The sequence below is a fragment of the Podarcis muralis genome, chromosome 9, assembly GCF_964188315.1.
Source record: "Podarcis muralis chromosome 9, rPodMur119.hap1.1, whole genome shotgun sequence".
NCBI lineage: Eukaryota > Metazoa > Chordata > Lepidosauria > Squamata > Lacertidae > Podarcis > Podarcis muralis.
In genome coordinates this window covers 79457403-79529491 of record NC_135663.1, presented here as the reverse complement: position 1 = coordinate 79529491, position 72089 = coordinate 79457403, and positions in this window count along the sequence as shown.

Here is a 72089-nt window from a genome sequence, read left to right as displayed (position 1 = left end):
TCTGGAGAAGAAGCTGTTCTTAAGACAGCTCGTTCTTGTCTTCATCGTCCTGTATCTCCGTCCCGACGGCAGGAGCTCGAAGAGACAGTGACCAGGATGCGATGGATCTTTTACTATGTCCAGTGCCTTCCTATGGCACCTTGTGGCATAAATCTGCTCTAAGGTGGAGAGTGGGCAGCCAACAATGCTCTCTGCTGCCTTAACAACTCTGCACAACCCCATCCTGTCTAGGGTATACAGTGGTAGCTCGGTTTTCAAATGTCTCCATTGATGAACATTTCGGTTTTCACACACCGTAAACCCAGAAGTAAATGCTTCGGGTTTCGAACTTGCCTCGGAAGTCGAACATGCCACGTGGCATAGATTATTTTCTCTTATCTCATAACTCTGGAACTCACTATCATGCAATGTAACTGAGAGGCAGTAGATACAGGACAGAAGAAATGAAAGTACTGTATTGTTTCACTCAATGCATTATTAACTTGTAGGTGGTTTAAGGAGGAGATTGGATAAATTCATGGAAGACAAGCCTATCAAGAGATCTTGGTTATGATGCCTAAGCTGAATCTCCATGTTCACAGCCAAATCACCTCTGAATGCCACTGACTAGTCCCTCAGAACACCAGGCATTCTAGCAGAACGTGAGAAATAGTAGCTTTCACATCTTTGGGGGCCCTGCACTTGATCACATTGCAGTCTCTTCACATGTACAGTTGTACACATTTAGAATTTGGGGTGTGTGGCCTGTGGGTGTGGCCACGCATTAGCTTCTACACAGGCGGTAATACGCACTGGGGAAGAAGACAACTGAAGAAGCCTGTTGAAAATGAAACACCAAGAGGAATGCTGGGACGCAACCACTTCCCAGACATCTACATTTATATGTGAAGGGTTTCCCTCCCCGCCCCATTTGTTAGGTTGTTTTGTTTTGTAAGAACATTCAGTCCTGTACATCTCACCTGCAGACTGAAATGGCACAGAGCAGATACTGGTTTGGCACCTCAGCTTAGTTCAGCCATTTCCCTCAAGACTTGAGGAGTAAAAAAAAAAGGGGGGGCTCTTAGGAAAAACTCAAGATAAACACAAGCTATTACACTGATATTCCACAGAGCCAGAAGCACTACCTAAAGCAGAAACAAACTTCATTTTCAAAAATATTATATCACCAGAATTGCCTGAACACCATTTCTCAAGGGCCACAGCTCTCTCATTATAGAAAAACTTTCACTTAAAAAGGGGCCACAGAAGCTGATGCGCTCCATCTCAAGAACGGAAGAATATGTTTGAGAGCACTCCACTACCTGGTAAGAGAAAAAGGTACGTTGCCAGTGGAAGAATGGGGATGAAATGTGAAACACACTAAGAAGTAAACTGGCCACTTTTACAGAAATTGCTTTAGCCGTATTTTTCAGTTAACTTTTTAAATTTAGGAATAGAAACTATTGTTGTTGTTTAGTCATCTTAGTCATGTTTGACTCTCTGTGACCCCATGAACCAGAGCATGCCTTGGAAACTCTCACTTTTTTCTCAAAGCTTCTCCTTTTTCATGTCCATTGAGTTTTCTTGGCAAAATACTGGAGCAGTTTGCCAGTTCCTGCTCCAGGTGGATCACATTTAGTCTAAACTCTTGGCTATGACCTGTCCGTCTTGGGTGGCCCTGCACGGCATAGCTCATAGCTTCTTGGAGGTATTCAAGCCCCTTCGCCATGACAAGGCAGTGATCCATGAAGGGGAATAGAAAATATAGAAAGACTAAATTCAGAGAAATATATTGTAAGAACTCAATCATTTTGTGTGGCAGCACCAACACTTTGGAATTCCCTGCCTATTGATATCACGCACTTGCCTTCACTCTTTGGTGTCTGCTAAAGACATTCTTACAAGCCTACTCAAATGTTTAGGAAGTTGGTATATTTTAGTCTGCTCTATTGCATTTTAGCTTTCAGTAGGTTTTTAATGATGGTTGTAATTTTTTAGTGATAATTTAGCAGTATAAACATTTTATGAAACAAACAAACAAATAAAGCCCTTCTCTGTTGTGTTCCCTCAGAATCCGCCTGCAAACCTGAAGGCATTTGGATTGCTGCTAATATAGAATTATCTTCCACTAATGTGTCTAATCCTTTAAAAAGCTATTTAAGTTACCAGCTGTCTCCATATTGTTGGAGGCACAATAAAATACTGATATTTTATTAAGATGATTGAAAAGGTATGTGTAAACTTTTCACCTTTCCTGTATCATCTCCAAAGTCCATTATTTATACACTCAAAATCAAGAAATAGTTTCGCACCCACTGAGTTGCAAATCATGCTTTTTTCCCTTCTTTTTTTTTTTTTTTTTTTTTTTTTTTTTTGGCTTAGAAGGATTTAAATTTTCTGGCTTAGACCCAAAGAAGTACTTTAGCAACACGAACATTTTTACTCCCCCCTCCCACTTTAATTAGAAAACTTTAAAGCTATGTCACCAAATTGCTCTTGAAATGCCCCTTCGTGAGTGGGGGCCACCTGAGGAGCATAAGCCCGAAGGTCTGGATCCCGCCCTCTGCATTTATAGTTCAACTTGTATTATGCCAAGGTATAAGTACAAATAGCATACAAATTTATGAAAAGCCCTAAAAGAATGTTTAGGTTTCTAGTAATAAGCAAGGATATGGCTGCACAATGAGTTGGAACAAATATTTAACCAGCTCTGGTGAGTAAAAAACCCACATTTTCTCTATTGGCAAAACCCAACAAGTTACATACTTTTCTTTGATACAGATTGAGCAGATACTAACTTGTATTTTCCTAAATTACATCACCTGGGGAATAATGTTTCTTAAAACAACAATACCACCACCACAATCTTATTCATGTCTAAGAATTAAGTCCCATGGAGCTTATTCCCTGGTAAATTGTAAAGGATTGCAACCTTAAGGACATTAACTTTTGTGAAAAGTTTGTAAAATCCATCTGTATAGTAATGGGTGGAACTGGATTGGGAACTGACAGTATTCATGAAATATACAAACTGAATTTGAATCTTGGCATCCTTTGGCAATTAAAAAAGTGCATGTTACCACGTGAAAAACCCTGCAATCAACATTTAACATTGTTTCATTTCAGATGTTTATTCCATTATCCTTGCTTTGTAGCATCCCATCTCTGAGTTGCTTTGATATTATGGAATGCAAAGGAAGAGGTGTAATGGAAAGACATAAGGGAGTGGGATTCACCCAACCAGCCCCTTCAGGGTGCTCTGTCTAGGGTCTTCCTCTTGGGCAGTGGGGCTTTCCTTTTAAGAAACCTCTCTCCACATGCTCCACTTCCAATCAGCCTGCTTGCCCTGGTTGTTTTTGACTTAAGATGGCAAAGAAGAGTACCTGGGACCAGGGTCAACCCAAAACATTTTGTCACCTGAAGCAAACCACAAAATGGTGCCACCTTCCCTGTCCAGAAAGAAAGGGTGGGTGAAGATCTACATCAGGAACAAGCAGGGAACAAAGGTCTACATCGGAATCTGCTCCCCCTGTGGCTCCTGCCGCCTGAGGCAGGTGGATCACCTCACCTTGCCGCATGGGTGGGCCAGCCCTGCATGGGACTCTGTGTCAAGTGAAATTGGAGCCTTGATGATGATCATGCTAAATCTGAATAAGCTCCATGGGACTTAATTCTAAGATTGCGTTGTTGTTGTTGTTTTAAGAAACATTATTCCCCAGGTGATGTGATTTAGGAAAATACAAGTTAGTATCTGCTCATTCTGTATCAAAGAAAAGTATGTAACTAGTTGGGTTTTGCCCATAGAGAAAATGTGGGTTTTTTAATCATCGGAGCTGGTTAAATATTTGTTCCAACTCATTGCCTTCTTCTGGTTTGCACAATAATTTTAGCAAGTGCATTGCTGGTTAAACACAGCCAATTATTATTTGTTGAGAGTCCTTAGGTAGCTTAATTACTTGTAGGAAGATAATGAAAGAAACTTAGTGCCAATATTGAAGCAGAGGGGAGCTAGTCAAGTGTAATGAATATTTGGAATTTACATTTTAGCACTCTTCAGGGAGATGTCGAGCCAACAACATACTCACTCGCATCTTACTTATTAAGAAAATGTCTGTGATTAATGCATAAAAAAGCACAATAAAATAGATGAACCTACGACAGGATCTGGCATTTTGAAACAGGTATGTAAAAATATCTAACACCTACAGTGTCTGAGAAATTGTTTACTTCTGCAAAAAAATGTATCATTTTAGCTCTTTTTAAAAATAAATAAATAAAAAATCCTGCAGTTTTAAGAAATGCAGCTAAAATAAAAAGCTCAAGTGAAATGGTTTAGAGAGCGTTCATGGGAGCTGACAAGGAGAACAAATTGTTCACAGATCAGAGAAAGACAGGGAAACACCGGCTGACTTACAGTTATAGTGGTTCCTTGGTACTCAAACACCTTGGTTCCTAAATGCCAAAACCCCAGAAGTGTTCCGGTTTTCGATCGTTTTTCAGTAGCCGAACATCCGATGTGGCTGTCAGCTATTGTTTCCGGGGTGCCTGCACCAATCAGAAGCTGCGCCTTGGTTTTCAAACATTTCGGAAGTCAAACGGACTTCCGGAACAGATTAAGTTTAGAGCTTTTGTTTTTGCTATTGATTTTGCATTTTTGTTTTTGTGGCTTTTTCGGTTAATTTGTTTTTGTGACTGTGTGGAACCCAGTTCAGCTACTGATGGACTGATTGTCTAACTGCAGAAATGGATAAAAGTCCCCCATCCAAATTTGACTATCATCAGTGCAGGTAAGGAAAAAAAACCACTTTTAATTTTTATCATCTACAATACTGTCTTGTTTATTTTATAGTACAGTACATGGATTCTTGCTTTCATTTTAGGGATCAATGGTCTCGTTAGAGAGCAAAATTCATGTTAAATTTCTGTTTTAGGGTTGTCTTTCAAAGTCTGGAATGGATGAATCCGTTTTGCATTACTTTCTATGGGAAAGCAAGCCTAGGTTTTGGAACGCTTTGGTTTTGGAACGGACTTCTGGAACGGATTAAGTTTGAGAACCAATGTACCACTGTAGTTTCTTTATGAAGTAAGAAGAACAGAGACCACACAGAGACTTTGAAGGGTTGTTTGTATCTGGATGAAGCAGTTGCTCAGACTGGCTTGTAGCTCCCCCTTCACTCCCTATCCCTCTGTGTCAGGCCTCTCCCACTGTCTTTGGTGACCCCGAAGGGACCCTCTCTGTTTCTGCCTGGCTCTCTGCTCTCTAACATGCAATAGATGCCTTATTCTGGGGTGGGGGCAACTTGCAGACTCGGCAGAGAAGCTGTTGGCGTGGTTCTGTACTTTAGCTCCCAATTCCTGTCTCTGCTCTTTGCTGGAGCACTTCCTGTTTCCTCCTCTTCATCCTCCTCCAAACTCCCAGCCTCCAGTACTTCTGAGTTCTTCCCCTCCTCTGGGGTGTGTCCGGTTTCCCACCACCAGGAGCCAGGATCCAAATGCTCTCTCTCTGTGCTTTCCCTGGGGGCTCTTGGCTTTCACCACTCCCCCTCACCCAGCCAGTCCCTGACATTGGTGTACTTACACCGCCAAAGCTGAGCAGGTCCAGCCCTGAATAGTGCCTAGCTGGGAGAGTACCTAGAGAGAGAGGAGGCCATGAGCCAAAGAAATAAATATTTCTCTAAATACAATCCATGGGTAGGCAAACTAAGGCCTGGGGGTTGGATCCGGCCCAATCACCTTCTAAATCCGGCCCATGGACAGTTCGGGAATCAGCGTGTTTTTACATGAGTAGAATGTGTCCTTTTATTTAAAATGCATCTCTGCGTTATTTGTGAGACATAGTAATTCATTCATACTTTCCCCCAAAAATATAGTCCGGCCCCCCCACAAGGTCTGAGGGAAAGTCGACTGGCCCCCTGCTGAAAAAGTTTGCTGACCCCTGAATTATAATCGTTACTTTGCCTATCTAATAGAAATCAATCTACTAAGGGGAAAATGTTGGGAAATGTGGATTCCTACAGATCAGCTGTCTTGTGGGGAAGGGGAAGACAAAAGAGGCTAAATTCAGTCAAACCCTCCTGAACAGCCAAGCCTGACAGCTTTTCAACAGAACTGTGTAATCAGGAAGCCACCTGCTTGCATCTTCCCATACTAGCCCTATAGCTGTTTATCATCTGTTAGTAACCCTTTGGAAGTATCTGGAATATTTGGCTCAGGAGTAGAGTATGTGGTGCCCTTCAGATGGTGTTGCACCACAACTTCCATCATTTCCCATGGTGGCTGGACCTATTATTTGGAGGGCACTGCATTGGCTACCCCCAATTTATATTGTGAAGGACAACTACAGAAACTGTTTCCCATGCCTTTGCAGCTCAAACAATAACCGCTCCCCACATCAAATGGGGGGTGCCTTTTGCATGGTTGCGCACAGCCCCCCAGATCCCAGTGCAGCTCCTGGTAGTTCAGGCTGGCTTCATCCTCCCCAGGCTGGATACCTGGAGGTCTCCGCCTACCTTAGCCAATTGCCTTGCCAGGGGATCGGCCAGGTAAGGGGAGGGACCACCCTGCCCACACAACAGAAGGTGAATCTTACCTGCGAAGTGTCAGTTGGCTCCAGAGCTTCTCCCACCCTGCTCTCCCTCAGTTAAGTCTTCTCCGCAGGTACACAGGCGCTGCTACGTCATGGTCGCTGTTAAAGGGCCGGAAAGGAATTTTCCTGCATTGGCAGGTTTTGCCTTCCCCATAGCAAAACGTCACAACTTTGGTGGTTTCAGGCCTTGGGCGGAATCCTTTAGTCTATCTTCCTAAATGGGAGGACATGAAGTGGTGACCCACGCCACCCCTTGCGGCAGTGATCCCAGGGCTCCCTGTTAAAGGGGTCTTGAGGGGAGGCATTGGCCATACGCCAAGAGGTTGTCATTGCTTTCCCCTCCAACAGCGGTGAAAGGGGGGGGGCAGGCTCTCTGCTTCTCCAGAGCCAGCCCAATCCCCACACATTCTGGATAACCCTGATGTCTCCCAGATCCCCGGCTGGGGACTGGGAAGGATAAACGCCCAATGCTTGAGCCAAGGCCTCCCTACATCTGAAATTTAATAAAGTTGTGGCCGATTTTAATCCCATACCACGTTGTCTTGAGTCATTATTCTGCTTGGGGGTCGCCTGGGGTTGGGGGGGACTCTGCCTGTCCATGCAATGCCTTCTTGGCTGTAGTTGGGCCTGAAACCTCCAGAAGTAGTCCCCCCCCCCTAATTTTATCAAAACTCATTTATATCCCCTCAAAATTCCTCAGATGTTTTACTCAAGTACAGAACCCTCTACATTTACTTCTGGTTCTGCTTTTGGTCAAATTATGTGAGATTTCAACTTGATTGATCTTATAAATTGTGTCGGTACAGAATACAAGTAGCAAACTCTTCAGAAAGTTGAAGCAAGCATATATCTTGATTGTATTCACAAAGTGTCACATTGTTTTGTCAGTGCCTACATTGAAAAGCACCAGGCAATTTAAAACAACAACAACATTGATTTACGTGTTTGAAGCCACCCCAAACTTGAAGGCAAACTAAATGGATCTAGTTACAGATAGGTAGCCGTGTTGGTCTGCCATAGTCAAAACAAAAAAAATTCCTTCCAGTAGCACCTTAAAGACCAACTAAGTTAGTTCTTGGTATGAGCTTTCGTGTGCATGCACACTTCTTCTAAATGGATCTAGTCAAAGAATTTTGTACAAATATGTACATCTACCAATACCCCTCAAAGCCACCTAAAAGTTGCCAAGCAACTTTTGGTGACAGCTTTGCTGATTAAAATTGTTTATCTTGATTCTTTTAAAATCAAAATCCCTATGACATTTATCCTAATCAGTATCCCCTTTAGGTTATGATATTCATTTTAATTTGGCTATAGATGAACTTGGATGAAAGGTCTCATCCAGGGATGTTATCCAACAGAGGTTCCCGGCCTACAACTCCCAGCATCCCTGGCCATTGATTCTGCTGGCTGGGGCTGATGGGAATTGGAGTCCAGCAACAAATAGAAGGCTACATGTCCCTCCATCTTTGCTCCAATCTGCTGTGGTGGGAGCAAGGATTCATCTACCATCACCCCTCCTTGCAACATTTGGTGCTAGTGGCTATGTAAAGAGGCAATCTTCTTTTCATTATTGCTTCATAAATTCTTGAGATGAGCCCCGGCAGTGAAAATGGGTTCTGGTGCAGCGTCCTAATGAGTCCTGGCCCCAAAAAGCACGGGTATACTTAATTTTGCAGTTTAGATGATAAACACACAAAGTTAATGCAATTCTGAAAATAGGCATTACTTAAAAGGCTGTTTTTCTTTTTTAAAAAAATAAAAGCAATAAGATAACTTGGAGGGTTTCTATTATCACTAGATAATCACATCCTGTGGGAACTGGATCCATTTAGATGCTCTCTGTGCCTAATTAAAAAAATGACACTGCAAGATTAAATGTTATGATACATGCCACTAATGAAGATTTCATGCCTTATTAAATGTAAAGAAACGTGAACCAAGAAGAAACATAATTGACCCAAATCATCCCCAGTGTAAGGACATTTGAAATCCTCTGGGTGTCAATAACAGCTGTAGAGATAGTTGGAGTTAGAATTTTGTAAAGAGTAAAGAGTGAATATTTATTAATGTTGTAGTTAATTCTGTCTTGAGTGAAACTTTTTGAGAAGGTGTGGTCTTCAGAAATCGTTCATGTAGTCTTTGGCAATGAACATTTGCAAGATAAAATAGTGGTTCCTTAGTTAGAAGTCTAAACTGTCAATATCAAGTTACCTTCCAGGTTGATTAAAACTGGGGGGGGGGGGGGAACCCACCAGTTTGGTTCTACCTGGTTGCAAGTGGAAGATGCAGCTGGGTTAAGTTCCCTCAAATGCTGACTGTGGGACGAGAGGGCAATAGATCACTTGAATGAGCAAGAGTACATCTTACAAAAGTCCAAGAACCAAAGTACAGGCAAGAAACAAGAAAAAAGAGGTTTCTTTTTTAGGACCAAGGACAGTTTGTAGGACCAAGGACAGTTCCCAAGCAGATCACTTGCTCTGACAAGTTCCAACCAGGCTGAAGCCTTATAGTCCCAGAGACCGTGACAAGACCACCCTCCTCAAAAGTGACACAATGTCTAACCACTTCAATGCTAAGACAGTGGTATGTATTTATTAAAAAGGCACATTTTCTGAAACAACATTTAGGCCACAGGGCATCGCCAAACCCTCAAAGCACCTCTCAGTTCTGTCACAAAGCAGATGCAGAAGCCTCTGAGAGTCAAAGTTTTCCAACCACAATTATTTTCTGTACATTTAGAGGGTTGGGGGGGGGGAGTCTTCATTAGGACAGGCCCCACCCTATTCCTGGGGCTGAAAAAATGCTTTTTAAAAAATATTGAATTAAAATGTTGTAACCCACCCTGGTACCTGCTGAAATATTTAGACAAGCCTACTCAGATGCTTAGAAAGCTGAGGTAATTTTAATCTGTTTCTGTATTTTAACTTTTGAATGTGTTATACGTATGGTCGTAATTTTTCTGGATTCTGTTGTTTTGTCTTTTTGTAAACCCCTTTGAACTTTTTTTAAAAAAACAATCAAGCAGTGTTTAGCATTTATTAAATAAATAATACTTGCCCTGACATAATCAAATCCCTAAATCTGATTGGCTGTATTGTTTTGTGATATCATCAAATCCAGTATGCTGAATGGCTCTCATCATTCAAGGAGGCTTGCCTCAGAGAAAAAGGAGTCAGCAGGTTTGACTGCTGTGTGAAGGTCCAGGGAGGAAACTGGAAAATTTGATGAGGAAATATTATCGCAACAGAAAGAAAAGAGAGGGAATTCTGGGGAACACTGGAAAAACCTCCAACTGAATTGTGAAAGAAAGGAGCTTCCACCATTTTGAGTTCTGTTCAATCATAATAAAATGGTTGTTTCGGTTTTAGCTGGTCTTCAGCGCAGTAGGGTCAAAGGTTCAGTATAGGAACCTGGCAATTAGAGGGAGCCTGTTCTCCTTCTGATTCACTAAAATGTTAGACATCCAAGACATCTATGACAAAAGTGTCTTTCACTAAATGTAAATGAACAGTGAAAAAGACTATGAAGAGAAAATAGATGTACCTTTCTCTGTTTGCTTTGTAACACACCCACACCCACAAGCACACACCCACACACCTTTAATAAAAATGAATTTAAAAAAATCGTTGGGAGGGGTGAAAATACTATATACAAGCCAAACTGGAAAATGGGGTAGTTTGTTGTGGGGAGACAGACTTGAAGCGTTGAAGAGCTGGTGTTGAAGACCTCCAAGAGACAGAACATGCTTAACTGCTTGGGAACATTGGAAAGTGTTAGAGTATGGCTTGGGACTGTGTCGTGGGAATGGCTAAGCAGATGTTGCTTCTACGATGACTGTAGTCAGAGAGAGAGAGATGGCTGCCTCCGCTGAGGTATTTTTTTACATGCATAGGTGAGGTCATGCCCATCTCTGGTCACATGTAGAGGAAGTCTGTCCCAGCTCAGGAGGAAACAGGAGTTCCGACTGGCTGGTCCAGACATCCCCTTTTATGTCCACTCTAGGGGTGCTGTACTTGACTGCTTGACCCTGCCTCATGGGTGGGCCAGTTCTGAATACTGTCTTGGGACTGCAGAGAGTGGTAGAATCCAAACAAGGCACACTGCTCACTTTTGGCTGGCCTGGATCAGCGGTGGTCTTGTGGGTGGTGGGACTGGAGAATGTGGCTACCTCCATAAAGCAGCCCAGTGCAGAGCCCAGGGAGAGAGAGAGAGGGAGAGAAGTGGTAAGAAGACAATAATACAGCCAGAGGCGTAGCAAGGTCAGGTGGTGCCCAGTGTGATTTTTTTTTTTTTTTTTTGGTCAACCCCACACATTGCAATTTTTGGGAACATTTCCCAGAGTTGTTGAGCTTTTCTGCCGTGAAACAGATACACCCACAGATTGCACAAATCCGACCGACAGTCACATGAAACCGTGTCAGCACCGCCCAATGGTGGTGCAAGCACTGCCCCCTGGGAAGAGGAGGGAGGAAAAGGCAAAGAAGAGGGATTAGGGCCCCCTTGCCAGGCAGTGAGCATGGCAGGTTGGGAGGGACTCAAGAATTGTTGCTGTTGTTTAGTCATTTAGTCATGTCCGACTCTTCTTGACCCCCTGGACCAGAGCACGCCAGGCACCCCTGTCTTCCACTGCTTCCTGCAGTTTGGTCAAACTCATGCTGGTACTCAAGAATTAGGTTTCAAAGAAAGCACAGTGTTTCAGCACCTGGAGGGGTCCCCCTGTAAGGAGCAAGAAACACACCTGGTAATCCTACCTGAGAACAGGTGGTGCACTATACCTTGAACCCAACAACTGAGATTTGGCTGTCAAAGCCAGGGGGTGTGTAAGAGAGAGAAACCTACATGGCTTGAGACCCAGATACTCTTCTCCCGCAGCAACCTGCCTTTACTGAGAAGTCTTTCTCCAGCTGCAGTCACATCTAAAGGCTGTGGGGAAAGGCCTTTTCAGATGTGCAACTTGCTTGTTGAACTCTCTCTCCAGACAGGCTTGCTGGGCATCTACACTGTCGTCTTTCAGTTGCCAGGCAAAGTCATTTTTATTTTCTGTGGCTTTTAAACTCTATTACATGTTATTCTGCTGTGCTTGTGTGAAAGGTTTTGTGGTGAATATATATTCATATATATATGAATGAGAGCTGAATCAGGCTTTTTAGACTTTGCTGCAATAAAAATAAGATGACATTTTCTGCACCAAATGCCCACTGCACTTGCATATTACACATCATTGCCTATAAAAGCATTTTAAATATTGGCATGAAAAATCGGTCCACTTTTACATGCTGCATTTATTATTCTCATAAATATGATGGGGCCATTTTGGAACAATTTGAGGTTGATTAGTTGAAGCCTAGGCTATTAAACACAACCTATTTTGAAGCAGAATAATTGTGTGCATAGTCATGCACGATCATACATTGAGTGATGCTTTGTAAAACTAAAAAGTGGTAGTATTTGCAATTAACACGCTGTGCATGACTGACATCCTTGCTATGTCCTCTTCTGGGCCCTGCTGGAATTCAAGCTCCAACGCCACTTGGATCAGGGTGCTGGAGGAGTTTGGGGAGTTGGGGAGGCTCTGGTGCCAGAGCTCTGTCTCCAGCGATGGAAAGGTAGATCCATCTGGTCCAGCATCCTGTTGTGTCTTCAGACCCAGAGACCTCCCCCCTAAATAAAGACACATTTGACTCAAATTTTAGTTTGGATTTTGGCAGAATTTAGGCCACAACTTTATTGATTACAGAAAGTGCGTGGTTGCATAGGCTCTGGTTTGACTAGCTCCCTGCACCCTTGCAGGAAGCGCTGACCCAGAGCTCTATCATAGGTCAGCCAAGGGTGAACACCTGAGACAGGTGAAAAGCCTGGGAACAGACTCTGTTCACTCCCCAGATGCTCCCCTGGACTCAGGCACAGGCGCAACCCCCTCTCTGGGGTTGACCAAACCAAGCTGAGTCCCTGGATTCCTTTAACGGAATACCCTTCACATAGGGATGGCGCGACCATTCTCCCATCCCTATCACCTGAACCAGAGCCTATCCGTAACCTTACAAGTTGTGACAATTTGTAGGCGGCAGGCAAAACCCAAATGGCAACAGCCAATCAGCCAAGTGGGAAAAAATCCTGCCGTGCAGATGACACACGACAGATGACACACGACGGCATAGCAAAGTCAATCGCAAAATATATAGGGAGAGGTGGGCGGGTGTTCCGAATGTACGAGCCAAAAGAGGAAGCTCTGGGATGTGTGCATGGGTTTATATAGGTCCCTCAATCTGTTTAGACTGCACCCCATTGGCCAGATTAAACCCAGCAACAAGGAACCTACCAATCGGGGGTTGTGGCTGTCCAATAGACCCACCCACAACCAGGAGGTCAGTCTCCAGGTGTCACATGCCCTCTTTGAGGGAGGACACAATTTCTCACAGTGTCACCAGGTGCCCTTGGGAAGCTAGCAAGCAGGATTCAAGCAGGCGAGCACACAGCCCTTCTGTGGTTTCCAGCAACTGGTATTCAGAAGCATTGCTGGGCCCAACTGTGGAGGCAGAGCCTCTCCTTCATGAATTTGTCCAATCTTGGTTCTTGGTCATGACTGCCTCCTGAGGGAGGGAGTTCCATAGTTTAACTTTCTTTTATCTGTCCTGAATCTTTCAACATTTGGATTCATTGGTTGCCCACTCTTTGGGTTCTTATTAGTTCAATCTGATTTGTATTTGCTGTTTAAAAAGAAAACTCTTCCATGGAACATGGATTTTTCATTCTCTAACTGTTGAAAGCAGATGGATAAACACTGATAATGAGAACGATATGAATTAAGAGCTGGTGTAGCTGAAACAATGAAGGTGATTTCTTGCAATCTGACGACATATCTGTGTGTGAATAGCCAGGAACGGACTCTGGAGTCTCAGCCAATTACTTACTTTAAAGGGACAAGATAGATAGTACTTGCCTGGGCAAGATATATTACTGAGCCAGAGAGTTAAGAACAAAAAGCTCTTTTAATCACAGTTACTGTAACAAAACACTTTCTGGGAAACACTGGTGGGTTTTTTTTAAGGATAATGAACGAGTCCTACCGGATTTAAATATTTGAGGAACCTCATAAATCAAAGCGGATTATATATTTACTTTTCTTCCCATTGTCTCTTCTGTGGAGAATGTAAGTCAAAAGAATCACAAGAGTTTATTGTAACTGTTCTATTACAAATTGCAGTATCTTCAACTTTGACATTCTATTCGTTCCATGTACTGGGCAGAAATGTAGTTTCAGAGACTAGCTCTTAACCCGAACCCCCCACTCACCCCCACATAATCTTGTCATTACAACAGCCGGCCTCAGTAGAATCAGCCATACAAACCATGGAGACTTGGGGAGTTAATTACATCACCTCAGACAATAATTCGCTCTTTGTGGGGTTTGTTATCTCTTTGCACAGTTGGCTTTCTCTTTGTTGATTTGCTGTGTCCCATTAATCACAGTTGCATTTGCTCTGTGTCACGCGATTCATCATCCTTTCCTCCAGCAGCGGTTCCCATCCTTCTGGTCTCTGATAAACTACTAATTCAAGCTGGCAGGAGTATCAAACGCCATGATGGTTTAGACACATGCAGAAGGCTGATTCCACTGTGCCACCAGCAACCAACTATTCCATGTGATGTAGCTGAGAGTTAAGTGTGAAGCAGAGTCCAAGTTGTCTCCTCACCCAGTGGTACCTTGGGGCATCCTGAGACATTGATTCATTTCTGCAAGGGGATGAGGGGAATTCTGTGGTAAGAGCTGATCAAATGGTGATTTAGAGATGGACCTTCTGAAATGGAGTTTGTTGATTCTTAGTCCAAATGTCTACTCTGTGCAACTCTGGTGGTGCCTCAGTTTATGTGACATTTCCTTGCAGCACAGCATGGAGGGTCAGGAATGGACTGTGGACTCTCTCCTCTCCCTTCCTATTAATAGATTCTTCTCTCCTTTCCTTTTTTTTTTATAAAAAAAAACAACACAGGTTGCCATAATATTAAAATCAGGCAAGCCATTATTAGAGTGAAATGAGTCTTCAGAAAAGGTTTGAAGGTCATTCTGATAAGCAGAAATAACAACAACAACAACAACAACAACAATTTATTTATTATCTATACCCTGCCCATCTGGCTGGGCTTCCCCAGCCACTCTGGGCAGCTTCCAACAAAATATCAAAATACCGTAATACATCAAACATTAAAAGCTTCACTAAACAAGGCTGCCTTCAGATGTCTTCTAAAAGTCTGGTAGTTGTTGTTCTCTTTGACATCTGGTGGGAGGCCGTTCCACAGGGAAGGCACCACTACCGAGAAGGCCCTCTGCCTGGTTCCCTGTAACTTGGCTTCTTGCAGTGAGGGAACCGCCAGAAGGCCCTCGGCGCTGGACCTCAGTGTCCGGGCAGAACGGTGGGGGTGGAGACGCTCCTTCAGGTATACAGGACCTGGACCGTTTAGGGCTTTAAAGGTCAGCACCAACACTTTGAATTGTGCTCGGAAACATACTGGGAGCCAATGTAGGTCTTTCAAGACCGGTGTTATGTGGTCTCGGCAGCCACTCCCAGTCACCAGTCTAGCTGCTGCATTCTGGATTAGTTGTAGTTTTCGGGTCACCTCCAAAGGTAGCCCCACATAGAGCACCTTGCAGGAGTTCAAGCGAGAGATAACCAGAGTATTCACCACTCTGGCGAGGCAGTCCGCAGGCAGATAGGGTCTCAGCCTGCGTACCAGATGGAGCTGGTAAACAGCTGCCCTGGACACAGAATTGACCTGCGCCTCCATGGACAGCTGTGAGTCCAAAATGACTCCCAGGCTGCGCACCTGGTCCTTCAGGGGCACAGTTACCCCATTCAGGACCAGGGAGTCCTCCACACCTGCCCGCCTCCTGTCCCCCAAAAACAGTACTTCTGTCTTGTCAGGATTTAACCTCAATCTGTTAGCTGCCATCCATCCTCTAACCACCTCCAGGCACTCACACAGGACCTTCACCACCTTCACTGGTTCTGATTTGAATGAGAGGTAGAGCTGGGTATCATCCGCATACTGATGAACACCCAGCCCAAACCCCCTGATGATCTCTCCCAGCGGCTGCATGTAGATATTGAAAAACATGGGGGAGAGGACCGAACCCTGAGGCACCCACAAGTGAGAGCCCAGAGGTCTGAACACTCATCCCCCACCAACACTTTCTGAACATGGCCCAGGAGGAAGGAGCGGAACCACTGTATAACAGTGCCCCCAGCTCCCAGCCCCTCAAGATGGTCCAGAAGGATGTTATGGTCGATGGTATCAAATGCCACAGTTTGCCCAGGTCCAGGCAAACAATGCCTGTGTATAACCATGTAAGGGAGAGAGTATACACGTCTGTGAGAGAGGATGGAAAGGGGACTAAACAGCAGGAACAGCCGCAGCAGAGTGAGGTTTATTCCCAGCAGCTTAGCAAAGCACTACTATGGATGAGTGAATTTCACCTATTCTATTCATTGAGCATTCTGTTGATTCCTTCTGCCTTAGTTCTCTTCTGTCAAATTCTGGAGTATTTCTAAAATCAATTTCAGGATTGGAGTATACATAATTTGCCACAACTTTCAGTTCATTTGTGTCTTCCCTCTTGTTGTTGTTTAGTCGTTTAGTCGTGTCCGACTCTTCGTGACCCCATGGACCAGAGCACGCCAGACACTCCTGTCTTCCACCGCCTCCTGCAGTTTGGTCAGGCTCATGTTTGTAGCTTCGAGAACACTATCCAACCATCTCATCCTCTGTCGTCCCCTTCTCCTTGTGCCCTCCATCTTTCCCAACATCAGGGTCTTTTCCAGGGAGTCTTCTCCATGTTCAAATATATAAAAGGATGTCATATAGAGGAGGGAGAAAGGTTGTTTTCTGCTGCTCCAGAGAAGCGGACACGGAGCAATGGATCCAAACTACAAGAAAGAAGATTCCACCTAAACATTAGGAAGAACTTCCTGACAGTAAGAGCTGTTCGACAGTGGAATTTGCTGCCAAGGAGTGTGGTGGAGTCCCCTTCTTTGGAGGTCTTTAAGCAGAGGCTTGACAACCATATGTCAGGAGTGCTCTGATGGTGTTTCCTGCTTGGCAGGGGGTTGGACTCGATGGCCCTTGTGGTCTCTTCCAACTCTACGATTCTATGATTCTATGATTCTCTTCTCATGAGGTGGCCAAAGTATTGGAGTCTCAACTTCATGATCTGTCCTTCCAGTGAGCACTCAGGTCTGATTTCCTTAAGAATGGATGCGTTTGATCTTCTTGCAGTCCATGGGACTCTCAAGAGTCTTCTCCAGCACCATAATTCAAAAGCATCAATTCTTCGGCGATCAGCCTTCTTTATGGTCCAGCTCTCACTTCCATACATCACTACTGGGAAAACCATGGCTTTAACTATACGGACCTTTGTTGGTAAGGTGATGTCTGTACTTTTTAAGATGTTGTCTAGATTTGCCATCGCCTTTCTCCCAAGGAGCAGGCGTCTTTTAATTTCGTGACTGCTGTCACCACCTGCAGTGATCATGGAGCCCAAGAAAATAAAATCTCTCACTGCCTCCATTTCTTCCCCTTCTATTTGCCAGGAGGTGATGGGACCAGTGGCCATGATCTTCGTTTTTTTGATGTTGAGCTTCAGACCATATTTTGCGCTCTCCTCTTTCACCCTCATTAAAAGGTTCTTTAATTCCTCCTCACTTTCTGCCATCAAGGTTGTGTCATCTGCATATCTGAGGTTGTTGATATTTCTTCCGGCGATCTTAATTCCAGCTTGGGATTCATCCAGCCCAGCCTTTCGCATGATGAATTCTGCATATAAGTTAAATAAGCAGGGGGACAATATACAGCCTTGTCGTACTCCTTTCCCAATTTTGAACCAATCAGTTGTTCCATATCCAGTTCTAACTGTAGCTTCTTGTCCCACAGAGAGATTTCTCAGGAGACAGATGAGGTGATCAGGCACTCCCATTTCTTTAAGAACTTGCCATAGTTTGCTGTGGTCGACACAGTCAAAGGCTTTTGCATAGTCAATGAAGCAGAAGTAGATGTCTTTCTGGAACTCTCTAGCTTTCTCCATAATCCAGCGCATGTTTGCAATTTGGTCTCTGGTTCCTCTGCCCCTTCGAAATCCAGCTTGCACTTCTGGGAGTTCTCGGTCCACATACTGCTTAAGCCTGCCTTGTAGAATTTTAAGCATAACCTTGCTAGCGTGTCAAATGAGTGCAATTGTGCGGTAGTTGGAGCATTCTTTGGCACTGCCCTTCTTTGGGATTGGGATGTAGACTGATCTTCTCCAATCCTCTGGCCACTGCTGAGTTTTCCAAATTTGCTGGCATATTGAGTGTAGCACCTTAACAGCATCATCTTTTAAAATTTTAAATAATTCAGCTGGAATATCATCACTTCCACTGGCCTTGTTATTGGCGATGCTTTCTAAGGCCCATTTGACTTCACTTTCCAGGATGTCTGGCTCAAGGTCAGCAACCACACTACCTGGGGTATACGAGACATCAATTTCTTTCTGGTATAGTTCCTCTGTGTATTCTTGCCACCTCTTCTTGATGTCTTCTGCTTCTGTTAGGTCCTTTCCACTTTTGTCTTTTATTATGGAAATCTTTGTACAAAATGTTCCTTTCATATCTCCAATTTTCTTGAACAGATCTCTGGTTCTTCCCATTCTGTTGTTTTCCTCTATTTGTTTGCATTGCTCGTTTAAGAAGGCCTTCTTGTCTCTCCTTGCTATTTTTTGGAAATCTGCATTCAATTTCCTGTATCTTTCACTATCTCCCTCGCATTTTGCTTGCCTTCTCTCCCCCACTATTTGTAAGGCCTCGTTGGACAGCCACTTTGCTTTCTTGCATTTCCTTTTCATTGGGATGGTTTTAGTTGCTGCCTCTTGTATAATGTTACGAGCCTCCATCCATAGTTCTTCAGGCACTCTGTCCACCAAATCTAAACCCTTAAACCTGTTCCTCACTTCCACTGTGTATTCATAAGGGATTTGACTTAGATTGTATCTTACCGGCCCAGTGATTTTTCCTACTTTCTTCAGTTTAAGCTTGAATTTTGCTATAAGAAGCTGATGATCTGAGCCACAGTCAGCTCCAGGTCTTGTTTTTGCTGACTGTATAGAGCTTCTCCATCTTTGGCTGCAGAGAATATAATCAATCTGATTTCGATGCTGCCCATCTGGTGATGTCCATGTGTAGAGTCGTCTCTTGTGTTGTTGGAAAAGAGTGTTTGTGATGACCAGCTTGTTCTCTTGACAGAACTCTATTAGCCTTTGCCCTGCTTCATTTTGAACTCCAAGGCCAAACTTGCCAGTTGTTCCTTTTATCTCTTGACTCCCTACTTTAGCATTCCAATCCCCTATTATGAGCAGAACATCCTTCTTTGGTGTCACTTCTATAATGTCTTGTAAGTCTTCATAGAATTGGTCAATTTCAGTTTCTTCAGCACCAGTAGTTGGTGCATAAACTTGGATTAAAAGGTAAAGGTACCCCTGCCCGTACGGGCCAGTCTTGCCAGACTCTAGGGTTGTGCGCTCATCTCACTCTATAGGCCGGGAGCCAGCGCTGTCCGCAGACACTTCCGGGTCACGTGGCCAGCGTGACAAGCTGCATCTGGCGAGCCAGCGCAGCGCACGGAACGCCGTTTACCTTCCCGCTGGTAAGCGGTCCCTATTTATCTACTTGCACCCGAAGGTGCTTTCGAACTGCTAGGTTGGCAGGCGCTGGGACCGAACGACGGGAGCGCACCCCGCCGCGGGGATTCGAACCGCCGACCTTTCGATCAGCAAGTCCTAGGCGCTGAGGCTTTAACCCACAGCGCCACCCGCGTCCAAAACTTGGATTACTGTGATGTTAAAAGGTCTGCCTTGGATTTGTATCGAGATCATTCTATCATTTTTGAGATTGCATCCCAGTACAGCTTTCACCACTCCTTTGTTGACTATGAGGGCCACTCCATTTCTTTTACGGGTTTCTTGTCCACAGTAGTAGATATGATAGTCATCCGAACTGAATTCGCCCATTCCCGTCCATTTTAGTTCACTGATGCCCAGGATGTCAATATTTATTCTTGCCATCTCATTTTTGACCACATCCAACTTACCAAGGTTCATGGTTCTTACATTCCAGGTTCCTATGCAATATTTTTCTTTACAGCATTGGACTTTCCTTTCGCTTCCATGCATATCCGCAACTGAGCGTCCTTTCGGCTTTGGCCCAGCCGCTTCATCAGCTCTGGATCTACTTGTACTTGTCCTCCGCTCTTCCCCAGTAGCATGTTGGACACCTTCCGACCTGAGGGGCTCATCTTCCAGTGTCATAACTTTTATATGCCTGTTGTCTTTGTCCATGGAGTTTTCTTGGCAGGGATACTGGAGTGGCTTGCCAGTTCCTGCTCCAGGTGGATCACGTTTGGTCAAAACTCTCCACTATGACCTGTCCATCTTGGGTGGCCCTGCACGGCATAGCTCATAGCTTCTCTGAGTTATTCAAGCCCCTTCGCCACGGCAAGGCAGTGATCCATGAAGGAGGTCTTCCCTCTATCCCTACATTATTAATCATCCCTAGCTAGTAGGGCCAGTGGTCAGGGACGATGGGCACTGTAGTCCCAAAACAGCAGGAGACCCTGCTTGAGGGCATATGTTGTTAGACTGAAATTCCCATCACGCATGCGACTGGTGACGATACTTGACTAAGTGATAAAGATCTAGCATCCCCTGTGTTAATTACCACTGAGCAACCATGGAGAATTTCCACCATTTGTATTATATTAAATTGTGTTTCTCTTTGGGTGGGGGTGTCAGCCTGATAAAATGGCTCCTTGTCTCATGAAACTACTATCCAAGGGGGTGAGGAGTCTGTGTTGGGAGATAGCCTACCTGAATAACTGGAAATTGCTACACTCGCAAGTGGCAGGATCACAATATGTGAGGCATTGCAGGCCAGCTGCCGGTACAAAATCATTCACCGTTATGGTTATATTTCTGCCATTCATAAGAAAGAGTGAATGACGTCAGTGGAGCATAAACTTTGTAATACAAACAACTGGCTCTGCTTACATTACTTTGCTGCGGGGGGGGGGGGGTGCCTTTTGAAAAATAACCAAGTTTCCTGAAGGGGGCTGCCATACAGGGTCAGTTCCCTTGTGGGGATAATGTACCAGAGGCTTATGGCCTTTCTGGGAGATGTTTATTTAAAACATGCATGCCAAGGCCAGGGTCGTAGGCCTCCTCATGGTTGCAAAGGTGAAAACAAAACAAAAAGGAGATTAATTATATTTATTTCCATTTTTCCTACCAAAGGTTAAACTCTTCCTGGGGGGGGGGGCGCATAATCCATTTTATTCTTCTTTTATACTTGGTTTGTAGAATAACCCAAACTATCCCCAAAACTTCAGGAAGTAGTATGGGCAGAAGAGGAAGATTTCAGACTCATTTACTTACCTAAAAGTTTCTGTAAGCTTTTTCTGTCTTCCCCCACCTTTTCCTTTCTTTCTCCTCTGCTTCAGCTGCCACCAGGCTCCCTTCCATCGGAGCCAGGAAAACAGGCCCCGGGTGCCAAGAGTAGCCTTTGACTGACAGGCAATGAATGTATCAACAGGCAGCAAAAAAAACATCCCTTTCCTCTGGAAAATGCAGCTTGCCAACTTTGCTAGAGTTTGAGAGTGGTGGGTAGATACCATGCCCACCAGGCCTGAGCTAAACAGGTTATTTATTCATTTTTGTACATCCAAACATTGATGTTGAGTTTTCACCCTCTTTGGAAGAAGGAGCCACACTGTCCTCACAAAGCAATTCCATATTTTTTCAGGCTCAGATGCAGAACCTGTTGCCTCTGTGGATTTCCCCCCCTTCCTTTTTAAAGCTGGCACATAACTTATGCACAGCAGTCCTGGCAAAAATATGTGTTAATTCCCTTTCCCCTCAGAATCACCGTCTCCTCTAAAGCATAAACTGCGCTCTTTTGCAGAATTCTGCCCGCTGTGTTATTTTAAATTGTGAGGATTGGTTACTGTAGATGTGAGGAAAATTATAGTAAAGTAGCTTATGTGGAGAAAAGGTATTACCTCTGCTGATTCCTTTGCAGGGGGAGGCGGGGGGAACATGTGGGGTGTCAATCACCAGAACCCAAGACAACTCCTGCTGGATCAGCTCCAAAGCCCATCTACTTCAGCCTTTTCAATAGTGACTGGCCAGGTGCTTCTGAAAAGCACAGAAGCCAGGCATGAAGGCAACATCCTTCCTCTGTTATTGCCCCCACTCACCCACCATATTCAGGAGTTCACGGCCTCTGAACCTGGCCGTGGATTCCACAGGTCAACCATGGCTGGGAGAAGAAGCACACTGTATAGTCTCCTTCTGCCCCATTACCATGAGGGGGGCCTCTCTTGACCACCCAGGACTTGTGCTGGAAGGCTTCTGGCTTGCTGGCTGATGCCTCCCTCAAAGCTCAGCAGTAGAGAGGGAAAGTGGCAGGGTGGTCCGTCCTCCCAGGACACTTCCACTGAAAACCCTGAGTCTTATGGACCTCAGGCCTTGGGCCTGAAAGCTCAGGGATGGTGATATGGCAGTGGTGGCAACCCTATGGCACGCGTGCTAGAGGGGGCACTCAGAGCCCTCTCTGTGGGCACGCATGCAGTCGCCCCTCCCAACTCCCCATAATCCTATGATTTGATGGCTAGCCCACTGGGCTGCTCTTCTAAAGCCTGCTTGTGCAGAAGGGAGCAAAATGCCACCAGGCTTCCTGGCAGTTCTGCACTGAGGCAAACTTTCGAGCTGAACTCTCTCCCCTCGCCATGGGCAAGTGCCAGATCCTCCCTGCTAGGGGACACACGGGGGGGGGGGGGCAAAGGAGGCTGTTTGGTTTTTCCATAGGATTGTGGGGGGCTGGAAGGGAACCCGAGGGTCATCTAAGTCCAACCCCCCTGAGATGCAGGGATCACAATGACAGCATCCATGGCAGGTGGCCATTCAGCTTCTGCTTTGAAATCTCCCAAAGAAGAGTTTCTTGAAGGGAAATTAACAAAACGGCCATGTTGTCATTCCCTTTTTCATGATTTCCCAAACAAGGATAATGCAAACTTTTACCTTTCAATAAAAAGTTGTTTGTATCATTGAAAGCTCTGTTATTGTGTTTTTCTCTTAAGCCAAAAGATGTTAATGGATGAGTCGTTTTTTCTAAACAGAAACCTCAGTATTCAGGTTAAATTGCTGTGTTGGCACTTTGTGATAAAGAAGTGGGTTTTGGGTTGCAGTTTGGGCACTCGGCCTCTATAAGGTTCGCCATCGCTCTGCTAAGGGCATTGGGTGGAAGCTGCCGTTACTCAATCAATTATCTTGCATTGTGTTCAATCGTCTCATGCTTTCAAAATCTGATAAATTAGGAAGCTGCCTTCTTCTGAGTCGGATCATGGCCAGAAAAGCATGTAGTGGGAGGAGGAGATGGGGGAATCATTCAGGCTGGCAAGCAGAAACGCTTGCGCTGAAAAAACAACTGCCATTGCACTACGTCAAAATCCCCCCATTGGTGGATGCAGCTCTGGGGCTTCCCATCCTGTTCCTCCAACAAGCTTCTTTTTTTCCAGCTCATTTTCCAACAATCACTGAGGCAACACTAAAGCCCAGTTTACTCCAGCAGGCAGATGAGAAGAGCTGGCAAAGAGGTGCAAGAGAAGGACATGGTGACTCTGCCCTCTCTCATCAGTGCTACACAACTCAGGCTGCAAACTGAATTGATGATCAGTTCAGGCTACGTGTGATTGCACTTGGTCATTATGAGCCATTCATCATCAGTATAACCTTCAAACTTTTTTCAAACAGGTAATCTGCAATAGGATTCGTCTGACATTCATTTCCAGCAACATAAGCTGTAATATTCATTCAGCTAGTCATTCACTTTTGTTTCAAGTGATGCCTCAAATTTCAGCAAACCATGCAAAAAACAGCAAACCACAACCCACGTTTTTGTTGTATTATAAGTAGTTCTTCCTCATATTATGCTCAAATGTAAGTATCTAGCACCATCTATAGCTACATGGAAAGGCTGAGAAATCTCAGTCGTAGAGAATCATCAAAATTTTCTGCAAATAATGTTGTATATCAAACTAAATCTTATTGCCACTAGATGGGCAAACCCCTGTTTTGCATGTTTCCATTGCAGAGGATTGTTTATTTAGTTTTTCAAGAAACCTTCATATATGTTCAGTTGCCAGGGGTTCCTTGAGGGTTGCCTAGGAATAAAAGTGTTATAAAATAACCTAAAAGCATCTGTCAGGCAGATGTCATGAAGAAGGGTGCTCCACAAGGAAAGTGCCACGACTGAGGAGGAGGAAGACTGCAGAATAAGGCATCCCACAAAAATATTAATCGTCTGTGAAGCTCATGTGGCAGAAAATGCTCCATATGGCATGTTGGGTCCATGATAAACAGGAGGAAATGGTGATGGCAATACAGTGGTACCTCGGGTTAAGAACTTAATTCGTTCCAGAGGTCCGATCTTAACCTGAAACTGTTCTTAACCTGAAGCACCATTTAGCTAATGGGGCCTCATGCTGCCACCGCGCCACTGGAGTACAATTTCTGTTCTCATCCTGAAGCAAAATTCTTAACCCAAGGTACGATTTCTGGGTTAGCAGAGTCTGTAACCTGAAGCATCTGTAACCCGAGGTACCACTGTAATGCCTCTGAAATGGGTTTCCACCTTATCAAAAAACAAAAGTAGGAGCAATCAGGGGAAAGGTAGCAATAATCATGGTGTGTGCTGGTCTCCCTCCCCAGCCCCCCCAAAAGCTTTGGTACAATTCCTGCTGTGTGGCAGAAATAAGAAAGGGTTGCCCTGTCTTTCCACATGTTCCACATGCCAGCAGGCAGCAAAGCAAATACTTCAACAATGAGAGCATTCCCATGTTTCTAACCCCTAATAATAATAATAATAATAATAATAATTTTCAAAAGGTTCATCAAGGGTAGCCAGTGGGTGGATCCTATTATTATTATTATTGTTATTGTTATTGTTATTGTTATTGTTATTTTATTAATACCCCGCCTGGGACTCAAGGAGGCTCAAGGATCCTATGCATCTTCTCATAATAGTATTTCCATACTAGACTTAATCGGTTGAATTTCTGGCAGCTACACAGCTCTTTAAGGCACAATAATCTTGTTCTGCAAGCCCACGTGCTAAACCCTGTCCCCGTCCCCCTAAACCACAGCCTAGGCAAGCCTAAACAACTTCACAAAGTTTTCACATTTGTCTTTTGGGAAGGGATATTCTTCACCATTCAAGTAAACCTATTGTAGTTGCAAGGGAAAAGCTTCTAGTGCCCATCTGATCTCAGATGAACCCACCACAGGAAAAAATCATCCAGGCTGCTAGGCAAATTTAGGAGATTTCAAGGACTAGAAAATAAGTCAGATGCAGGAAAAGTACACAGAAAAGGAGGTGTAAACAACAAGTCTCTAGGACCCAGGGATGCTTCTTGCCTGATGTGCAGGCAATGCACTTGTCAATCACACTTCTGCCATCAATCATTGGCTAAAAACACTGACAGGCAGTAGCAGCAGCCAGGCTGGCGCATTTCACAGAAATCCTTTGGAAGGGTCCCTGTGCAGTTTGCTGCATAGCTTTCTTTCTAGGAGAGCTAGACACTAGCTTTGAAAACGAAATGCTGGGAACACAAAGAATGCCATTGTGGGTGCTGCCACCCTACCAGTCTCCTCCTTCCCTTCTCGCTCTCATACCACAGCCATGGTTGTTGCGCAGCTTACCTTCCCTTTGGCTTCCCTATCTATCTGACTTCATGCAAAGCCAGGATTGTGAGGAGGGACCACGCAGCCTCCAATGGGGGCTGCACAACAACACTCTCACATTTTTATGACATAGAGCAGGGGTCAGCAAACTTTTTCAGCAGGTCTCTGTCCCTTAGACCTTGTGGGGGGCTGGACTATATTTTGAAAAAATAATAATAATGAACAAATTCCTATGCCCCACAAATAACCCAGAGATGCATTTTAAATAAAAGCACACATTCTACTCATGTAAAAACACGCTGATTCCCGGACTGTCCACAGGTCGGATTTAGAAGGCGAAAGGGCCGGATCTGGCCCCCGGGCCTTAGTTTGCCTATCCATGACATAGAGAGAAAACTTTGAAGTTCTCAATTAAAAACAGGCATGGTGTGGATATGGCTTTACATGACTAGCGTGTGGCAGTAACACGCGCCATGTCGTTAGTACAGCTCTTTAACTATGGACACTTTGGAATAATAAAAACAAGGAAGAACCTGCTTTTAAAGATTTCCCAAGTGAGGTTTGTAATAAAGCCCACTAGAGGGCAGACCAGGCTCAGAAAAATATAAGGTTGCAAATTCCACTAGTTAAGAGAATTCATAAGAGTTTGGCGACCCCTCCTCTCAAGTTATATAGGACTGTAGCATAAATGTAATTGTTTAAATATTATTATTCTTTGTTAATTTTTCCTTGAGTTTTATAAACTAAACGTTTAAAGTGAAAGCTATGGAAAATCAGTGTAGTACTGTATGGGTCAGATTTTATGTTTTGTTTTTTAAAATACAAAATATACTTTTGGATGGTTTGTACTATGTAAAGTATGTCACATGGTGGGGGGGGGGCTGGGAAGGTTTTTAAACATTGTTAAAATGTTTCTCCCTCCAACTCAACTAAAATTAGCTGTGAAGAAATCCCCTTGACAATAATGGGACTTTAGCTAGTTGTGACTCAGGACCAAACTGGACATGAAGAGAAAGCAACATTTGCTATTCTATGTCAGTCCCATTTATATCTAAAATAGGGGATGAAAGTTCTTCTTTTTTTAAAAATGAAAGGGTTACCCAACGCATCCATTTCTTTCCTGACTCATGTTTGCCAGCAAGCAGTGCTGTCTCTCTTGAACTCCCATTTGGTTTCCAACAAAAGCTACATTATTCATCCCGTTCTCTGCTGTGGTGGAATTTACATGATTAACTGCATTAATTAATTGCATTATTTTTATGTCATTCCACACCATTCATTCCAGTGCAAAGGGAACACAATGCAAATCTGGGAGGTGTCATGAAATATCACCTGAAAGCCACAACGGTGCATACTGACTGTATTCCCTGGATTGGTTTCCATTCCAGACATGAGGTGAATAAGCAAATACCAGCCATTTCTGTTCCTGTTTCTGTTGGAAACTGACATCCCTGCTCACTCCTTCACATGCCAATACCGGGTGAGAGTCAGGCTGGGAGGGAAAGACCCAAAGCCATTGAGCATGAGGGGCTAAGACAGGTGGAGCAAAATGGTGCCTCCTGCCCAGGGCCGGATTTAGGTTTCATGAGGCCCTAAGCCTCAATAATGGGGCCCTTTCTATGTCCAGCTGTCCTTTGTCAACAAGAAATTGCCGCTGTTTTTTGTGTTGAGTATATGCTATATGGTAATTTATGGACCTAATAGGTATCTAAAGCCATTTGCGCATAACAAAATATGTATTTTATCAAAGTAATTCTTGAACTGAAATACAATTAAGAAGAAGTATATTAATAGTGAAAAAAATGGGGGGGGGGGCAAGAGAGTGAGGCCCTAAGCTATAGCTTGTTTAGCTTATATGTAAATCTGGCACTGCTGCTGCCCCACCAGGCAGATCTACATCAGGAACAAGAGAGGAATCACAGAAGTGTAGAGTTGGAGGCACCCGCCCCCAGGCTCATCTAGTCCAACCTCCTGCAATGTAGGAAACTCAACTGAAGTATCCAACTAAAGATCTGCTTGAAAACCTCCAACAAATGAGAGCCCACTCCAAGAGAGTTTGTTCCACTGTTGAACAGGTCTTACCATCAGAAAGTTCTTCCTGATGTTTGATCGTAACCGCCTTTCTTGTAACCACTCGTTCGGGTCCTGTCCTCTGGAGCAGGAGAAAAGAACCTTCCATGTGGGAGCCCTTTAGACATTTAAAGACAGCCATCGCAAAGGCGTACATGGAGATCTCCTGCCCCTGTGGATCTTGCCACCCAAGGCAGTTGTCTTACCTTGTCTCATGGGCAGTGCCGGATTTATGAATAAGCTAAACAAGGTGTAGCTTAGGGCCCTACTCTCTTGGGGGCCCCAAAAAAATTTAAAGGGGAAAAAACTGGATGTGCATTTCCAAAATAGAAGATAAAAAACAAATAAAATAAAACCTACATACAGCAGCAGCGTTTTGTGTTGTGTAGGCTCCTATGATGTAAAGGCAGTCTTTGCAGGAAGACCACTGCATGTATCCTTCTTAAATTTGGCAGAATTTATTCCCTCAGAAAGGTCTGCCATGCCCAAAAAGGTCTTTAAATTCAGCCCAGAGTTTAACAAGTTATAGATGTTTTCTGACAGGCTAAATGGAGATCTAAACAAAATGTTTTAGATGGTGTAACCCACTAATATGCTATCGGTTTCACTTGCTGTCAGTCATTTCCAAAACCAACTCATGCTGCTGGCGATTACTTATAACAGCCTATAGGGCTTGGGACCCAGGTGTCTAGAAGAAACCCTACAGCATTTCAGTCTGTCTGTGTACTGAGATTATCCACAGGTGCTTTCCTCTTGGAGCTCCTGCGTGCATCAAGATCTGACCCAGCAGCTGGTACTTTCAGGAGGCTGGAGGAGAGACTGACCATCGCTGTCCTTCCCAACATTTGCCCTTTGTGACTATCAGCCTCCTCTGGAGTAAGAACACAGGAGCCAGCTGCATGTCACCTACCCCTCTCTGCTGAACTGTATTTAAATGTATTTATATCCCTGCTTTAAGTCATTAACATACTGTCTTCTTCTGTATATTATTTACTACAAAGGTATGTCTTAATTATGCATTCTCATTTTTAATTTTAATTTTCCTTATTCTACTTGTTAATTCAGTGCAAGTCTGTTAATAATAATAATAATAATAATTTACTATTTATACCCCGCCCATCTGGCTGGGCTTCCCCAGCCACTCTGGGCTGCTTCCAAAAAAATATTAAAATACTATAATACATCAAACATTAAAAGCTTCCCTAAAGAGGGCTGCCTTCAGATGTCTTCTAAAAGTCTGGTAGTTGTTGTTCTCTTTGACATCTGGTGGGAGGGCATTCCACAGGGCGGGCGCCACTACCGAGAAGGCCCTTTGCCTGGTTCCCTGTAACTTGGCTTCTTGCAGTGAGGGAACTGCCAGAAGGCCCTCGGCGCTGGACCTCAGTGTCCGGGCAGAACGGTGGGGGTGGAGACGCTCCTTCAGGTATACTGGACCGAGGCCATTTAGGGCTTTAAAGGTCAGCACCAACACTTTGAATTGTGCTCGGAAACGTATTTCAAGACCGGTGTTATGTGTTACAATTGATTTTGACAGCTTGATGACTAAGCTCTGTAGTGATGAGACGTCTGATTACCGGAACGACGTCTGAGCACTGAACCACTGGTATATCGCAAGTGGACTCTTTATTACTGCATTTGCAATTGTTCAAGAAAAGAGAAAGAAAAGAAATGAGCACTGAACCACAATTACAAGTGAGCTCTTTATTTACTGTGTTTGCTAGTGTTTAAGATAAAACCTATTTGGGAAAGGAAACTACTTTTGCCATTTTTATGGACATTTATTGTTTGTTTACAGATAGTTGCCTTGGTGATGTTATATTGTGTCAATTGAACTGTATCTAAGTCAGGCTCCTTGGAGAGCAACAAGGCCGGGACCAGAAACTTTATTAAGTTAACTTGTTTTTGCTTTGTATTTATGTATTTAGATTGTGGGGGTTTTTTTGTCATCTTGAATTCCTTCTGTGTTTGTGTTGGTTAATTGTTGTTATTTTTATTTTTATTTACTGACATGCTCTGTATTTCGTATATTTGTATCCTGATGTTTCGAATGTTTGCTGTAAGATGCTCTGGGCACAGCTCCTTGTGGAAAAGTGGCACATAAGTCAATCAGTCAGTCTCCAGCCTTCAGAATTGAGACAAGCAATGGTCTGGGTTAATTAAAGGTAAAGGGTAAAGGGACCCCTGACGATTAGGTCCAGTCGTGGCCGACTCTGGGGTTGCGGCGCTCATCTCGCTTTATTGGCCGAGGGAGCTGGTGTACAGCTTCCGGGTCATGTGGCCAGCATGACTAAGCCGCTTCCAGCGAACCAGAGCAGCACATGGAAACACCGTTTACCTTCCCACCGGAGCGGTACCTATTTATCTACTTGCACTTTGACGTGCTTTTGAACTGCTAGGTTTGCAGGAGCAGGGACTGAGCAACGGGAGCTCACCCCGTCGTGGGGATTCGAACCGCCAACCTTCGGCAAGTCCTAGGCTCTGTGGTTTAACCCACAGCGCCACCCGCGTCCCAAAGATTGCATCTTTATAAATTCATATTGTATCAAGAATGGTAAAGAGATCAAGTACAACCCTGGAAGAACTGCCCATAGCAGCACATTCAAACAAGAGAAACTCTCTCTCTGACTTTCAGCCAATGTGTCATAGCAATGGAGAGGGGAGGAGGAGGAGAAGGAAGGGAGCAGAAGGTCCTCTTCTCTCTCCATATTCCAGGGAAGAGGGAAGGAGGGGAAAGACTTGGGGGGGGGGGTAGAGCCTTTAGACATGGAGAAAAGCAGCAGAAAGCCAGGATTCCACTCCAGCTTAGTTTTCTATCTGAACTGCAGAAGAATTTAGTGGCTTCCAACGATTGCTATTTGGAGCCTGAAGTTTGCATCCAATCCTGGCTCAAGGACTTGGCTGGCATCTCTAGAAGATCCTACTAAACCATGATGTAGCTTTTTCAGATGCTTCTCTTACAGAGCATCGGGAGTCAAATAATAGCTTAAAGGGTTGTCGTTTGATCAAAAGAGAAACACAGAATGCCATTTGGTGAATGGATGAAGATTTGCCTTTAGCATCTTTTCATTATCAGTAGAACTTTGATCTGATCTTTATGCTATATTGCATGTAATGAAAATAGCACTTGTTCTCTTCCTGCTTCTAATTACCTTCAACAGCTACAGATGAGCACTTCTGGTTATCAAAGAGTTTTGTGTTATGAAAATAATTGATTTATGCCTGATGGTATGAATGAATGAATACTAGTATCAAAAAAGGGCTGGAACTGACACAAAATCCCACTTACACTATATAAAAGAATATAAGTTTCACCAGCCCACCCCCCATCTCCCCCCCTCTTCTTCCCCAACCTTATACTGTATGCAACACTAATGTCTCATATCAAATGTAGCTGATCTATAGAAAAGACTTTACAACCTGAAAAAGAGACGATGTACATAGTTTTGTAAAATAAGAAAATCTTTACTAAAAACTATTTAAAGGGGGGGGGGGAGGCTAGAGCTACCAGAAGTATGTTAAGCCAATGATGATGGATGCACTTTAATTTTTAAAAAATCATTGATAGAGTTGTGCAAGAAAAGTGCAAATGTAACTTAACTTGTGTGGTGAAATTAAAGCACAAGTTGATTCCAAATGGGAGTGAATTTTTATTTCTTTTCTCTGGTGCCATAATGCTTGAGGACACATTCACTTAGAGATAGTGGTCTCAGCCCCATGAAAATTCAGCCCCACCAATCCCTAGTAAAACTGCTGAGGAAAATACTACTGGTACGTACATTAACAGTTTGACAGCAGGTTCTCACAAAAGCTATTGTAGAAACCATTCTGAATTCCACATACCAAACTTACCCCCCCCCCCCCGAAACCACATGCTCACACTGTTTGTTGCCTTCAGCCTCAGAACAACTATTTGTAGTGTGTTGTAAAACTCACAAGCTTGGTTAAGCAGAGGTGTGTGGTCTTCCAAAGTATATTCCCAAGATATAAATTCCCTCCTCAAAGAAAATCCCATTTATCACCACAATGGTTTCACCTCATTTGAAGCCAAGTTATTGTCACCCTTAAAATAATGTGCCCCGACAGGAGAAATGAAATTCATGTGTGAAGTTATACAGTCATCACACTCTGGAGTCAAAATATAGACTGTGGTATCAAAACAAAAAGCAGATTTAAACATAACGAAACACCCTGTTTCCTGTGTACATATCGTAGGTGGTATTTTCCTGGTACCACAATCTTTGGTTTTATAGCAGCACATAAGCATTTAGATCATCTACATTTGAAATAACACATTGCCCGTGCCTCACTGCCTTTAATGGGGAGCCGTCCACGCTTCAGAGCCACCTTGGTATGGCGAGCAAAGTTTTCAGCTAAATGGAGACACGTGCTGTTCCTTGCACATGCAGTTAATAGGGAATAACTGTTTAAACGTTTGGTTATCCTCTGGTGCACATGTTAGATTTCAGGTGTCATGAATGTGTGCTAAATCTTGCCCCATTAAGTTTAGCTAGTAGCAACTAATATCTGCACCACCTCCAGGGTCTCTTAAATCTCTCCGTCATTCTCAATGCATCCATGAAAGGTGCTCCAGATCAAGGGTGGGTTAAATTAATGAGGTTGAGATTGAAAATAATCCCTGGTCAGACCACTAACCTGCTGAGAAACGGAGCGATTTGTAAGTAGTTTTTATATTTTTTAATAAAAAAAAAAGCAAGAAGCCGTGTTTTCATTGGAGGACTGTATTGGATCCAGTGATGGCATTGGAGAGAATCTATGAAGAAATTCTCTGGTGTGGGCACCATTGAAATGAATGGGAAGCATCACGCAACAGCTTCTGTTCAGTGGGACTGCAGAATTGTACTTCAGATCATAACAGACTGCCATTTTAGACTTCACTGTGGTTAGGGAGAAGAGAGATTTCAGTCTGAGGGAGAAGTTTGCCATCAAAGTTTAAAGATTAAGGTCTGCTTGGCAATATGGGCAGCAACAGTTTTAGGCATGTCTGATATGTGCACAACTGCGCATACAGTGTGTGCATTGCACTGAACCCAGAAGTACCCTAAAAACATCACCAAAATGTCACCAAAAGGAGTGGAACGGGGAAGGGGCAGAACAGGACAGGGCCACCTTTCATTAGCCTTGCTGACACGGACAGGGGTCTGGAAGGAAACTCCACACGCAATTCAGTCACTGCCTGTAGTCAAAATTAAATTGAAAGAAAGCACAAGCTTCTGAATCCACTAGATGTGGTTAATCTTGGAAGCATGGCTCAAATGGCTAAGGAAGAGCCACAAAGAAATGGCTGTTGCAAGAGACATTGTCAGGACATTGTAACAGACCCTCCAAGTGTCCCTATTTTCCAGGGACAGTCCTGGATTTACAGAAGTCATTCCAGTTTCTGATTTGATCCCGGAATGTCCCACTTTTCCTTAGGATGTTCCTATTTTCATCAGATCAATGTTGGAGGGTATGGAGTTATGCAACCCACAAGCCCAGGAGATAAGTAACTACAGTCATACCTTGGGTTGAAGTTGCTTCAGGTTGAGCATTTTTGGGTTGCGCTCCGCGGAGACCCAGAAGTAACGGAACACTGTCAAAATGACATCACGCGCATGCGCGGAAGTGGCGAATCGCGACCTGCGCAGATGCGGGTTGTGTTTACTTCATGATGCGAACGGGGCTATGGAACGGATCCTGTTCGTTTCCAGAGGTACCACTGTATACCACCTATAGAAGACATCTGAAGAAAGCCCTGTATAGGGAGGTTTAAAAATGTTCAGTGCTTTATTATGTTTTCATATATGTTGGAAGCTGGCCAGAGTGGCTGGGGCAACCCAGTCAGTTGGACAGTGTATTAATAATAATAATAATAATAATAATAATAATAATAATAATAATAATAATAATTGACTAGGACGTCCCTATTTTCATCGGAGAAATGTTGGAGGTATGCAGTAAAGCAGATCTGCACCACCTGTGTCACACCAAGCCATACGCAGGCCTACTACGGAGGGTGATCCACCAAGAGCTCAATAAATATTTCCCCCCTCTCCTCACTCAGATTACAAGCACCTGGCGGGCTCATCATACACGCTGGTGGGCTGCATTAAGCTTGGTGACGCACAAGTTTTGTAGAGCTGCTTTTTTATTGAAAAGAGAGAGAGAAAAGACTTGTCCACATCAGAGGTGAGGGAAAGAGAAACATGGTTGCCTGAGCTTCATGTAATATACAAAACTGTCAAATCACAAGAAGAGCAGACAAAGAGCAAACTGTGTGTTGTACCGAATGCAATCACAGACAGCAAAACCCCAATCAGGGAAAGGATCTGGTGATGATGGTTCACAGACACTCAAAAGCCATCATCTTACTGTCTGGTAGCAGTTAGGAAAGCAAACAAAACACAGAGATGTGTAAATAGAGGATGGGAGTAACAATCAAAGAAGATCATTATGTCATTGTTCCAAAGGCTGATACGACCACACCAGTAGAAAAGCACTCTGAGCATTATATAACAGGCGGGATGATGTAAACTGGGATGGTGTCAGGAGGGAGACAGGGGGCGGGGGGGGGGGACCATTCTGGACTTCCATGCAGGTGGTTTCAGAGTCAGGAGCTAGAGAACAGAGACAAAGATGGGGATGTTACAGGTAGGTAGCCATGTTGGTCTGCCGTAGTCGAAACAAAATTAAAAAATTCCTTCCAGTAGTGCCTTAGAGACCAACTGAGTTTGTTGTTGGTATGAGCTTTCGTGTGCATGCACACTTCTTCAGATACACTGAAACAAAAGTCACCAGACCTTTATATATAGTGAGAGGGTGGGGAGGGACATTTGTCAGAAGGGTGGAGGGAATGGGTGATTGGCTGATAGGTGTGGTAAACCTGTTGACGACTGTTAACAACTGCAATTGGTCTTACAGGAAAAAGCAAGGGGTGATATGGTGCATACACATGAAAGCTCGCACCAAGAACAAACTTAGTTGGTCTCTTTTTTTATTTTTAAACATATTTGTTGAAATTTTCAAAGAATTACAAAAGTATAAAAAGAAAAAAGAGATAAAAAAAGAGAAAGCACAAAAAGGAAAATACAAAAATAAAACAATAATTAAAAGACTTCCTCGCCTTTCCCTTTTTTGTATTCCAATTCAATTTGTTGATTCAGCAAATCCTTTCCCACTTTTCTTGTCTTAATCTTTCATTGTCTTAATCTATTTTCATCATTATCTTATACCATAAAAAAGAAGAAAAACCTTAAAATTCAAAACTTTAAACTTATTTTTACTAACTTCTCATATCCATTCTATTCTTACCTAATCCTTTACACATTTATACTAAAGCCAAACCATTTCCTTTCAAACATCCTTCTAGCATTCATCAAATATATAAAACAGTCCTAATCGTCCAATAAAGAAAATGAAACAATCCAATCTTCATCCAGCGTCCCCTCCCCCTGGTTACGGATTTGTCAGTCCATTTTATCTCATAGGACTAGCGCATTAACCTGGTAACCTTATATCCGAGGCCCTTAAGTCTCTTCCCTGTCCCTTCCACAGTTTTTTTTCTGGATCTCCTTTCCCTCGTGTGAACTCCAACTTAGTAATGTTATTGACCCTTTTCAACAAATCAGCCCTTTTCCCACAGTCCATACTGAACCCCATATAAGATTTAAAGTCATATTTCAAAGTCCTTCCAAAATTGGGAACCCCCATATCTCCAGACCTCTCACGGCCCATTCCCAGACTCGGAAAGTCCATAAATTCCTGCTCAGGGGGGTCAATCCAACCCCCCATTTCCAGACCAATCCAAACTTTATCTTTCCAAGTCTGATTTTTTTGACAATCAATTGGCAAATCCAAGGGCTCATGTTCCTGCTGGGCCGCAACTTCCTCCATCTCTGACTCCATCTCTGGCTCCCAAAATTCCACATCCTCCTCTTCTTTCATCTGTTCTATTACGGCAGACTCCTGACTTGATTCCTGGGTAAGCTCCATTCTTTTTCCCACTGCCTGGTCCAAATTTTCCACTGTCTGCTTAAGTTTCCCAACCAAGTCAGTGGTCAAATTCGTTTTCTCGTACATTTCCTCCAATAGGGCATTTGTTTTGAAGAAGACACACAATAGTGCTTCTGAATACATTGTGCTTCAAGGACACCAGTCAGATTCCCACGAGATAGTCTGCAGCAGCTGGAAATTCCCTGTAAACAGCTACAATTTCACGTTCTCCCTCTAGGGGGTAAGCTTCTATTGCAGATCTAGCCACAAAGTTACTTTTTTTTGTTACTTTTGTCCAAATTTGTTCCTTTAAAATGCGAAAGGACACAGTGGAATCACAATGCTTCTCTTCATTTAGTTAACTGTCAAAGCTTCTGTCTCTGGTCAATGAGCTTCAAATGTCAGTCCTGACACCCGCTCCAGGGTTAGGACGGTGGAAGCTTACTTTACTTTAAGCTTACTTCAGCAGTTTTAGACGTTCCAAAGAAAAGCTCCCCCTTCTCCTGCCAAAAGAAGGGGGGGTCTAACCTTTTAGATGATGAAGTCCAATCTTTTAGTAGTAATTTTCAAGACTCTAGCTTACTCTGTCTTTGCTTTGTACGGTCTACAAAGAGACGGAAGGCTGACTTCCTGTTTGGACCTTTCCGTTTCAGTACCAAATTAGGTTGAAATTTAAGTCCAATTCCTCTCTACCGGCCAATCCTTGTTTAAAATCCAATTGTTCCAATTTCACGTACTCACGGATGATGCTTTTAGATGCCGAATTGTCCCAGGAAAAAGGCAGTCCTCTCCGGTAACAGCTATGCGGCTTCGCTCCACGGAAAAAGCAGGTTGACTCTCAGCACCGCGCCGCTTCCCCCTCGTTGCTTCGGAGCCCGTTAGTGGATTCCTTTGCGGGTTAGGGGGGCGCCAATGGTGCCCGCCGAGTCCCATGTTCACAGGCTTCCCCCGCCTGTGATTTCTAAAGGGTCCCCGCTTCGCCGTAGCGGAAAAAGACCCGTTTCCCACGGAGCTTGTCCCTCCGATTCGGAGGGAGTCCGCCATTACCGATGGCGCCACCCCGGAAGTCCAAACTTAGTTGGTCTCTAAGGTGCTACTGGAAGGAATTTTTTAATTTTGTTTCAAAGATGCAGATGGTATCTGAAGAAGTGTGCATGCACACGAAAGCTTATACCTAAAACAAGTCAGTTGGTCTCTAAGGTGCTTCTTTATAATCTTCAAATTCTTTTGGAAGGATTCTGTTAAAGACGTTCTTAGATCATATAACTTCTTTGAAGACTTGATTCTTTTAAGGGAGATTTTAGGTTTTTAAGAAGAAAGAACTATATTTTTAAAGAATTGTTTCAATTTATTTTGATTACAGCAGACCAACACGGCTACCTACTTGAATAAAGATGGGGATGGCATTCAGCAAAATTATAGATAAATACCTGCCATACAGAAGGTAAATGGTCTGCTACATGATTGGGGCTTTGATGGGCAACACCTCATTTAGTCTGGTTAAAGGACTAGACCGCCCTGATTTACTAGATTTATATTATTAACATTGGGGCGACAAAATGTTGCAACATGAATTGCTCCAGCAACCGGCCACACCTCCTTTGAGGATACTGTATTTCATTCCACAGCTCCTTCCCAATAAACATTCTGTTGTCACTGAGCATGCTCAATTCTCCTTGGGTGTTGCCTCTTGGGTTTTCTGTATTTGTATACTTCAAATTTGTTATCTTTTATACCTACATCAACCGGCTTTCATTTGTGTCGAACCAACGGGTGGAAATTGGAAGGAAGCAGATCTCAGATCAACATTATGAGAAACTTCTCAGTGGTATAAGCTGCTGGAGAGAAGAACATAAACTGCCCTGGACAGTAATGAGATGTCCTTCACTGGATGCATTTGCATTCATCTGACAGGGAGGCTGCAGCTTCATCCTGCACTGCAGATCCTGCACTGGACAGTGGGGTTTGGGCTGGATGACCTACAAGGTCCTTCCTTCCTAGTTTTACAAAAAGGCACTCAAAGAGTAGCTGTTGACTATGTAGACACATGAAGGGACAGCACTTGATTTCTCCAGGTTTGTTACTGTCAACCTGAGCTCAGTTACGGAACTCATTCACTCATAAGATATGGAGCCTTTCTCTGGCTATTTGAAATTCTTATGGGAATCCCACAAAAGATTCGCTGGTGTCACGTGAAATTGCTAACAATGTGGATTTTCCCAGCATCTCTAACTCATCTGGCTTCGTGTCCATTCATAGTTTCCAAACTGTCCAGAATTTTATCTGCAGGCACTGCAAACATTTGACACAGAGAGCCCAAATATTCAGTCAAGTGAAGAAGAAGAAAAAATTGCAAGAGCTAATTGCTGGGAACATATGTGAAAGGCCAATGATAAACTGTAAAGCCCTTTCTTCGACCAAACTCTATTACTGTGTAAATATGAAAGCTGAACATATTTGGGATACTTGCCAGCTCTACCTAGTTGTGAAAAGGAGCCTTTATGGCTGAAAACAAATTTTCCTTACTCTGGAGTTCAAGAAAGGACTTCCATAAGTATGATGAAGCTGCAGGTATAAAGGAAAAGAAAACTTCATATTATTCGCCTTTACAAAAGTATTTAATGGTTTATTTAACAAGAACATATATTATAGCCCAACAATTTATGAAATGTAGATACAACTATTACAAACAAACAAAAATATGTTTCTGCATCTTAGATGGAGTGCCAAGTCCTCACTTCCTCATGTATTTTCTAACAACAACAACATCCCTTTTTATCGGAAAAACAGTTTGTATTCTGGTCAGTTTGTGTTACTTTTTCCATTATGGGTGCATATTTTTTATAATAAATATGCATTTGAGCATGAAATGCATTTCAATCAGGGCAGCTCTACCCATCCTACATGCATTTAATGGTCCTCCCTGAGTTTTGCCTTATTGAATTTATCTTCCTCAAAACAGAGTTCTCTAAATTCTCTCTCCCCCTCCCAATTTACAGGCAGCATAATTAAAAAGGGGATTTTGCCAAATATTCCAGGGAAGGGAAAGGCAGAATTCTCCAACCATTGCAGGGAGGGAAGCAGGCAGGTGTGGTCAGGAGGAGAAAAGATTGACAACAAAATGGTTTTGTTTTTGTTTTTTAAAAAAAGGTGGATTGCAGCTACAGTGGTACCTCGGGATGAGAACGGGATCTGTTCTGGAGCCCCGTTCGCATCCTGAATGGAATATAAGATGTGACGACGCGTCTGCGCATGAGCGGGTTGAGTTTTGCCGCTTCCGCGCATGCGCGTGACGTCATTTTGAGTGTCTGCGCATGCACGAGCGGCAAAAGCCGGAAGTAACGCGCCCCATTACTTCTGGGTTGCGACAGAGCGCAACCCAAAAGCGCTCAACCTGAAGCACATTCAACTCGAGGTATGACTGTACTGCCATGTGTACAAGGCTTTGCAAACCAGTATGGGAGCACATTAGATGCAGAGTACAGTAGTACCTTGGGTTAAGTACTTAATTTGTTCCAGAGGTCCATTCTTAACCTGAAATTGTTCTTAACCTGAAGCACCACTTTAGCTAATGGGGCCTCCTGCTGCTGCTGCGCCGCTGGAGCACAATTTCTGTTCTCTTCCTGAAGCAAAGTTCTTAACCTGAAGCACTATTTCTGGGTTAGCGGAGTCTGTAACCTGAAGCGTACGTAACCTGAAGCGTATGTAACCCGAGGTACCACTGTATATCAAAGTGTTTACACAGCATGTGAAGCGAAAAGTCTCCCTTATTTCTGCAAAGTCTCTTTGGAGAAAAGAGCCCACCTCCCTCTCAGCCTCAGTGTTCCCATCTGTGTTTTTTTTATGGGGAAAATTAATTATATTGGCTTGCGTGTGAAGACCCCCCCCCCATAAAGACACAATAGCCACAGGATTTAGTTTAAGGTTTTTGGCATTAATTTTGGCCACAACTTTATTGATTACAGCATGTGAGTGGTTGCTTGGGCATTGGTTCCAGACTACCTGAACCTGCACTGTGGCAGGAACAGGACTGACACTGGGCACCACCATATGTCAGTAAGGCGAAGCATCCTGGGGGAGCGAGAAGCTGGCTTCAGTCTCACAGCTCACCCCAGATGCTCCCAGGGGCTCTGGCGTGGCCCTAGCCCCTTGACAGTATTCGGATAAAAGCAAGACGAGCCCCTGGATTCCTTTAACGGAATTCCCTAGCAGCAGCAATGGAGGGGCAGGCACAGCCAACCACGTCCCCTCCCCAAAACATTGAACCAAATGCCTAACTGTTGTGACGATTTGCTACATGGTAGGCAAAAAACCAAATGGCACCAGCCAATCAGCCAAGTGGCAAAATTCCTACCGGGCCCCTGCTCCAAAAACAGATGACCCCTAGACAGGCATTGCAAGGCCAAAAGAACCAACCTAAATACAGTGGTACCTTGGGTTACAGACTCCGTTAACCCAGAAATAGTACCTCGGGTTAAGAACTTTACTTCAGGATGAGAACAGAAATCGTGCTCCGGCAGCGGGAGGTCCCATTAGCTAAAATGGTGCTTCAGGTTAAGAACAGTTTCAGGTTAAGAACGGACCTCCGGAACGAATTAAGTTCTTAACCCGAGGTTTCATTGTATAGGGAGAGGAGGGAGGGTGATCCGCTGCACGTCTCAAGAAAAAGAAGATCTCCAGCAACGTGCAGCAGCTTAAATAGCCCCTCAGCAGCCAATAGCCATCCCAGTCAGCCAAATTTCTGCCCCAGCAACGGAGGGGCAACCAATGAGGTGTTGCGGCTATCCAAACAGTCCCGCCCCACAACAGGGAGGCAGTTTACACTGCAACAGGTGCCCTCCACGATGGAGGACACGGTTTACCTTACAGGTTTATAGCAGGCATTACAACTAATGTGAAGCATTATTTGTTTATTTATGTCTACTCCCAAAACACTTGAAATGAGGACAAAATGGGATAGGTCTTATCAGAGGTCTTTTAGACCCCCAGAGGATCCCCTAAACAGTTCTGTCCCTGTGCAACACACAACAATCCTTTATAGTGTGTGTGTGTGTGTGTGTGTGTGTGTGTGTGTGTGTGTGTGTGTTTTCAATTGAAATCACTGTTGAATACATTTCATTTTTTAAAAAAAGACCCTAATATCAACTTTGCAAAGTTCCATTTGCAATTATATGGGGGTTAAAATCTACTTTTCTAATTCGGGCATGGCATATCAAATGCAGCCAAATTTGTCTCAAAGAATGCAATGACACCAATGATTAAATGCACTGTCCCGCCCATTAGAGGTGCCCTTCCCTCAAAGTAGTGTATTAAGGCATTTTATTAATGGCTTTTTACTGCGATTCCATTCATTAACAATAATGGGGATGCCAAAAGTTGTACAACACTTCCTCCAAAGAATTTGCGGGAGTGGAGGTTATTCAAGAACTCATTTATCAGTAATAAGTGCTCTGAAGTGAAGGGAAGCCCTGCAGCCAGCGGAGAGCCCGTGAGGGGCTTATGGCACAGCTGTGTGGAGATGATTCTCTTGACTTGTGTGGCATGAGGCTTAAACAGTATAAAGGGTAGGAAGTGAGGTGGAACTGGAATTCAGAAGGAGCAGGGTCTCTGCGCACCGAGAGTTCGGTGGAGAAACAGCTGAGTACATAAAACCTCATAAAGAAAACCAAAACAGAGATATTCCCCATTGTGACTGTTTAGTCTTTCTGCAGAGACTCATGAGGTCCAGGCCATTATCTATTTTTAATATCATTTGACCTGAAACAATTTATGCTACCATCTGGAATATGTGAGGGACTCTGTGCTGCAGACTTAATAGCCACAGTGAAATAAAAGGAGGCAGACAGAAAATGTTTGAACATTATTCAGCAAATGGCCCTGGGGTGGGGGTGGGCTTCTTCCAAGAGTCTGAGCAGTGGAACGAAGTATTCGGCAACAGATGCAATGTGTGAAAATAGAGTTGTATCTGGGATAATATTGGTATTTCCCCCTCTTTCTTGTCATTTCAAACTTCCCATCGGGAACACTTTGAGACATGGTGCTCGTTTGCCTTTCTTTCCTTTTATAAAAATTGGAATTTAAAGGAGACTACTTCAAAACAAACAGGAAAAAAGTGAGGGCTGAAAACAGAAACTTAAAAGACTATTTTATTGACTACCGTATATTACTGAATATATTAGGATGTTGAAGCCACAGCCCTGTGACATTCTCCATAACACTCATAAATTTAAATATATCTCTATCTCTATCTCTATCTCTATCTCTATCTCTATCTCTATCTATCTATCTAATTTATTTATTTATTTAAAAGTTGTCCCACCTCTCTCTCCAAAGCGATACACAGTGGTTAGCAAACAGCAACGCACACAAAAATAAAAACAATCCTAATTCCTAACCACCCAACATAGACTCAAATTAATAACTTAATAATATCTTTAACTAGTAATTTTGTCTTTGATTATCTAGAATTAGAGTATGGTAAAGTTGAGAGGGACATCAAGGGTCATCTAGTCCAGCCCCCTGCAATGAAGGAAACTCAACTAAAGCATCCATGGCAGATGGCCAACACTGCCAGAAAGTTCTTCCTGATGTTTAGTGGGAATCTCCTTTCTGGTTTGACAGACTTCTAGCACAACGCAGACCTACAGACTTTCAAATGTCACCAACAAAAGAACAAAACCCGGTTGAGCTGAATGCAATTCCCCAATTTATTTCATCATGTCCTCAAGCTTGAAGTACCCATTCAAAGTTTTACTCCACCACCATCACAACTTATTAACAGGTTCAAGTAGGTTACAAAAAAACCAAAATGTACTTACCATGAAAGTCCGAACCCACTCTGTGGTCACCAAAGGCCAGCCAAAACATATATTATATGTACTCCTTCCAGAAGATACAGAGACTTGGCCTCAAGCAAAACTCCAGGAAGGAAAAGTAGCTCATCTACCGAAGATCTTGCCGCAAGGATCAAGACAAATATTAGCAGTTATGTCAGCTACACAATCATGCCTCTCTTGTATCAGCTGTACTGATAAGCCGAACATCCCTTTGGCCCTAGTATTAAAATTAGTAGCACAATCAAGCTATTGCACAGAGTAGTGAAGGTAGGAGAGCTGAAAAAAATTCAGGAGAGCTGAAAAAACTCTACCCCTTTGGTTTCCGATAGTACATGGGTAGACGAGTGCAAAAAGCCCAGGGCACAAATTTTCACAGTCCTCTAGCGGCTATGGTGGCTCATTTACCAGAATAAATGTATTTAGCGTTAACTCTGGAAGTGTAAACTCGATTGTGACCAAACTTAGCCTCTTGGTTTATATTGTGCTCCGGGAATCTTAGTTTGGTCAGAACTGAACAAAGCCTTTTTTTCAAGACAGGTGCAGATCCATAAACTCTCCAGCGCTTCAAAACTGAGGGTGAGGGTGGGGACACGGCATTTATGATTGGTGTCCCATCTTGCTCCCTTGGGTCCTCATACCTTAAATCTTATATCTGGTTAGTTTCATTTTGCTTGCCAGAAGCCACTGGGAAGCCACTGGGAAACACTGAAACAAGAGGGGCTGCGTTCATTATTGGTTGGATGAGAAAGAGAGACACAATTGCTGGTCACCCAATGATGATGCCGTAACCTATGGGGGCCGTAGTTGCATTATATGCATGTTGACCAGGAAAGATGAAAGAATGAACCAAGGCAGGAGACTCGGGATAAAAGATGGCAAGTGATCACTTTTGTCAGAGAAGAGGAATTGCTAAAAGGTGGCTCTGGGATCCTGCACCACTAGCTCATGATCCCAATGATATCAGTGGCTGCAGAAAGATCCAACGGGATGAGTGGGATACAGCTGGATATTACCAGACAATGGCGCAAGACGATGAGTGACTCCCTCCCACAGCTGCACCAGTCAAGCACTGCTCATGACAGTAGTATTTGAGGTAGCATCCTAATATGAAAGTATGTACCAACATTTCATTTCGCCCCAGCTCTTTGCTCCATGCATAAATATGTGTTTTCTTTTTAAAAACACAGGGCTTTGTTTCTTTCGTTTGCACATTGAGAAAGATTTCCACAAACGGAGTGTTTATGTGTTGAGTGCAGCACTCCATGGACTTTACGGTCTAATGGAGTGTGAGAGGGGGCCTGTGGTTTTTCATCTTGTTTTCAGCTGTACAAACAAGTTGTACTTCGCCTTCCCTTTCAGAGGCCTGACTAAAGCCCACTAAAATGCCAGGGTTATGGCAATAGGGTTGCTGAGGCTTTAAAAATCAAACTGGGCAAGCCTGATGCTGTTCATCTTAACACCAAACATATTGACAGTGTTTATTTTTTCTGCCCCAGCCTCAGCTCTCAGATAAACAGATCAGTGGCTGATTTTCAGGGCTTTTTAAAAAACAGGAACTTAAAAGGGTATCTAAGCCTCTTATCGAAAACAAGTGGAACCTGCCCTGAGAAGCAAGAACCAAAAGAAACTGAGAAATGGCAAAAGGATGGATCTGTTTGTTGGTTTCATCCTTTTAAAGATACATGGCATAGCCTGGCCAGTTCTGCCTAAATAGCAGCCTAGATTTGCTCTTACACATTACACCGAGCTTGAACAAACTCACACAATTCTTTCCTGGTTTAGGTAGCAATTGTATACCTGCCTATGTGCATTGCCTCCAAGGAAGATCTATTGGGCTCAAATGCTACCCTGGGGCAATGACATATTTATTTCTTTTAAACATTTTTAATGGTTTCTTAATCTAGGGTTGCCATACGTCTGTGATTTCCCAGACATAACCAGAATACCTCAGTTGGCCGCAGTGTCCAGGCTGAAATCAGGTTTTTTTAAAAATCCGGACATATAGCAGCCCATGGCAGCAGTGCCGTTTTTGCCAATTTCCCATAAAAATAGCTCAAAAACGGCTAAACAACATTTCTGTCTGGATTTTCACTGTTTGAAATATGGCAATCCTATTTTAATCACAATACAGTGGTACCTCAGGTTACATATGCTTCAGGTTACAGACGCTTCAGGTTACAGACTCCGCTAACCCAGAAATAGTGCTTCAGGTTAAGCACTTTGCTTCAGGATGAGAACAGAAATCAGGCTCCAGCAGCACGGCAGCAGCAGGAGGCCCCATTAGCTAAAGTGGTGCTTCAGGTTAAGAACATCTTTCAGGTTAAGAACGGACCTCCGGAACGAATTAAATGCTTAATCTGAGGTACCACTGTATGCTCCTAGGATGGGTTATAGCTGAAAACCAAAAACTAGACTAACCAAAAGCTAGAATAATTGAAAGCAAGAAGAGAAAGTGGAATCCACAAATAATTGAAAAGTGGCAATTGGAGAAGGAACCCCATACAAGCTGGTTGGAATAGGAGAACTTTCAACCTATGCTGAAAACTGATCAGAACGGGCACCAGTCATATATCAAAGGGTGCACAAAGTCATATATCAAAGGGCAGGGTGCTCCAAAGATGGGCCCCATTGCAGAGTAAGCCCTCTCCCTCATTGTCACAAACAACATCCCTCAGCTGTGGGCAGGCTAGGTGGGCCTCTCCTGGGCAGACAGTCTGGGGAAAAACATTCCTTCACTTATCTACACCCCAGGTTGTTTATGGCTTTGCAATAATTATTAGCACCTTGAATTCGGTTCAGTAGCCAACTGATCCCCAGTGCAATTCTCTCTGGATTGACTTCTCCAATCCCAAGGAGCTGTAGCCAAAATGCTGCATTTTGCACAAACGGAAGTTTCCAAACCATCCTCAAGGGCAGCCACACTTAGAGCATGCAGATTTGTTATTCTGGTTATCAGAATGTTTTGTAAATGTGCCCACTATTATCATATGAATTCTCAGGCTACCCCCCCCCCCCCCCCCCGGTTTGTTGAATGGTGTCAAAGTAGCATGGGGGGAAAGAGTTTGGAAGATACAATAAGTGCTCAAGTGTGCTATGTGACCCATTGGATAAAATCTTGAGTTTAGAGACTCCAAGTCCCCATTTTGATATTATAAATATTGTGTGGATTTGGGGAAAACTGGGCTACTTAAGCCCTGGTTATCCACCTGTAAATGGGATTGATACTGACCTGCCTGTCATGGAAGGTAGGTAGACAAGAATGCAAATAATTTCACATAGATGAAAAACACATTATTTGTTTAGCTTGATTCATGGATCTTTTTCTGGGGTAGTTTGTCTCTCTTTGGTCCCCACCCTGCACTCAGTTCTCACCTGTGGCTCCTAGAAGCTGTCAGCATGCGACAGCGGCCACATCTCAGGAAATGCCTTTGACTGGCCAGCTAAACCAGGTGAGGTAACTGATGGGTCTCAAACCCTCGGTGAGTTAGGGGCTTCCCCTGCATGTGAAAACAGGTTCTGGCGGATTGAGCAGACGAGACCAATAGCAGGTCCAAAGGTCAAGAAGGTGGTTTGTTCATGTGCCGTTGAGGGAAGTGGGGGGCAGATGAGGCTCCTCAACCTGGGAATGTAGCCCATCTAGGAGAAGGAAAACTCTGGTCCTAAACCTCTGCCGCTTTGTGGGATATATTTGAGAGAAGAAAAAGAAGTCAGCCAAGAAGTGAACCCGACGCAAATCTGAGCACTATGGAGCATTTTTTCAATACATGATCACAGCGGTGAAACGTTAATATGCACAAAGATGGAAAGATTCATCATTACCTACCATGGAGGAATGGTTGCTAAAATTATGGAACTTAGATGAGATGGCAAAGTTGACGTGATGAATCAGAGAAAAATCATTGCCAATATTTACTAAGATTGGAAACCTCTTATAGAGGTGTGAAAGAGATAATGAATTCATGATTTGGGTTTGAGAATTGAAGAAAATATTGGTGTATAGAACATGGAATGTTGAGTGTTATCTTGGAGTGGCTGTTTTGAATAATTGTTTTTATATATAGCTGGCAGGCGCAGAATCAGAAGTTCTCCTTTTTTCCTCTTTCCTCTTTCCTTTTCCCATTTATGGTTTGTGGTTTTTTATTTAGGTTAATTTCTTTTTTTATATATAATATTAACCTTTGTATATTTTCTTTCAAACTTTAATAAAAACTATTAAAAACAAACACACACAAACACAAATCTGGATTGGAGTCCCTAAAATGGTTGCTGCCACGGGGAATTTTGCTTATGTGTCTTTTGATTAATTGAGTGGAAGATTATGAGAAGAGTGTGTGAATTCATCGGTGCTTAGTTTGGTTGTGGTTGGTAGTTTGCTGATTTGCTAATGTTATTAATATCATTTTGTGGATTACGAGTGCTGTACTGTTTTGTGAATCTTATAATGTGAGTTTTGTTGTGGTTGTGCTGGTTTGCTTATCTTTTAGTTGTTTCGTTAATATTGTTTTATAGATGGTGGTTGTTTCACTGACGATTTGTTGATTACTCTATATGATTTATGTTGTGATTGTGATGTTCCATTATGACATTGTTATTTATTGTTCGTAATTCGTGTGAGTGAAAAACAGCATAGAAATTAAATAAATGAAAGATGGTTGGCCTCTTCTGCCTCTTCTGGTGGTGGCAGAGCAATTGCAAGTGTTACTGGATGACACTGCTTAACTGGATCTGGGTTTGTGACTGAATCAGCCTTGGTCAGCCTGATCAGGAGAAGGGCAGTGGGAGTGCAACCCTGCTCCTCTCACAGAATCTCTCACTGGCTTTTGATATCATTGACCATAGCATTCCCCTGAAGTGACTGAGTGTGTTTGGTATCGGAGACACTGTGCTATAGTGACTCCATTCCAGGGGTGCCAGGTATATGGGGTGGAGGGGGCTTCAGCTCCCCCAATATATTTGGGCCAGGGGCAGCACCCTCCCCCCAATATTGAGGGGCTGCTACCCCCTGCCGCCACCAGGTGCCCTCTGCATGTCCCAGCCCCTGCCCGGCAGCCCAGGAGCCAGGTGGCAGCTGGGACGAGCGCAGGTCATCCCAGCCACAGCCCGGCTCCTGGACTCCTGGGCTGCCGGGCTGCAGTTGGGACAAGCAAGCATGGAGATAGGCCTCCACGCATCCCACCCCTGCTTGGTGATGCCTGACTGCATCATGTGACATGTCACATGACTGCACCCATGTTCCATTCCCACCTGTGTGGTCAAGCTGAAAGAGTAGCATCAGGGAAGTACTCTTTATAATAATAATAATAATTTATTATTTATACCCCGCCCATCTGGCTGGGCCTCCCCAGCCACTCTGGGCGGCTTCCATAAAAACCAAAAATACAATAAAATATCACATGTTAAAAACTTCCCTGAACAGGGCTGCCTTAAGATGTCTCTTGAATGTCAGGTAGTTATTTATCACTTTGACATCTGCTGGAAGGGCGTTCCACAGGGTGGGCGCCACCACCGAGAAGGCCCTCTGCCTGGTTCCCTGTAGCTTTGCTTCTCGCAATGAGGGAACCGCCAGAAGGCCCTCGGCGCTGGACCTCAGCGTCCGGGCAGAATGATGGGGGTGGAGACGCTCCTTCAGGTATACTGGACCGAGGCCGTTTAGGGCTTTAAAGGTCAGCACCAACACTTTGAATTGTGCTCGGAAACGTACTGGGAGCCAATGCAAGTCTTTCAAGACCGGTGTTATATGGTCTCGGCGGCCGCTCCCAGTCACCAGTCTAGCTGCCGCATTCTGGATTAGTTGTAGTTTCCGAGTCACCTTCAAAGGTAGCCCCACGTAGAGTGCATTGCAGTAGTCCAAGCGGGAGATAACCAGAGCATGTACCACTCTGGCGAGACAGTCCGCAGGCAGATAGGGTCTCAGCCTACGTACCAGATGGAGCTGGTAAACAGCTGCCCTGGACACGGATTTGACCTGTGCCTCCATGGACAGCTGTGAGTCCAAAATGACTCCCAGGCTGCGCACCTGGTCCTTCAGGGGCACAGTTACCCCATTCAGGACCAGGGAATCCTCCACACCTGCCCGCCTCCTGTCCCCCAAAAACAGTACTTCTGTCTTGTCAGGATTCAACCTCAATCTGTTAGCCGCCATCCATCCTCCAACCGCCTCCAGACACTCACATAGGACCTTCACCGCCTTCACTGGTTCTGATTTAAAAGAGAGGTAGAGCTGGGTATCATCCGCATACTGATGAACACCCAGCCCAAACCTCCTGATGATCTCTCCCAGCGGCTGCATGTAAATGTTGAAAAGCATGGGGGAGAGGACAGAACCCTGAGGCACCCCACAAGTGAGAGCCCAGGGGTCTGAACACTCATCTCCCACCACCACTTTCTGAACACGGCCCAGGAGGAAGGAGCGGAACCACTGTATAACAGTGCCCCCAGCTCCCAGCCCCTCAAGACGGTCCAGAAGGATGCTATGGTCGATGGTATCAAACGCCGCTGAGAGATCCAGCAGAACTAGGAAACAGCTCTCACCTTTGTCCCTAGCCCGCCGGAGATCATCAACCAGTGCGACCAAGGCAGTTTCAGTCCCATGATGAGGCCTGAATCCCGACTGGAAGGGATCCAAATGGTCCGCTTCTTCCAGGCGTGCCTGGAGTTGTTCGGCAACCGCTCGCTCAATCACCTTGCCCAGGAATGGAAGATTTGAGACTGGGCGATAGTTGGCCATCGTGGCCGCATCTAAAGATGGTTTTTTAAGAAGCGGTCTAATAACCGCCTCTTTCAGCGGGTCTGGGAAGGCTCCCTCACGGAGGGAAGCATTCACCACCCCACGAAGCCCATTGCCCAGTCCTTCCCGGCTAGCTTTTATAAGCCAGGATGGGCAAGGATCCAGGAGACAGGTGGTTGGTTTCACTCGTCCAAGCAGCCTGTCCACATCCTCGGAGGTAACAGATTGGAATTGATCCCACTCAACTTGACTAGACAGAACTCTAGCACTCTCCCGCCCCGGCCCTGCTTTGATGAAAACATCTACATTGGCAGTTCATCTGCTACCAGGCCAGCTTCAAGACTGTTGTGTTGAACAACCTGGGTCTAACTGGAGAACCACCAGAGCCCTAATGGATGCTTTAGCTGAGATTCCTGCATTGTAGGGGGTTTGCACTAGATTACCCTTTGGTCCCTTCCAATCCTACAATTCTATGATTCTGTCACAGCTGAGATCATCTGGTTGTCCCCCATGTTACAGAGACCCAACGGGCCTGCACTATACTTGCACCAGTCTCATGCTGTGGAATAGTCCCCCAGCAGAAATTCAGCAGTCATCTGACTTTTGACTTTCAAATGTCTATTGCAGACTTTTTTTTAATGCCAACAGGCCTATGCGGTTTTTTAATTCTTTCTTTTAATGATTGTTCTGAATTCAGGGCCAGCCCAATACATTTTGCCACCTAAGGTGAACCACAAAAAGGCACTCACCTTCCCCCCAGGGAAGAAGGGGCGAGTGAAGATCTACATCAGGAACAAGGTGGTGGGGGGGAGAAAGCTCTACATTGGAATCTGCTGCCCCTGTCTATCCTGCCACCCAAGGCAGTCACATCACCTCAGGGTGAGTTGGCCCTGTCTAAATTGCTTTTAACAGGGGTTTTTTATGTTGCTATGCACCCCTGAGATTTTGTGATAGGGTGGGATTTAAATATTTTTAATCAATCAATCAATCAATCAATCAATCAATCAATCTAATGGTCTCTATTATGTCCTTGTCACTTCTTTATATCACCTTCTTTTTGCAGCCAATCGCGTTGCACTCTAGGTCTCTCTCATTCTGCCTTCAGGAGGCGCTCTTCCAACTTGTCGGATCACTCTTTCAGTGTTTCCATGGGGAGAAGCTCTCAGGGATCTGTTCTCAGCTGGGGGACCCCTGAACTTTACTCAGACCCTCCAAGTGTTCCTATTTTCCAAGGACAGTCCCAGTTTTATGGAAGCTGTCCCAGTTTCTCATTTGATCCCAGAATGTCCCTATTTTCCTTAGGATGTCTCTATTTTCATAAGTTGGAAGCTATGGTAGGACATCCCCATTTTCATCGTAGAAATGTAGGGCATGGAGTTACCCTAAGCCAAGGAGTTAAGTAACTACACAACGCTTAGAATACATTTGAAGGCAGCCCTGTATTGGGAAGTTTTTTTAAAAAAAAAGTTCAATGTTTTCTTATGTTTTTATATATGTTGGAAGCCGCCCAGAGTGGCTATGGCAAATTATCCTTATTATTATTATGGAATAGGACATCCCTATTTTCACCAGAGAAATGTTGGGTAATATGCTTTACTTCTCTCTTGAGTCTCAAGCTTATTTCCAGGAACTGTCCCATGAGGTTTGGAAATACACAGATGGTTTGGAACCAGGACACTAAAATCATTTCACTGGTGTCCTCTCATGTGTACAGGACCAAAGTCTCTGTGATTATTCTCCTTGCAGTGGAAGCAGTTTTGGGCACAGTCTTGCACGAAGTTTAGCAGGCTGCAAAGGTGGGACATGACTGGTGGATTGCATTAGCATTAAGAAAGTGGCACGCCATCTTGGTGTTTGGAGACACAACTAGCAAAATCTCATTCCAAAACCATGCTTTTTATTGCCTCTGGAGCAAACTCCATCTATTAGGCTGTGCTACTCCGATCATATAATAAAACTTCTTAGCACTGCCACATTGCCGGAGGCCTGCCAATATTTCCATTACACCCACCTAGTTCCAGCAATTGAAAATCATGTAACTAAACACAATCATTTAGTGAGAAACTTGGCACTGAAGCCTCCCTTATAAGCCATCTATTTTAATTTGTGTAATAGCTTTTAGTCATTTCTATGAGGAAGAACAATGTAGGCATAGTGAAGCACAATAGATATTGAATTTATTGACTTTTGTGCTCTTGAAATGTAAAAATGCTTTTGCTTTATTTGAGATGACTTTACCAAAGAGAGGAGAAGGACTCTCATTGCCATAAAGTGAAAAAGAAAATAGCTGGTACTATATTGTGTTTGTTTGCTTTTAAGTCCCCAACTCTATACATGCCATGGTCTCCCTTTTCAAAGGGGGAGGAATGCATTTGGCTGTGATGGTGAAACCACACGCCTTGGAACTCGCAGGAGCTCCACAGAAAGTGGTTTGAGGATCTCGGCCTGGTTACAGAGGATCAGTGATCGGCATTCCTAATGGAAATGCTGACAGAAGCTTAATTACACAGTCCCTAGCCAAGCACTTTTATATCTTGGCTTAAAACATAATGGCTTTGTTATTCTTAGCACATTGAACATTTAACGTTAATTTTTAAAGTGTGGGTTTTTCTTGGCTAGATCTTAGCTCCTAAGGGAACTGCAAAGTTGTGCGGTGGAGATTATTGCTTTGTCAGGATAAAGGGTCCTTGAGTCTCCAACCCATGACAAAAATGTGTGTCAAGAGCAATTCTAGGGAGCTGAAGAGAATCATAACAGATTGTGCCCCAGATTACTATCAGGTTTGCTAAAATTTCTCATTCATTTTTAAACATTGTAAGAAAAAAGTAAAATGTTTTCATTCATGGAACTTACACTGTATCATACTATGCCTAATACTATATCATCTGAATGTGTTGGGGGGGTCAGTCTGGATGATACTGTAGACCCTTTCCAAACTTAAGATCCTGGATCTGTGAGGGTAAAGTCTATAAGAGGAAACTTGTCAGACCAATCTCTTAAAGGTGATGGTCTTAGCTACTCAGCCAAGTATTCATCATCTACATTTTAAAGGGTGAGCTCTGTCGCCATAGATACAAATGGGGGGGGGGGGTTTCCCCTCCTCACCTAGCTGGGCACCCTATGGAGAATAATAGACTCAAGTGGGGAGTGTATAAGTTGTGTGTTAAGAGTTGGGTGGATGCTGGAAGCTGGAAGCTGGAGAGACAGAGACATGTCTTGCTCCATGTTGGACTTTGCAGCTATAATAATAATAATAATAATAATAATAATAATAATAATAATAATAATTTTTTTTTATTTATACCCCACCCTCCCTAGCCAAGGCTCAGAGCGGCTTACAAGCAATAATAAAAACAAGAAGAATGATTACAACTTAAAAACAAAAATAAAATACAACATTAAAATAATGGAACATTAAAATATTAAAATGTAGCCTCATTGCAGGAGGAGAAGAAAAAGAAAAAAGAAAGAGAGGGAGGGAGGGAATCAAATTGGCTCCAAGCCAAAGGCCAGGCGGAACAACTCTGTCTTACAGGCCCTGTGGAAAGAAATCAGATCCTGCAGGGCCCTGGATAATAATATTTTTTATTTATACCCCACCCATCTGGCTGGGGAAACCAGCTTCCAACAAAATATTGGGCAGCTTCCAACAAAATATTAAAAATACATGAAAACACCAGTCATTAAAAACTTCCCCAAACAGGGCTGCCTTCTGATGTCTTCTAAACGTCAGATAGTTGTTTATTTCTTTGACATCTGATAAGAGGGCATTCCACAGGGCGGGTGCCACTACCGAGAAGGCCCTCTGCCTGGTTCCTGTAACTTCACTTCTCGCAGTGAGGGAACTGCCAGAAGGCCCTTGGCGCTGGACCTCAGTGTCCGGGCAGAACGATGGGGGTGGAGACGCTCCTTCAGGTATACTGGACCTAGGCAGTTTAGGGCTTTCAAGGTCAGCACCAACACTTTGAATTGTGCTCAGAAACGTACTGGGAGCCAATGCAGATCTCTCAGAACCGGTGTTATGTGGTCCCGGTGGCCACTCCCCATCACCAGTCTAGCTGCCGCATTCTGGATTAGTTGTAGTTTCCGGGTCACCTTCAAAGGTAGCCCCACTCAGAGCACCATAGTCCAAGCAGGAGATAACCAGAACATGCACCACTCTGGCGAGACAGTCCGCGGGCAGGGAGGGTCTCAGCCTGTGTACCAGATGGAGCTGGTAGACAGCTGCCCTGGACACAGAATTGACCTGCGCCTCCATGGACAGCTGTGAGTCCAGAATGACTCCCAGGCTGTGCACCTGCTCCTTCAGGTAAGCAAGATTCACTGGAGTGGTGTTGCTGTGAGCTCAGGTTGTATATATGTGTAGATAGAACCAAAAATCCTAAAAACACCACAGTCTCTCCCACAACAGGCTCCCTCACTCTCCAAGATGCACCTGGGCCTGGCCTTCAGGACTAGTGCAGCAGCAGTGCCTCCTTCTCCTAGTGGCTGGCGAAGGGATGCTTGGTCACACCCCTCTCCTGGGCTGGCCGAGAGGGAGGGAGGGAGCTGGCGCCACCCAAGAAGGAGAGGTGAGAGGCTCTGACAGCTGCCTCCTCCTTTGCAAATGGGGTGACACAGCCCTCAGGTCTGCCCTCATCACAGGGCGGCTTCAAGCTGCTTTCTCCTTCCCCTCGATTCACTAGCTGCCAGATCAGACCACGGCGGGTCAGTCAGTGGCGAGGGCTTGGGCTGGCGCAGCCACCCTCCGTGGACCCTCCTCTGGTGCGGACAGGCACCCCAGGCACCGAGAACCTGCGCTATGCCACTGAGAGAAACAAGACTTCACAGGTGAAGTGCTGCATGCGGTTTTTATATGGCCCTGCAATTCTCAAGAGACACAGGATCTCTACATCTTATGAGAGTTGAGTCACAGAGGTCTTCTTGTAAGGCTGCAGGGTTTCCCCTGCCACTGCGAGAATCCAGCAACCACACTGTCCATGACTGGGGGAAGGAGTAACACTGAAGCCATTTCCCATCATCCTGCAAACTCCCCCCATCATTGCAAGAGATGGATAGAAGGAGTGGCTTCTCCTTCTCCAGGATTCACCTTTTAATTTTTTGACATATTTTTATCTGAAATGAATGCATCTAGGAAATTTCACTGGGCTTCCTTGAGTTAGGAAAGATCTACAATACTTCTTGGGCACAGTGATGCTCTGAGAAGCAAAAGACACACTTTATGAACTCAAAGACAACAAAGCAATGAGATCCATCCAGGAAGTATGCTTAAAAAGCACTCAAGGCTACATGTGTGCAACAGATGTTAGTCCATATGAGACATGTTTGTTTGTTTTTAAAATATCTATGCTTTTTGAAATTTGGGGATATCCATGGCATTGATGGTTGCATTAATAAGTGGACAAGTTTCATCCAGAGCCTTGCAAATTTTCTCATTCACCTACAGTAGCACTTAAAATTAGAAATGAAATGAGTTTTCAAGGCTTCTCATTTGCTGTAACAAGTTTTATCTAGGAGTGAAATGAACACAAATGTTAATGGGGGGGTGGAGAAGGGTACACACAATAGCCGTGCAATTAAATGACAGCTTGGCTTAGATTTCCACCCCAAAAAGTTGTGATGATGAACATAACTATATTCAAGAAAAGTCACTTGATTGATAATGACACCTCACACCTGCAGCCTAGATAAAACAGTGGCCTGGCTGTATGAGAAAAACAGTAATGACCGCGTATTGGAGGCAGGGCAGGAATTGTGCTCATCAGCTCTTTGGGTGGGCGAAGTAATGACTTTTCCCACAGCCTTCCAGGGAAGGGGTGAGATAGCAGGCCAGATGCAGAAGCCTCAGGAAGGCAGCGAGAGAGCCAGCAGTTTATCATCACCACCATTGTCATCCTCACTGGCTTATAGGGTGATGCAGAAATCCCTCTTGTCGCCCATGATCATTTGTAGGTTTGTGGTGAAATATCACCAGCCTGCCAATGGCAGTGGCTCCCAGTTCTAATTTTCCTATACCCAGTGCTTTTTTCTAAACAAAAATATTTAGGGGTACTCTCATTTTCCTACTCATATTGAAATATTGCCCTCAATGAGGCCAAACTTAGATTCACAAAATGTTTAGGGGTGTGTGTACTCCTGTGTACCCCTCCCCCCAAAAAGCACTGCCTATACCCTAGAAAGGCAGCGGAAGCCCTAAGTTGGTGGTAATGAAGGACTGGATTCACTGAAACAAAAAATTAACTTAAAATGGAATACTCAGTCCAGGTTCCTCTTAAGTTTCAGGTTCACAGTTAGGGGCTGCTTCTTGAGATGCTCAGAGTCAGGCCAGGGCAGCAAGTTCTAGGGGTGCCTCTGGCCGGCTCAAGCTAGGGCACCAACCAGGCCCTTCCCTGGAGAAGACGGACCTGGACACAGTCCTGGGTGTCTTGGTAATTTCTAGTTTGGACTACATGTTTTCTATGAGGCTGCCTGCTAAAAGTATCTAGAAATTTTACTGGTATAAAATTCTAGTTTTAAAGTGTTTGTTCTTCCCTTTCGACCCTGATTCAGAGTTTCAGAGGCTGCTCAATTCAACTTGGGGTCCAAGGCCAGTTCCACTTTGGATAAACACTGACGCTTCCCATTCAGCATTGGGGGAAACAAACAAACAGATGTTGGGTGTGTTTTTTCTGATGAAAGTGGATGAAATTTGCAAGTTCTATATATAGGGAAAATGCTAAGAAACTACAGGCAAATAGGTCTTGGTATTTTCATTCTAGGCATCCTTGAAATTTGATTCTTAACAAACAAACAAAAGAATAAAATAAATAAATAAAATAAAATCAGCTTGAGAAATCTGAATGGTTTTATCAGTCAGCTGGAATTGGAGAATCTAGGGATCATCTTTTTGTCTGATCACAAGCAGCCGCAACAGGGCTTTCTCTCCCCGTCCTCCCCATCCCAGTTTGCTCTACACCGCTTATTACTCCCTCACTTCGTCCAAGCATTTTCCTTATATCATAAACTTAGAGACTTTAGTTTCACTTTGAGTAGGCGCATCCAAATCCACACCTGCCAAGCGCCTCATTTCAAGCAGGACGCCTCTGCTTGTTTTGAAGGTGCCCGGGGCTCTGCCTTCATCACAGGGTGCCCAATTTCACACGGCAGGCAAGAGGCACAGTAAGTGGGGGGGGCAAGGGTGAGTGGGGGGCAAGGGCAAGGGTGGGCAGGGGGCAGTGGCAGGCCTCTGTGGGTGGGGCAGCAGCTGCATCGTGCAGAAGGTGTCCCTGGAGGTTAGATGGCCATCTGTCACGGATGCTTTAGCTGAGATTCCTGCATTGCAGGTGGTTGGACTAGATGACCCTCGGAAATCCCTTCCAACTCTACGATTCTATGATTTCGGTTAGAAAAAGTTGGAGGGTATGCCAAATCACTGAGCTGCAACAAAATGCTTCAAGGATTACAAAGACACACACAGGTTGCCTCATATAGACCCTGCTTCACCTCCAATTTGGTTCAGAATCTCTTGCAGGGGCAGCTAACCTGTGGTCCTCCATGTTTTTGGACTCCATCAAACCCAACCAGTGTGACCAATGGTCAGGGATGATAAGAACAATAGTCCAACTATAGAGAAATTGTTAATGTTTGATGTTTTATTATGTTTTTATATATCTGATGGAAGCCGCCCAGAGTGCAGCCACCCAGACAGATGAGCAGAGTACAAAGGAAATTATTATTTTAAAGCCATGAATGGCCTGGGCTCTGACAGGTTCCCTTCTCTTACACGTTTCTTCCCAAGCATCTTGTGTGAGGATTGTGCTCCTGCTACAGCTGGTTTTATTGTCTTTCTGCTGCTTTGAGGGTTTTATTTGTACTGCTTCATTGTTGTTATTAGCATTGCTTTTGTTTAATGTTTTGATGTTGTTCATAATTATATATCAGTCACTGCAAGTTTTGTGAAAAACAGCAACTAGTCATTTTAATTCTGGCCGTTCCTTTTCAATTAAGATGCTTTTTCCAGAAGCATAACAAGAAGTTCTTGCTTTGAATCTGTTACATATAATAATTAAAAACTGCCGTGAATTAGATTCACTTCTTAGAATGCTACCTAGGTCCCCCCACCCCAGGCCTCTGTACATAAGGCAATATTGACATGGATTGTTGAGCAAATTGAATTATTACAAATTTTGTGGTTTTTATCTTGCATTTTATGCTGTGAACTGTCCTAAGAAGGGCAGTATACAAATTTAATAATAATAACAACAAGAGATGTGGTGTTTCTGTTGGTGTTCTTGTTTAAGTCAAAGGTCTCTTTTTTTTAAAAAAAAAAGATCTCCATTTAAAAAACACCAAGCCAAGATTTATGCTCTCAGGGTTTTAATCATGATGGCGTTTTGCCAGTTATCTAAAATTGTGTCACACAGACAGACCTCAGCTCAGTAAAACTGGCATCCACTTGTCTGGACTGTACTAGTAAGAGAATATATAAATAAAGCCCAAATGATTAATTTGGCCTTCGCCCTCTCCTCTCCTCCCTGCCTACCGCTAACAGCTCAAGGACCCACAGCACACTGTTCTCCTGTGATGTACCCATGTGGTAGATTTTTCAAGACTGTGGCTAACCCCCTTTCCAAGTACAAACACCTGTGAAAACAAAATTAGCCCTGCCAATATATCTACTAAGAAATGCTTTCCAGTAGGTTATAGATATAATATTCAACCCATTCAGGGGGATCCAAACAAAACACAAAACGTCTTATTGGGGCAAGAGGATATTAAGAATAATAGACAGATTATATACGAGAGTTTATTGAAGGGAAAGGAAGAGACATTAGTCATAGTTTTGCTATAAAATGAGGCTTAATCAAAGGGGAGCAGGTTAGAGGTCAGATGTTGTGTTTGTACTATTATTATTTTTAAATCATCGAGGCTTCCATGAGTGGCAAAAGAAATGATCCTGAACAGAGAATAACAAGGGAAATCTCTCAGGAGGAGGACTTCAAGATGAGCCGAGAGAAACCATCACATCAGCCTCACCTATTGTAGTTGGCGTCATGAGCCTTTTTCGAACAAAAAAAATCTTTGTCCAACCATCTGAGACGTTGGTGTTTATGCAGATGACCATAAAATATATAAGATGCCATTTTAAGAGAGAGAGAGAGAGAGAGAGAGAGAGAGAGAGAATTTCAAGCTATAAAGGCCTTTGCTTATGTAGACAACACAGTAGCATCCACGCCCAAGAGGGAAGCATTAGCAGGCTGTGGGGGGACCCCAAAGTTTGCATAATTACACCAAAAAAACCTTAAGGGGGGAAAAAAACCTTAAAGGGAAGGGACCATGGAAGCACCTTAATGATGACAGAGCATGCTCAGTGGATATGGAATGCTGGTTGTTGGGAGTGCATGGAGGAAACTGGGGCTGGGGGAAAAGGAATGGCTGAAATCCTGAACAGGGAGCACTCTGTCCTGCACCACTTGCATTTTCCTGAATTAGGTTCTCTACTTTCTTGCCCAACAGCAGCAGCAGTTGGTGTGGTGGGTCTCTGGAGCTCACTTGACCTCTGGCTGTGTCACTTTCTAGGACAAGGCGGTACCGAGGCCGGTGTGTTGCGAATCCGCCAACCTCATGGCCTCGACCAGAGCCAGGGCTTTTTCGGCTGTGGCCCCGATCTGGTGGAACGCTCTGCCACAAGAGACTAGGGCCTTGCGGGATTTGACATCTTTCCGCAGGGCCCGCAAGACGGAGCTGTTCCAGCAGGCCTTTGGCCAAGGCACAGTTTGACCCCCTCTCTCCTTCTGTAATCCTTTAAAAAAAATATATTCAAAATTAAAACAAAACCTTCTGTAATCCTAATCCTCATAGAACTCTAACCCAATGGTTGCCATTAATTTGATTCTGAATTGATTTTAGAATGTATTAATTGAATGTGATTTTATGTACACTGTGCTATTTTTACTTGTTGTTAGCCGCTCTGAGCCTGGCTTTGGCTGGGGAGGGTGGGGTACAATTTTTTTTAAAAAAATTATTATTATTATTATTATTATTATTATTATTATTATTATTATTCCCATCTGCACCGTGCTGACCTCGCTGCAAGCAGCAGCAATGCTATGGATGGGAGGTCAAGGGAGCACCCCATTCACAACTGCTCAACAGTAAGTAACATTCCTATGTGTTCGAGGTTACTTTTGTGATTTCCTCCAATCTGGCTTTCCACAATAATATTAAAGCCGTAATATATTACGACTAAGCTTTATTCTTGGCCCAATGTGTTTCTCAAGTGCTACATATACACAGTCTGCTACAAGAAAGTAGATATGTGGCATTCGCTGCTACAAAAATCCCAACAGAGTTATTTTAAAAGACCCTCCGGATCGTTGAAAAAGACTGCTTATAAGTTTTGAATGCTGGAGCAAAAATTAAGCCACATTAAATGCATTTTAAGTTCCACGAATTCCAGTCAGGCAGTTGCTTGACTCTCTTTCTCCGAAATCAAGCAGAGTTGAAGGCATTTCAGGCAAGATCCAGCCAAATCCAAACCCTTCTAAGCCAGGTTGATTTCTTTTGATAATGCTTCACCTTAACTTTCAAATAATAAATGTATTCATAGACCATCTTTTCCTGGTATCAGGTATAAGCATATCCTGAAATTCTACAACAAACCTGTTAGGTAGACCACTGTTATCTCTACTTACAGATGGGGCTTTTCAAGGCCACCCAGCGAGAACAAGGCCTCCAAGGGTCAGAGCTATTTGATCCACTGCACCACACAGGGGTTCTCATTAATAAACATATTGTAAATACACTGTGCTTACAGGCACAATTATACCCACCTGTACACAGATTTCAACCTTAAATTAATTGCATTGGATGCATTGCTGAATTGTGCTAATTGTCTTTTGTATGTAGGTTTCTTGGTCGGGTTTCTGTGCCTTTCACACATGTTGACTGCCACATCAGTTTTGTCCTATTTTCATGCAGGTTTCTAAGGGGAAATCCTTTTTTTAAAACCCCCGCACACTTTTAATAAAATGTATTTTTTAAAAAATGAAAAGAGACTATTGTTTTTTAAAGAAAGAAAAACGTTTTCGAGTGAGCCATGGAGCCACCTCATAAAGATGTATCTAGCTGAACCCTCAAACTGTTCATAGAAATGTAGTCTAATCCACATATCTATTTGTTAGGAGGTACAGACCAGGAAAGCCCACTCAAATTGCGGAGTAAATAAAAACCTTAGTACTCTTACCTTAAATAGGTTCAATGCTTTGCCATCAGCAGTTATGGAAGGTCCATTTACCAGGCTGTCTTTGCACTTGAGGGTTTGTCCTTGTACCCATATTCTCCTGTACAGTAATTTTTTAAAAAGTATAAGATCCTCGTTTTTATCCTCCTATATGAAAATCAGATGAATCCTATGCCTCAATTTTATTGTCACATTTCGACCCTAAGTTTATAGAAAATATAGCCAAGTTCACTGCTGTCATCAAAACAAAATCGCAATTATTAATGGGAAGAGAATAGAAGTCAAAATATCTATATTTTTAAATATTTATAGATTTTATGGCACTCTCATTTTAAAGGGCACAATTTGGGCACATGTATTCTCTGTTGCTGTTGTATACTACAGGAGCTTTAACTTTAGTTGATGTGCTTATATCTTTTGGCAACACATATTATCTTTTGCTTATCTGTAAGAGTTTGCTACCCAAGGCAAGCAGAGGTGAATTTCTCGACACTGGGGGGAATTGGTTCATGAACAAAACCATGGATTCCCTTAAGTAAAATGAAAATGTGGCACTGCTGTGCATGTAACACAGGAGAAAAACAAAAGTTGAGGATGTAAAGAGCCATTTGACTGGCTGTCCACTTGAGCACAGGCTATATGGGTCACTGAGACCCCTCAGAGAGCTGTTGATACCAAATGCTGTCAGGAAGCACTTCTGCAATCCCAAAGGTATAGAGACAAATGCCCTTGGAGGTGAATTACATCTTCAAAGACCACAAAACACTGGATGACAACAACAACTATTTCTAAAAGCTATTTCTAAAAGCCTTTGGGAGGACTGCTTTCCTGCTTACTTGTGGGCACCAAGATCCTATGGAAATAATATCTGACTTCCTTTATTTTCTCATTCTTATGTTCTACAAACATTACATTCTTAGTAATAAAAATAAGTGAACCAAACCAAGCAACCAAGAAAAAACAACAACACAGGCTAGCTTCTAAGCTGGTCCAATTTAAGAAGTATTACTTGAACATCTAATAAAAGGACAGGTTTTTAAACAAGAGTGAACTAGAAAACACTAGAAACTGAATATATGATTACTGATTTTATTCTGTTAAATTTTAGAACACAAGGAAGCAAAGAGGTAGAAAACATACCTCAGTTCAGAGGTTGAGTGAAGGCACCTTTTGTCTGCTATGTGATTTCCTGAGGAGCCATAGCCAGAGATACAAGGTGTTGCACTGGGCCCCACAACAGACCTGACATGTAGGTTCACATATTTTGCATGAATGAAATCCTAGGTGCAGTCCCTAGCAGTTCCAAATAAGGCCCTCAGGTGACAGGGCAGCAAAATAAAAATAATCTGCCTCACATCTCGGAGAACGGCTGCCAGTAACGCAAGAAAATACTCTTCTTCTTCTTCTTTGGTAATCACTCGTAGCCCAGTAAGATTGTCTTCCATGAACACGGTCTTAACAGTGAGTCCGTAAGTGACTGTGGAGGCCAATTCTGGATCCACACGTCCTTCCACAGTGGGGACATTGGTTTCCGGGCGGGAGTTGATCATGGTGAGAGTTTGCCAAATGTGCCTTCCTCTTAGCACGTTTCTCCCTTGCGTCCTGAATTCGAGTGTCTTAAAAGCCCATGACACCTTTGGTAAAGGCTGTTCTCCAATTACAGCGCTTGCAGGCCAGTGTTTCCCAGCTGTCGGTATTTATACTACTTTTTAAAGATTTGCCTTGAGAGAGTCTTTAAACTTCTTTTGTTGACCACCGGCATTATGCTTTCCATTTTTAAGTTCAGAAGAGTAGTTGCTTTGGAAGACGATAATCAGGCATCCGCACAACATGACCAGTCCAATGAAGTTGATGTTGAAGAATCATTGCTTCAACAAAGGTGATCTTTGCTTCTTCCAGTACACTGGAAAAATACTAGAAAATACTAGATGGGTCATTTTTTCAACTCAGTATATAGTAGCTTTTCATATGTTTAACATGTGGATATTCTGCATTGACAAGGGGCTTAAAAACTGAAAGAAGAGCACACAGCTAGACATGTCTGCTCAGGAATAAGTCCCACTGAGTTAATTGACGCAGGTAAGTATGTAATGTCTTGTAGGCGTAAAAAGGACTGAATTGAATTTGACCGACAAAATATCAGTCACGATGATGGACAAAGTACTGTGGCTATTGCTTTCTGAGGGCCACTAGAGGGAAATATTGCACTGTTAAGGAAATAATTTCCCCCATGTTTTCATATGTTATTATCACATATGAGTGAAAATAATCGTATCAATTCCACACTGTGCCTTCTTGTAATGTGCTTGGTGTTCTGTACAGGAAACCTTTCCCCACCCCCTTCCTCACAGGAAAGTCATTTAAGGCAGCTTGTAATAAGAACAAAGCTAGGATTGTGAAGCATTTCTTAGTATCCAGTATTGTTCACTGGTTTTAAATGTTGCATATTTCATATAGTTGTTTTCTGGAAACCCAAGGACCACAGTGCATAGAGCTTCATCTACAAAAAATATGAATCTGCCGCCACTTCATCAGTATGTAAAGCTTTCATGAAGTTCGATCCTATCAATACTGTTGAGCAAAATAATGCAGTAAAGTTCTGATTAGTTAACGATGGCAGAATTTTGCCCTAAATTATTATTATTGCCCTGAGTAACATTACTATGCCCAGGAATATGGACCTTTACCATTGACAGGGTATTAGGTAACAAACACAGATATTCTTTCTTTCTTTTTCACTTTCTGTATGCTCTATTAAAGTGTGTCATGAGATGGAAAGAGGAAATGTTCCTCAAGGCCATTGGAAATACAGCTGCTTTGAAGAACAAGTCCCTGGTGCGTTGTGCTCATTATCAAACCAACGATAGTTCACATGTCACAACTGCGTTTTGCAATAAATGTTGAATACGCCGGCCACATCGTGAATGCAGTAATACATGCTTCTCTATATATGTTCAGTAGATTGCACTTCAGAAATAAACATACATAATTTACCATAGCATGAGCAACCACCCAAATAGTTAGATGATATTTCTTTTAAAGTTAACCAACTATTGCATGCTAGTTAGGTTTAGCTGAGTTGTGTTGTTGAATGTGCCCCTTAAAAAACAACTACTTTATAAAATGTTCATGTACACAGAGCTGTTCTAAGAAGCAAATGCCAGTGAGCAATGAATAAAATGCAGTGGAGGCCTACTGTAAGTTAAGTGTGCATGAAAACCAGACACGTGAGTGAATTTTCCATCTTTCTTTGCCCTGAAAATATTACTGTCATTGTTTGTCTGATAAATATTCCATATTCAAGGGCATTAACCAAACATCCAGAAGAGATGGAATGAAAAGTTAAATGTTTGCTCTGCTATTCACCCCATCAATCAGAGCAACGTTCTGGATAGCGTTTCCTCTCATACCCTCTAGGAGAGGCCCAAATATTTAAGCACCTTTTGCTGCTTCTGGGAGATTGACAGCTCTAGTGGACAGTGAGACCACACTAGCCCATTTAAAGAGATCTCATAAATCTCTTCCGCTACCTATTTGAGAAGTGTCAGTACCTTCGGCCTCTGAAGCTGACTATTCACCACCCAGAGAACTTAACTGGAGAAAATGTTAACTTAAATAGAACTTTCCATCACAGGGAGATTTGGTTCAGTCAGGAATAAAATTTTGTCAGGGCAGGCAGATTAAGCAGCAAAGAAGCCGTATCCTCTGACAGACAGGCATAATTTTAGGACCATGAGTTCTTGGGGTTGTCTTTGGTCCAAAATAAAAAAGAACTCTTGGCAAGAAATTGTTTACCTCTTTATGGTTTAGTAGTAAAATTGGCACATATATATTGCAGGCATATATCCATGTCTCTAGCTGCTACTGGAAATGCTAACTGCTCAATCACCGAGACTGAATCAAGTTTGTAAAATAGTGATATTTCCAAGCAGTCACAGTGGACAATGTTTGGAAGCAGAAATGCTAAGTCCGCTCACTTCTCTTGGTGCGGCTGCGTTGCTGGATGGAAGAGGCTTCACTGGGGCCCCAATGGTGGAATTCAAACGGCAGTGCCCTTTCTAAGATCAGGAGCTTCCTATCAGGAGCTGGATCTTAGCTTGCACCCTGCATTGGCGAATGGAGGTGCAGGCTGGGATGTGAGCGGAGCCAGGGGCAGAGCCAATGGAGCCAATAGTGAGCTTCCCTCGGATCCACCCCCTGCCCATTTAAGCAGCCCACACCTGGGCACAGCCTGTTTGTTCCTGCGCCGGGTTTTCACCCCATCCCACCTACCCATGGTTTACACTGATAGGCAATGACATTGCTGTGGCTACAGTGGTCACTGTTCTTTACGGGGCCGGGTAGGAATTTGCCCACCTGGCTAATTGGCACTGACCCGGTGGTTTTGCCTACCTCATAGCAATTCGTCACAACTGGTTGAGCATTGGGGCAATCCCTTGTTTTGGACGGAAGGGAGGTTGTAGCCCCGCCTACCCCTCCAAATGCTGGGGTATCCCATTAAAGGAATCCGGGGGGAGTGGCCATGTCCATGTGCCCAGGGGGGCCAGGGCCAAAGGCACTCCCCCAGACACCAGTCCCTGTGGGGGGTCACCCTATTTGATGTAAGTCTTAGGAACCTCCACCTGGATTGACCATGCATCACTTCCGGCGGGAGGGCTGGAAGTATTTAGATTGCCCCATGCCCATGCCAAACCTCTTTCATCTGTATTCAATAAAGTTGTGGTCTGTTTTTACCCCAAACCCAGTCTGATTGGTCTCTTATTTATATGGGTTGGGGTATGGGAAGTCCAATGCCTTGTCCTGCAATGCAAGATGCCAGGACAAGTTCACATAGCTTGATCTATAAGGAATAAACATGATGTGTGAGTGGATCTGTACAGAGTCTGACATGTGACAGTAGTGACATTGTTTCACCAGGCGTCCAGCTCTCAGCTCAACCCAGGACAAAGCTTGGATACTGATAGGGTAAGTATACACAGACCCTCTAAGTGTCCCTATTTACCAGGGACGCTCCTGATTTAGAGAAGCCGTCCCAGTTTCTGATTTGATCCTGGAATGTCCCACTTTTCCTTAGGATCTTCCTATTTTCATTGGAGAAATGTTGGAGGGTATGGAGTTATCCTACCCCCAAGCCATCTGAAGGCAATCCTGTTTAATGTTTTATTATGTTTTTATATATGCTGGGAAATGCCCAGAGTGGCTGGGGCAACCCAGTAAAATGTGTGGGGCATAAATAGTAAATTTATCATTATGGAATGGGATGTCCCTATTTTCATCAGAGAAATGTTGGAGGTATGGTATAGGTTCCAAGCCTTGGTCTTTAAGTGTCCAGTCAATTCTCCTTCAATATTCTCCTAGTGAAAACCTAGTCCTGTGAACTGGTCAAAACTTTTTACCATATGATTTGCTTTTAGCTAATCCTCTTTGCACCCTCATGATTTCCAATACCTTAATTTGCATCTCTATTTTTTGCCACCACCTATGACAGCAACAGTGCTCTCCTTGGTGGTTACTGGCCACCAGATGGTAATGCCTCCATTCCTCCAAATCCTCCAAAATAAAAAATAACCTCCTTGAAAGTATACCCAGTTTTGTGAGCACTCTTCTGTTACACCCTCAGTTGCTAACTTTCAGCTCAGACATAACACAAATGATACTCCCGACAATGTGGATGGCTCCTATAAGGAATGGGTTTTTAGGAATGACTATTAGTTAGTTAGTTAGTTTTAGTTAGTTAGATACATGCCTGCACAACATGTACACAGCTTAGGCCATGAAGGAGTTCAAGCCTCATCTAGCCCTTGTCCGTATTGCTTTAAGAAGTTTCATTTTTCTACCTGATCAGCAGACTGTGGCCGCACTGGCGGAGGAAGAGGAGCATGAAGCTCCGCCACTGTGTGGCCGTGTAGACATTGCCATTTACTCTGGTTCCAGTGTGCTCCCAATACTGGTGTTAGAAGCCGGGTACACTTGATTTTAGCCACAATCCACATCTATTCTGTAGTTCTTGAGAAAGTCTCTGGTGTGTTTTCCTTGAAACAGCTGCCATCCAGTTTGAAAATTCACTTCACAGTTAAGCAGCCAGGTTGCTCAGCAGAGCAAGACGGTCAGAGCATATTAAATTGATCCTGGTCGAACTGCATTGGCTGTCGATTAGTTTCTAGCCCAATTCAAAGTGCTGATTTTGACCTATAAAGCCTTAAATGGCTCAGGACCGCAATACCTCAAGGACCGCCTCTTTCCATAGGAACGTACCCAGACACTGAGATTATCTTTTGAGGCCCTTCTTCGTGTGCCTCAGAAGATGTCTGGAGGGTGGCAACACGAGAACAGGGCCTTCTCTGCAGTGGCTCCCCATCTGTGGAATGCTCTCCCCAGGGAAGTTCGCCTGGCACCTTCACTATACACCTTTAGGCGTCAGGCAAAAACGTTCCTTTTTAACCAGGCCTTTGATTGACCTGATCAACATCCTATATCCTTTTAAAATGTGGCTCTTTTGGGGGGTATTATTGGATTATTTGTTTTTATTTTGATTTTATATATTGCGTTTTTTTTGTGAACCACCGTGAGACCTCTGGGTATAGGGCAGTATATAAATTCAATATATAAAACAAATAAAAATAAAGCTGAGGTGTGTACATTTGAGACCAACTGTTGTATAGGCACAGGTGACAGTGTCCAGCTTGATAAATAGGAATTTGGGGGGTCCAGGCATTGGGAAACCAAACAGTTAACTACTCGTTAGGGAGAGGGAACTTCCTTCATGAATGTTATAATACCTTTATTCCTCTCCACCACGGTTTGTTCTCTGCAGGTTCCAGTCTGTTTCCTACTCCATTTACTTCAAAGTTTGAAGCTGAAAGGACATAACTCTAGTGAGAAATAACTCTTTATCTGCATGTTTCCTGGATCATGAGTTTATCTTTGGAAAAAAATTATATCGGCTATATGGAACCCAATTCTTTCTTACAGGAAGTGATAAGCAAACTTTGCTGCTAACACAAAGCTGGTGTGTTGCAAAGCCGATCTTTACATTAAGTATTAAGAGGTCAGAATATTTAAGATAAATACTTATACCAGGGTCAAATTCAGCTGATGCGTGGGGGGGGGGGATATAATGTTATGCCAGCTGCACTGATGCCATGATCTACATGAATAAACCATGAAAGATATTCAGATTGGCACACATGATTACAAGCCGGCAGCCAGGAAGGCAACCTAACAAGCAAAAATGCCAGGCAAAGGCTGTTCTCCCCAAATATTCTCCCTGAACATATGAACCTGCGAATGGGGTGGGGCATGTGCACAAAACTCGCCTCCAATGTCCCTGGGCACTCAGACTACTTTTGAGAACGTTGTACTGTTAGTGTGAAAGCCGGAATGGTTTTTGTTAAGTTTCTTTGGTTGAACACACTTAGAAACTGTCTTTGTGACCCTGATGACCCCTGTTTGTGGGGAGGTTTCTCAGTATCTTCAGCTGAATGTCCTTAGAAGCCATTGGTGCAAACATCTGATGCTTGAATGTGCACCCCTAACCCACCCACAGCTTAACTCTTGGTGTGTTCAGGTGAAAACCTGGCCACAATAATGTAGGGAGGGGAGAGAGAGAGAGAGAGTTTTAAGCAGTGGCATTGCGTCCTTTGTTGGTGCCTGGGGTATGTGCGCATGCACCAGGGTTGGGTGTGGAGGGTGAACAAAATCCATTGAGCAGGGCATAGAGAGTACACAGGCCATGCCGATGCAGCCCTTGGTGGGTGCGTCCCCCCAATGCTGGCCAGGCGGCCATTCAGCAAGGGGGCCTGGGGTGTAATGGCAGGCAGGGCAGGATCCCTGCATGTTGGCACCTGGCTCTTGCTCCCTCAAAATCATGCACCCAGCGCTACGACCCCCTGTTCCTCCCCCCACTATGCCCCTGGTTTTAAGAAAAGATGGGAGGAGCTGCTTCCATCACAGCTTATGATAAGTCCTTATCACCCTTCCAAAGATAATGAGATATTTTGTTCTTCTGGGGAAATCACCCACATGGGCCCTGCAGCACCATAGTGAGTAAAAGCAGGAGGGATTTCTCTGGGAAAATCACCCACATGGGCCCTGCAGCACCACAGTGAGTAAAAGCAGGAGGGATTTCTCCAGCTGGAACTCAGGAGGTGGGCTGCAAAATGCCAGAAAGCACCATCCTTAGCCGAAGTCCTGGTCACAAAACAGCTATGCTATGAGAAACATCCTGGGCAAGTTCTGTGAAGCATCCTGGGCAGGCCGCCAGCTGCTAGCTATTAACCGCCAACTCCCTTCTATACTTTGTCCCTGAAACCCCTGGCAGTCTCCACACAGAGAACAAACGGAGCACTTTCTATTCTTTTCTCTCTTTTTTGGTTGGGGAAATCTCTCCTTGTTCACTCCCTGCGGTGACGCTATGCCTGCTAGTAAACGCCACAGGGACCCAGAGGATGTAGCTCTCTCACCGGTTTCCAAACAATCTAAAATAGAGGACTTTTTTAACAAATCTGCTTTTACAGTTCCAACAAAAAACCGGTTTTCTCCTCTTGAAGATGATTGTGAGTGTGGGGAGAGTATTCTAGGTGAGAGCGTGGAACTGGATCCAGCAATGGGGCAAGCTGATCCTGTGCTCCTCAGAGAGGAAGAAATAACAAGGAGGGAGAGCTCCCAATTAACTCTAATTGCAAGAACGGTTGAGCATATCTTCCAGCAAATTAGAGGTCTTGCCTCTCAAATAACCCAGTTATCCAAAGAGGTCCACAGTTTATCAGTTAATAACAAGCAGGCATCAACAGAACACCATAGTACCAAAGGAAATTGGCGACAACAAGAGCAGACCCCTAAGCTCAACATAGAATGTGCAGAGGCTCTTAAAACAAACTCTTCTTGTTTAATCTTCCAACCAAAAAAGATCTGCATGACAATTTGTGGAAGGCCAGATCAAACTCCTAGCTGGAAAGGTGCCCAGCGTTCCAAACGACATTTATCAGACTTACTTGGCATTGGACTTACAGAGATCGACCTCGTTAGGACTGAACTCTTGAGTACCACAAATCAAAGCCAAAAAATTATGTTAACTTTTTCCTCTACTAGACTGCCCTCACTAATTCACAAGCTGAAATTCAGATTGTCAAGCAGAGGAGTTTTTCCAACCCGGGTATTTTGCAATTCTATTGTTGCACCCTTATGTAAGATGAGGACTGGTGCTTCAGAGGGGCCCACAAAACCAAAGCCTGGATCCCTAATGGAAGTAATGACATCACAAAAAGACTTGGCAGGTGGGGAGGAAACAGACATGCCTGAGTTGAATCCACAGGATCATGCCCAACATCAAAATAACCAGGTGAGCCAAAAGGAACAGCCGATTCCTCTAGATAATCATCTTCAGGAATCTGAGCACTCTGTATATCCCTTGGAAGAGGATTTTCTCAGCTCCTTTAGGAATCTCCCTCAGGAAGAGCAACAAACAGTTATCAAGAGGCTTGACCTTATGAGCCAGACATTGAAAGAGATTAAAGAACCGGAGGCAGAGACTGATAATAGACCCAATGGCCACAACAGAATGATAACTATAGAACCACCAGAGTATTGGACAAAGATGAGATATTTGGAAGAGGAGGAGTCAGGAAATACACCCAAGAAATCCCCATTGGCAAACAATTTGCAAAGAAAAGGCCCAGTGATTACAAATGTGAGTACTTTATGTACGACGACTGAAATAATCGAACATCTGGATTATTCCACTAGCATTAGCAATAACCTGCCTCAAAAACTGGTAAACTCCGAGAGCACATCGGTCAACAATTGACTAAGAGTAAATCACTGTAAAACAATTAAACTTCTCTCATGGAATGTAACAGGGTGGACGAACAAGATCCAAGACAGTGACTTCTGTTCCTATCTACAAACACATGATATCATCTTTCTTCAAGAAACCTGGGCAAAAGAGGGGACTATGGTTGAATTACAGGGTTTTACAAGTTACACTCAACCAGCTCTTAAAACTGTAAAGTATGGAAGGCCTAGTGGGGGGCTGGCGGTGCTGGTGTCAACCTCTCTTAATGCATCAATTCAACAGTGTCCCTTGCTGACCACCCCAAATTTTTTAGTGTTGTCCCTTTCTGATAGTCTCCTGAGAAATACTTATTGCATATGTGTGTATATACCTCCAGTAAAGTCTTGTGGGGAACTGAGATCATATTGGGATAAACTTGACCAACTGCTCGAAAGTATTGACTCTCTGTCACCTAACCCTCGGATTATCTTGGGGGGTGACTTCAATGCCCGGATCGGCCTTGTTTCCCCACAAAATACAATATTATCTGGTCTAAACTTGGAGGATGAACCTGAAATCTGTCAGAGGGCAGCAATGGACACCACCTCTAATCGCGCTGGGAAACATCTTTGTGAACTTATAATAAAGCATAACCTTTTGTTATGCAATGGGCACGGTCAAGGGGATCAAGAGGGTTATTTTACTTTTACCTCCCCCAGAGGATTTACTAGCACCATAGATTATATCCTAACATCTAATAATGTGCCAGTTAACCGAGATACCTTCAGGATAATTCCTAGAGCTGAAAGTGACCACTTTCCACTTGAGTTATCTCTGACATTATTCTTTTCTCCTGCCTTTCCTAAATTATTGGATGAAACAGAATATCTGATACTTGGAAATAGAAGGTTAAAATGGAATGCACAGGTCCAAGAAAAAATGATTCAGATCCTGGATTCCCATGAATTTGCTTTATTAAAGGGGGAAATGTTGTTAGAAACAGGAAACGTAATTGGACTTTATGAGAACATAATCAACCAAATGCGCCCACTGATGACCACAGCTAGTGTGATAAAAAACAAAAAGTTTAAGAGACAGACTTGGTTTGATAAGGAATGTCAGAATAGCAAAAAATGCCTAGCTAGGGTACTTAGAAAATTGAAGTTAAAACAGGATAAGCACAATCTTGCCCTACAAGCTGAGGTAGCCCAGTTACGAAACAACTATAAATTATTACTTAAAAGCAAGAAACAAATATATTATGAACAACAGTGGAAAGAATTGGGAGATGCAGCACTTCAGAAGGACTCACGGAAATTTTGGCATCTGGTTGCCCAAGGCACAAATGCGCTGGGCTACTCGTTAGAAGCATCTGTCCAAGGAAAGGATTGGGTGACATATTTTACAGAAATATATGGCCCCCGCCCTGACCTATCCCCACAAGTTTACTATACCCAGTTATCAGAACTGCCAGAATGGCCAGACGTCACGCCCAATCAAATTAAGAGGCTAATCGCAAGCCAACTAGCTAATAAAGCTCCAGGAGAAGACATGATCCCAATGGAGATCTATAAAATAAGACCTGATTTCTGGTCACCCATATTTGCAAAATTGTTTTCATACATTAACAGCTCAGGTCGTATACCTGAAGGGTGGAAGTTGAGCATAATTGCCCCAATATATAAAAAGGGTGATAAGAAAAACCCTGCCAATTATAGACCCATTAGTTTGTTAGATGTAGCCTCCAAACTATATGCCAGGCTCCTTCTTGGGAGACTAGAAGAATGGGCAGATACAAATAAAGTGATATCTGAAGTCCAGGCAGGTTTCCAAAGAGGGAAATCCACATTGGACCAGTGCTTTGTGCTGAACTTTCTGCTATGTAAATACATCCATAACTTGAAGCAAAAATTATATGTTGCTTTTATCGATCTAAAGTCAGCTTTTGATACGGTCCCAAGACACGCTTTGTGGCAAAAATTGGAAAAGACAAATATAGATCTCCGTCTATTATTTCTCATCAAAACATTATATACTGACACATCAATACAAGTAAAGGTGGATCTGGCTGGCCATCTCACCACTAGAATTAAGACCACCACTGGAGTCAAACAGGGATGCATTTTGGCACCTTTCCTGTTCAATTTTT